At 39.3% G+C, this 72,089-nt stretch overlaps 1 pseudogene; it reads right to left on the bottom strand.

Moving 5' to 3' along the window:
* Positions 1-21,589: 21,589 nt before the first annotated feature.
* Positions 21,590-70,786, bottom strand: LOC149241083 (uncharacterized; annotated as a pseudogene).
* Between the last annotated feature and the right edge of the window lie 1,303 nt (positions 70,787-72,089).

Raw genomic sequence — 72,089 nt, 5'->3', positions numbered from 1 at the left:
CACAAGATATACAACTGTTTTTCCAACTTTCTTGACAAATAAAGTTGCATCATCAAGATCAAAATGTTTGAAATTGAGTTTCAGAAGGTGCTCAGTTAGTTTTTCATACCAGGCTTGCGGTGCTTGTTTGAGGCCATAAAAGGACTTCACAAGTTTGCATACTTTATGTTCATGTCCTTTCACAGCAAATCCTTCAGGCTGGGACATAAAAACATTCTCTTTTAGATCTCCATTCAAGAAAGCAGTTTTTACATCCATTTGATGGACTTTCCAACTGTTCTGAGCTGCTAGTGCAAAGAGTGTCCGGATGGTAGCTCGTTTTGCTATGGGGGCAAAATTCTCCGCATAATCGACCCCTTCCTTCTGTGCAAAACTTTTTTCCACAAGCCTAGCTTTGTGCTTGTCAAGTGAGCCATCAGCTTTATATTTGTTCTTGTAGACCCACTTGCAACCAATTGGTTTGGTTCCTAATGGAGGATCAACTAGCTTCCAAGTGCCGTTCTTTATGAGGGCATCATACTCCTTTTGCATCGCTTCTTTCCATTCATCATGAGAAGTAGCTTCTTTGAAGGAAGTTGGTTCAAAATCTGTAGACAAGTTCAATTCACAATCATAAGAAACATCCATATCAACAGGTGAATTAGAGTCATTTAGATCGCCTCCATTTTGCCGGCTTGAATTTCTGGTTCCTGTCTTTCCAACTTCATCAGGATGAACACTTTCAAGTGTCTTTGTTAGCCAATTTGGGGGACCTTTCTGAGATGGTCCAGGCTGCTCCGTTGATTGAGTTGGGACTGAATCAAGATTGAGTCTCCCAATTCTATCAATTACATCACTTAAAGCATCATCCATTATTGTAGTTTCATGCGGGGAAGAGTGTTCTTCAGAAGAAGATTCCACATGTTGATCTAGTATAGGAATCCCCCCTTCAATATGTGGAATCTGATTATCAAATTCTTGAAATGATTTTTCTTTTGCGAATCTATCCAAGCGATCAAGTTGTCGCTCAACAACATTGTCAGTTTTGGATGATTCAAGAAAAATTACATCTCTAGATACAAAAAACTTCTTATTTACTTCATCATAGAGGCGGTATGCTTTGGAGGTGTTTGAGTACCCCAGGAAGATACACTTACGACTTCTAGCACCAAGTTTGTTTCTATGTACCTTTGGTATCAAGGCATAACAGGTGGAACCAAAGAACCTGAGATGTTTTACCGAAGGAACATGTCCATACCACATTTCATAAGGAGTCTTGTTTCTTATAGCATTAGATGGACATCTATTCTTTATATATGCAACACATAGAACAACATCAGCCCAAACCATTATCTTTACATTTTTGAAGAAAAGCATGGATCATACCATATTTAAGATTGTCCTATTCATTCTTTCAGCTACACCATTCTGTTGAGGATTATAAGGCACAGTTGTTTGATGTTTGATCCCATGTTGGTGAAGATAGTTTTCAAATTCATTTGATGTGTATTCTTTTCCATTATCAGTGCGAATAGACCCAATATGAGATTGTGCATCATTTTCAATCCATTTATGAAAATTCTTGAATGTTTGAAAAGCATCAAATTTGTTCTTAAATAAATAAACCCAACACATTCTGGTGTAGTCATCAATAAATGTCATGATATATTTATTTCCATTTGCAAAAGGAACATGCATTGGACCACATAAATCTGAATGAATGAGTTCAAGTTTCCTATGTGCTCTTGAATGTGAATCATGAAAAGACTGTTTGCTATGCTTTCCTAGAATGCAAGCATCACATTGCTTAAGTTTCCTAGGAATTGTAGGCAAACCAGCAACACCATTTTTCTTCAATAAGCAGAGACTGCCATAGTTCAAATGTCCAAATCTAGCATGCCATAATAAACTTGATGGAAGTGTACCTTCTTCATGATGAGAATTGTATGAGAAATGTTGTGCATGAGCAGATGTTCCTTGCAGTTTGAGAAGCCTTTCTTCTTCTATTCCCCTCATGACAAGTGAGTGGTCAGTTGCTTTTCTTACCTCAAGCTTGCCATCAAACATATGAATGGAGTGACCTTGCTGGCAGATGTGGACCAAGGATAACAAGTTTCTCTTGAGCTGTGGGAGATATAGAACATGATCCAGAAGAAAGTCTGGAAGACCAGGCAGTTTAAGCCTGATTTTGCCAAGCCCTGATGGCTTGATTTTTGATTGATCTGCAAAGTATACTGCTCCATCAACATTGTCAGTGAAATCTTTAAAAAAATCTTCTCTATGAGTCATGTGGCAGGTTGCTCCTGAATCAAGCAACTAATCATTTTTTTAGGAAGCAAGTGAAGCATTAAATAAATCTTCGTTTACTCCAATATTACATTGTGCCACAACATAGTCAGCGGATTCAGGTGCTTTACCTTTGTCTGAATCATCAGTTTTACCTTTCTGTTGGTTTCTTTTCTGCTCAATTTTGTCCCATGGTAGTTTGCATGTAGAGGCATCATGTGATCCATTTCTTTTGCAGCGAATGCAGTGCAAATCTGCCTTTTCTCCTTGAGAATGTCTGCCCCCCCTGCCTCTGAAATATCTTCCTCTTCCTCTTCGTCCACCTCTTCCTCTTGTAGAATCTTGAGCATGATTCTTTTCTTTATGAGCAAGGCACACAGTCTCTTCAGAAGATTTAGAGGCTGTCTTCTTTCCAAAAGCTTTCTCTCTTTCAGCAAATTTTTTCACAAGAGAGTCAAAGGTTATATCTTTGAGATTTCCATTTGCTTGCAATGAATCAAGATAATTTGAGTAAGTAGGATAAAGTGCCTTGAGAAAAGCGATAAGAGGAATATCCAATTCAACCTTAGTGGATTTGATATCATGAATTATAGGTTTTACTTCAGATGCAAGAGCAAGAGGATCATTATTTGCAGTTCAAGAGTGAAGAGTTTAATCATGAGTTGGACAACTTCAAGTGCAGAATGTGAGTCATAGAGTTCTTTCAACTTTTGTAAGGCTTCAAAGGCAGCTGAATATGACGAAATATGGCGACTCACCTCTTCATTTATAGATGCTGTGATTAATGCATAAGCTTTGTTGTTCTTGTTTTCCCAAATGACGAGCTCTTTGTCTGAGGTGGGTTGTACTGGGTCATTGTCTCCTTCTCTGACACACACTCCTTTCCACAACTCATTGAAAATGAGGGTATGTTTTATCATCCGGGACCATTCAGGATAGTTCTCCTTGCCAGTGAGAACTATTCCCACCATGGATATGATTGAATGCATTCTGTAAAAAAATTATTTCTGCTGATAGAAAAATACGCTAGCAAAAAAATCTATGTGCTGTAAAAAAATACTTCTGCTAGCAAAGAGAAAAACTATATTTTATCCATATAGAATATCACCATTTGTATTTTCAACCTTATTTCATACGATATATCAAGCATTCATGCCCTTAACAAAAAGGAATTGCTCACTGCACCATTATCAATATATTGTATTCCTTAAATCCAGAATGAAAAATAAGGAAAACATCTTCACAGTCTCAACATTTAGCACACAAAGATAAACTATTACTCCTTTAACCTTAATGCCTCTGCGTTGATACAATCATAAAAAACTGTGGTGAAAATTACAGAAATATGGCCAAAACAAAGTGCGTGTCCCGTCCATACCCACGCATAGCCATGCTGTCTCCCCACCTGTTTCCAACCAACAAATCATACAACGTATTCCGCAAAATTAATATTATTCAACCAAAAGGGCGCAGAGGATTATTGATAGGCGCAACTCTCAATGTCAGGCTAGGTAGTAACTCCATTAAGCAAAAACTGATTCGTATATTCTATTCCATCAGATAGGTCTATTATATACATGAGGGAGAGAATGTTCAGTTCATCTCTCGATGACTGTTCATATTTCTCATTTATTTATTTACATATATTTACCCAATCACAAGGATTAGGTGTCAACACATTGGCTGGAATTACCACTCCTCAAACCATTAAGATAGAAGGACAAATCAAGAAGAAAAAGGTAATAGTGTTGATTGACTCAGGAAGTACCCACAATTTTATTCATTGTAAGGTAGCAAAAGAATTGAATTGCTTCCTATATCTAGCACTAGAGTGTCAAGTGATGATTGCAAATGGAGGAACAATAAATTGCTCTGGAAAGTGCCATAATATCAAGCTATCCATGGGAGAATATGTATTGACTAGCCCAATTCTTTCCATTCCAATGGGAGGTGCTGATGTTGTACTAGGAGTCCAATGGCTACAATCCTTGGGTACAATAGCTTTTAATTTTCAAGAACTTTTCATGAAATTTTCTGTGGAAGGAAAGGAAGTTGAATTAAGGGGTATTGCAGGGAAACTAAGAAATATAATCAGCTCTAACGGTATGACCAAGCTTCTAAAAAAGGAACAAAGAGGTGTAATTGCACAATTATGTTCGCTAGATGTTTCCACATCGGAATCATCTATTTCTCCATATCTCCAAAAATTCTTGGACAATCATTCCAAGGTATTCGAGACTCCCAAAGGTCTCCCACCTATTCGTGATCATGATCATGCTATTCATCCGATTCTAGGAAGTGTTCCTCCAAACATTAGGCCGTACAGATATCCATATGCCCAAAAGAGTGAAATTGAACATATAGTTGCAGAAATGCTAGAGGCTGGTATAATTCAACCTAGTCAAAGATCTTTCTCTGCCCCAGTAGTATTGGTGCACAAGAAGAATGGATCATGGCGCATGCGTCCGGATTATCGGGAGCTCAACAAGCTCACTATTAAAGATAAGTTTCCCATTCCTGTCATTGATGAATTACTAGATGAATTACATGGATCAATTTACTTCACCAAGTTGGATCTTCATTCAGGATATCATCAAATAGGAATGAAGACTGAAGACATTCCGAAAACAGCATTTAGAACTCATGAGGGTCATTATGAATTTCTGGTCATGCCTTTTGGCCTTACCAATGCACCTTCTATATTTCAAGGTTTGATGAATTCCATTTTCAAACCCTTCCTTAGAAAATTTGTGTTAATATTTTTTGATGATATACTAATCTACATCAAGTCTTGGAAGGATCATGTTGAACATGTTGACAGGGTGCTACAACTATTGGAGGAGAAAAAATTATATGCAAAACATCCAAATGTTTCTTTGGAGTACAAGAGGTGGAATATCTGGATCATATTGTATCTCATGAAGGAGTTAAGGTAGACCCTAGCAAAATTAAAGCCATTAAGGAATGGAAAATCCCCACATCCATAAAGCATCTGCGAGGATTTCTCGGGTTGACAGGGTATTATCGCAAGTTTGTTAAGAATTATGGGAGAATACCAGCACCTATAACAACATTATTGAAGAAAGATGCATTTTCATGGGCTCCAGAAGCAATAAAGGCCTTCAAACATCTTAAAGAGGCAATGTGCCAAGCACCGGTCTTAGCTACACCGGACTTCACAAAAACCTTTATTGTGGAATGTGATGCTTTAGGAAATGGAATTGGCGCTGTTTTAATGCAAGATGAAAGACCCATTGCTTTTGAAAGTCGTCCAATCAAGGGAATTTTTTTACACAAAGCTATTTATGAGAAGGAAATGTTGGCAATACTACATGCACTTAAGAAATGGCGACCCTACCTAATGGGAAGACACTTCAAGGTAAAAGCGGATCATGATAGCCTTAAATACTTTTTAGAACAAAGATTATCCTCTGAAGAGCAACAAAAGTGGGTCACAAAGATGTTGGGTTATGACTTTGAAATCATCTACAAAAAAGGGAAGCAAAATGTGGTGGCAGATGAACTCTCAAGAAAGGATGAGGATGTGGAAGCATTGTTGTGCTTCATTTCTATTATCCAACCAGATTGGATAAACGAAGAAAGGGAGGAATGGAAGAATGATGAAGAAGTGTGGGCACTTATTCGAAAGTTACAACAAAATTCCAGTACATTTGATACATTTAGATGGAAAAATGATTCGTTATGGTACAAAGATCACTTATACCTCTGTAAGAATTCCCAACTCAAATAAAATATTCTTATGGAAGTGCACACTTCTCCCTTAGGAGGGCACTCAAGATTTTTAAAAACTTACCACAGGGTTAAGAAGGAATTTTTTTGGGATGGCCTTAAATCGGATATTCAAAAGTTTGTGGCGGAATGTTTGGTTTGCTAACAAAATAAAGTTGAGACAATTAAGACCCTGGGTCTATTACAACCTTTATCCATTCGAAGCCAACGTTGGGAGGAGGTTTCAATGGATTTTATCACAGGTTTACCCAAGTCTGAGGGAAAGAGTGTCATCATGGTGGTAGTTGACAGACTTACCAAGTATGCACACTTTTGTGCATTATCACATCCATTTAAAGCCAGTACAGTTTCTACTGCATTTATGGAAACAATTCAAAAGCTACATGGAAACCCAAAGATTATTGTAAGTGACAGAGATCCCATTTTCACTAGAAATTTTTGGACAAAATTATTTTCTTGTCTTGGTACTCAGTTAGCTCATCTTATCATCCTCAATCTGATGGGAAAACTGAGATAGTAAACAAATGTTTGGAAGGATATCTTCGTTGCTTTGTATCTCATAAACAGACACAATGGGTCAAATGGTTGCCTCTGGCCGAATGGTGGTATAACACTTCCTTCCATACAACAAAAATGACCCCATTTATGGCACTTTATGGATATCAGCCACCATCCATCGTATCATATTTATGAGAAAATTCTAAGGTTCAAGCAGTGGAACATCACATCGAACATCAACAACAAGTCCTCCAACTCTTAAAGGATAACCTCGTGTTGGCACAGAATAGAATGAAACAACAGGAAGATCAACAACGCAACGAAAGAAGTTTTGATGTAGGTGATTGGGTATTTCTACAACTACAACCATATAAACAAATGTCCCTCAAGCAAGCTAAGAAGGATAATAAATTATCACCAAAGTATTATGGTCAGTACAAGGTGTTACAAAAGATTGGTACTATGGCATACAAATTGGAGCTTCCTGTAGCTTCTCGAGTGCACCTAGTTTTCCATGTTTCATGTTTAAAGAAGGTTATAGGTGACAAGCTCCCAATTCACAATATTGTCAGAACTTGACAAGGAAGGAAAAATTATATTGGAACCGGAAGTAGTCACAGAAACAAGAACTTGACCACTACGAAATCGATCAATTTCGGAGTATCTCATCAAGTGGAAGAACTTATCTGCTGAAGATTCCACATGGGAGGATGATAATTTTATTCAAAAGCATCCAGAACTATTCAAGCATTGAGGACAACATTTTTTTGAAGAAGAGGGGCATGTTAGGTCCCTATAATACTAGTGATTACTCCATTACTATTATAGTTGTATCCCTTATTAATATTGTTGTGCCACTATTTATGCCCATCTTGTTATTACTGTGCCCCATAGAATCCCTTTGTTGTTATTTTTGTGGCTTTATATTATTATTGTTAATTCAGCCGGGTTATATTGTGACTCCTTAGACTCCTATATATAGAAAGGAGGTTTTTTCATTTGAATCATCAAAGAATCATTTATTTGTGTAATGTAAAGGAGGTTGCCCCCTCGAAGAGGCTAAATTCTAAGGCATTGATCTATATTTTTTATCTTTTTGTGAGCTGGTTTCATAATACAATGTTTCATCTTTGACATCTTTGTTTGCATATTAGTTCAATTTTCATCTTGGAGTTCCATACTTTAGGAAATTGTTAGAGTAGTCAATTCTAACAACCATGCACCCACATATTGATTTGATTAGGCTCAATATGTATTTTTTAAAAACTCTAAATAAATTCAAGCACACAATTTACATTACTTCCCAAGGATTCTAACAAATTTTCATTGAAATAGAAATATGCTTTGATCCCTTTCGTAGCCCTCAGCTAATGTTCACATTATCGTATTCAAGCTTTAAATCTTGGATCCATAATTTCTTTGAATTGGGGGATCAACTTCACACCATGCACAATTATGATTCTCTTTGTAGCTTCTCTAGGATTCAACTTTACCAACTCTTTATCACTACCATGTTTTTGTTGTTGTCATCTGTAACCAAACAAATGTGAATTTATCTTCACCGTGATGTTCTAAAACCCGCAAATATATACCTTTCAACCCTTCAATATCATCCTCTAAAGTACCCTTTCGAAGGAAATACACATAATATTTCTCATTTTCTTCATCAATTGGAAGCTCTCCACACACAAGTTTTGTATAAAGTTCTACTTTCTTCTTCAATACTACATAGCTAACTAATCTAGCATTTTCAAATTTTAGTTGAAGTTTATCCCTATGAGATTAATATTCAACGCCAAAGTTCTTTTTGAAGAAGATATTATGTGAGGGGCATTGTTCCTCTACCTTGCACGATGAAAATCAATTTTAGGGGAAACATCCTTTTTGGACTTGGCCTCCTCTTGGGTTCTGTAGGGCTGAGCCCTCTATTCTAACAACAAAGACACACTCACCCCTTATATGGCCTTCTATTTCTTAGGCATCACCCCTGACTTTTTCTACCATCCGAACAACCCAATGTAGCAACCTTGGTAAAAATTCATGGGACACGTATTCCAAGATGAATGTTGGGAGAACATCCTAGTGGGTGTTCATTTCGGTTATTATGGCTAAAGGAAAATGGAAATTTCAAAGGCTTTACAAAGGGAAAATGACATTAATTGGCAATTTAATTATGAAAATAATGGAAATTAGGAGAAAACGAAGGGGAAAGGTCACATGTTTCATGTGAGGAGGAAAATGAAGAAATGGAGGCCTCATTGATAAAAAGGCTTATGAGGATCAATTCATATACTTTTGTTAGTTTAGCTTTGGAGCTTTCTCTCTATTCTCTCTCTTACACACTCTTGGACACTTAGAGTTTTCTTGGAACACATCAACATTGGATCAAGAAAATCAAAGAAGGCAAGAGGAAGTAACGATCAAACAAGGAAGAGCAGGATAAAGCAGCTACAACGTGATTCTTTGCAGGCATTGAGTTGCATGTATAGTTTCCTTGCTAGTTTTGGCATGCATGGTTATGCATGTGTGTATTTGGTTCTCTTGTTGTCATGGGCATGGGTTTTTCTAAGTGATAGTGTTCATAAGCCTTGCCTTGCCATTTATAGATAACCATGGTGTGATGGGGTTCTCATGTTTTGGTTGAGCTGGATTGTCGGATGAATTTGAAGCTGAGTGAGGTAGACCTCTAAATGAAAGAATACATGGCCTAGTGATCCCCAGACTAGACTGTGGATTGCGGTAAAGCCACTGGCCTAGTGACCCCTAAACCAGATTATGGGTTGCGGTAAATCCAGGTATTGTGTGCCTTGGTGGGCATAGGAATCCTCAACCAGTGAATTACAGGATATGAGTTAAAGCCCACAGGTGGTTACCCTTGATCAGGCCCAAGAATCCATGTCGCTGAATGCCGGGATATACGGTAAATGCTGGAGGGTGGTGTCTCAATTATGGCCTAGTGATCCCTGGATCAGATTGTGGATTGCAGTAAAGCCTAGAGACTAGGACATAGAAAAATTCTTCATAGTGTAGGTGGAGAAATTTGGTGGTATCCATGCTTGTTTAGGGCTTAGTGATCTAGTGGGGATTGCGGTAAATCATGGTATTGTATGTTAATTTTTTTGGCGTAGTGATCTAGTGAGGATTGTGGTAAATCCTGGATCTAGTGATGAGGGTGAGGTCGTGTAGCCTCGGGAAACCCTAGTTGAGTTTTGGTTATGAGTTCCACATTCATGCTTAGAATATGTCACAGGGGTGATTGGCTGAAAGAAAATTTGGTTTAGCTAATCTATGGTCGGGTTTTTCGCGGAAGTCCCATACCCGGTTAGCTTGAAAATAAGAGTTCCTTCTCCTTAGTATTTCATGTGTAAATGTACTAGTTCATATGTGGTATTTATGGTTGTTGTATCCTTGCTATTTCTGTTGGTTAGATGCTGGTTATGAGTATGTTTTATGGCAATGATGATGTATGCCTCTCATCATGTTTTTATTTGTAAATGAATGAAAAATGCATATATGACCTAATAGATGATAATGTAGCTAATGTGATAATGCATCAATGCTTCCTTACAAATCTCAAATAAGTATGAGACCCCTATGCTCAGATATGTTGTTATGACCTGTAGATTACATGTGCACAATGTGTTCTACGAAATGTCTGTCATGGTTAGGCTTGGTTAGGTCAAGCCCTTGATCAAGTTTTATGTTAGAGTATTTTTCTTGGTGTCATTTATTGTCTTGGTAAGTATCATGAAGTTCCGGGCAATGGTTTAGAGACTAGCCCTGAAAAAGTGGCTTAAATCTCATAATCTTTGGCACAAAACTGGCTGAAAAATACTGCAGTCTCTCCCTTGGAGGCATTGTGGGAGCGACTAGAGGGTCCCAATCACATGTATGCCCATGTCATGGGAGTGACTGGGGGTTTAATTCATTGAAAGGCTAGGTTAACTAAGGGCTTGGGAAACTAGAGTGGTAGATTGTCAATTTTAGGTATGTTCTATGCTAGAGCAATTTATTTCAATTTCTTTTCCACATTAGCAATCGCATCAGCATAAATTAAACTGCAGATAGAACATAAATATAAATTGCAGAAGACAAGTCAAGACAAGAGGACATAAGATGTGGCGCTAGCCAAGGACAAACCCCAATGTGGGGAAACCCTTGATCAATTCACCCCAATGTGGGGAAACCCTTGATCAATTCTTCTTTTATGTTCTTCAAAGTTCAGCAGAGAAAGTGAGAGAGATAGTACATTTACAATAGAAGTTAATCACTTTGACTTTTGATATCGGCATGAGATCAGTTGAAGACATATTGCTTCAACTGATTCTCTAAGGTGACTCGTTCACCTATCATAGTGTTGCATCTCGTCTATTTGCTGCACATTACCGTGTGACACCTTGCTGTACTATCACATGTGTTGAACCTTGATGAATGAGCTGCTTTCATCTTCATGCTGCATCTTCCACGGTCTTATTCATCATCAACCTGTCCATGCTCATGATCTCATTCATCATTATGCTGCCCATGCTCATATCAGCATGCATCATTATGCTGCCCATGCTCATATCATCATGCTGCTCATTATGCTGCCCATGATCTCATACATCATGTTGCCTTCCTTCGGAGACAGATGCTCCGGTTGTTTTGGCAGTTCCCGATAGTTCCGGCTTTTTCGGCAGTTTCGGTGTTCCCAACAGTTCTGACAGTTCTGGCATTTCCAGCTTTTCTGGCTTTTTCCAGTATTTCTGGCTTTTCCAGCATTTTTGGCTTTTCTGGTAGTTCCGGCTTTTCCAGCGATTCCAGCTTTTCCGACAGTTCCGACTTTTCCAGCTTTTCCAAATTTTCTGGCTTTTCCGGTATTTCCAGTTTTTCTGGCGTTTCCGGCTTTTCCGGCAGTTCCGAATTTTCCGGTAGTTCCGAATTTTCCGGCTATTCCAGCTTTTCCGGCAGTTCCGGCTTTTCTGGTAGTTCCGGATTTTCCAGATTTTCCTTAGGATCTCTCCTCCTACTAAAACCCAAAGACAAGTAGAGAGAGGAAGAGATCCAAGTGTGTGTAGAAATGACTTGGATTCCTCTTCTATTTATACTAAAACGTAGAGGTTGAATAGACATGACTTTTGGGCTTCTGAGCCTACATAAGTTGCTGGCCGACTTAACAATTTGTCCATAACATAAATAAATTCATAACTTCATAAATTCTTACCGGAATCAGACGATCTTTAGAACAATCCTACACCTCTCAATGAGAGGGATCCAATAAAAATATCAGCTGCCATAAATAATATGACCCGCATGGAGTTTGGCCCTAGTTGCCAATTTTAACACTCCCTCTCAACTAGGGAGAACTCCATCTGCTGATCCATATGTCCAACTGTACTATCTCTGATATCAATGCCCTACACTACTCTACTTAGCTCTGCTGGCTCTGCTCTGCTCTGCTCAACTTTGATGGTTGTACTCTACTATGCTCTGCTCAACTTAGCTCTGTTGAACCATGAAGAAGAAGAATTGATCAATAATGTGTCATATCATTCTCCACTGACCTGAAGTCAGTCTCAGAGTGTGTACCACTGGTCCTAGACCAATCCTCAACCGACCTGAAGTCAGTGTCATAGTAGGTACTACTCCTACCACTGGTCCTAGACCAATACTCTACTGACTCGAAGTCAGTCTCAGAGTATGTACCACTGGTCCTAGACCAGTCCTTAACTGACCCGAAGTCAGTGTCATAGTGGGTACAACTCCTACCACTGGTCCCAAACCAGTATCATTAATCCCAGATCAATGAAGGTCATCCTAACATAGGGAGTACGGTAGATGCAACGATGCATCCATCAATACTACTATGGTCCCTATCCTCATTTCCCTGCTCATTGATCAGATGAGAGCTACTTCCCATGAGTCCTAGACTACATGGTAGGATGCCTCGCCAAGAGAACTTAATCAATCCTGTCCTCACAGGAGAACTAATCATCCTGCTACACAATCTCCATGGAGAACACATCATCCAGGCCTCATAGGAGAACTAATCATCCTGCTACACAATCGTCATGGAGAACACATCATCCAGACCTCACAGGAGAACTAATAATCCTGCTACACAATCGTCATGGAGAACACATCATCCAGACCTCACAGGAGAATTAATCATTCTACTACACAAACGTCATGGAGAACACATCATCCAGACCTCACAGGAGAATTAATCATCCTGCTACACAATCGTCATGGAGAACACATCATCCAGACCTCACAGGAGAATTAATCATCCTGCTACACAGGAGAGTGAATCATCCTGTCCCACAAGAGAGTGAATCATCTTGTCCCACAAGAGAGCGAATCATCTTGTTCATAGGAGAGAGAATCATCCTGTCCACAGGAGAGCGAATCATCCTGTCCCACAAGAGATCGAATCATCTTGTCCCTCAAGAGAGCAAATCATCTTGTCCACAGGAGAGCAAATCATCTTGTCCATAGGAGAGCGAATGATCCTGTCCTAGTGTGCACCACCAGGGGAGGGTGAATCACCCTGTGGTCGTATGTTGCTCTAGTAAGAACCACAAGCCCCCAGAGCTCCCAGAGCTCAATGTATACAACATGCAGAACCCTTATACAAGGGTCTCTTGACGACTCCAAGTCATTCGGGAAAATCACAGATTTGATCTTTCCCCCAGGGCTTAGACAAAGTGTAGCGATCTGTACATCATCTCATATCGTTGGAGCTTCCTTGCTCATAGACTTAACATATCCCAGATAAGGTAGTATCTGATGTCTATTTGCTGGAGCAATCGTCGAATACGGGATGCCTCAATAATCAAATCCCACCTCTGGTTGTCACAGAGAATCACAGTGGTACAAATAGCTCACTTGAAGAGCTTCCCCAACCAGGCAGCTTCATACGAGATCATACTCGTAGATATGTATCCGGTCTCGGCAGTGCTTATAACAACCGAATTTTGCTTCCTGCTCATCCATGATATCAAAGCAGAATCCAAAGAGAAACAGCACTAAGAAGTGCTCTAGTGATCCTCCACATTGCCTGCCCAATTAGCATTCGAATAATCATGCAGTTTCATATTTTCGACAATGTATCTCAATCCATCAGAGATTGTGTCCTGAAGACATCTTAGAAGATGTTAGGTTCCCACCCTAACCCCCTTATTTATGTAGTAGGATCGAGTCTTAGTTATAGTTAAGTAAAGAGTCAATATAGCCCATATTAATAATTGTAAGCGGTTAACCCGCACATAATGACGGGACCACAGTTAATTGCAAATGGGCCATGGTATTAGATAGATGGTATTAATAAGAACCATGGTATTGATCCATGGTATTGCATGTATGAGTCATATATAAAGGATAGAGACTCCCTACGAGGAGCATCGTGTCTTATTTTGTAATCGAGATCTGCTCTATTGGAGGTTTCCCCTCGAAGAGGCAAGTGAATATTGCTTTCTGAATAATAAAATACTTGCTGTTGTTTCTCACTATTCTATGTTCTGGGTATATTTCTTCGCATATTCTGTATTATGGTATTGTCTTGCAGGTTAAGAGCATAACAAGTGGTATCAGAGCTCTTTCCAGGGCTGGTGGGATCTCCATTTCTTAGCAATTTGTTTTTTGGCTAGAGACATGTTTCGGCGTCTTTAAACCACGGGATCTGTTGTTGAGCGCATAAACCTGCAGATTTGGGGAGGCATGCACGCAGGAAATACAAGAGGTGGTCACGCTTGTTGGACTCCCTTGTAACCCCTGTGGGTACCCCTTCAAGTAGTAGCGCATTAGACAAAACTACGCATGCACTGTCTTCCAAGTACCCTCTGGGTATATCGGAAGCCCCCTAGCTCCTTTGAAACCTCGCCATAGATAAACCATCGGCCGTCTTACTGCTACAGTACACCGAGAACAGCACTCAGAGAGATTACTTGCCCATACGATAGGGTAGTCGGGTTGTACGACTAAGGGTACAGTTGATCCTCCTTAGTTAGAGCCCTGAAACATTGGGCTGAGTACTACTATTAGACCCTTATGTATATTGCGATCTGTAGCACCTGACACTCCTCGAGACCATAGTTCCCTTTTCTATCTCGGGATCACGCATAATCTCTGCTAGATCAGATCTCGCAAGTGGGGTTGCAGCAGTAGCAGACATCAGTCCCGCAGTTCCGAGTTAATAGAACAAGCATTTCGATTTATTAGATCCATCAGATCCGCAACATCAATCTGTTTTGTCGCTTAGAGCTATCCAATCAGCCATTCAGATCTCCCAGATCCAACAGATCTGAGTAGTTGTGTGGGGTTCCTATACCGGGGCGTGATTTTCGCAGGACTTTTGGCAGCATTGACATTTTGGGGATTCAGCTACTGCAGTATTCCTAAGCAAGGAATAAAAATCCGTTAGGAAAAAAAAAAGTCTGAGACCCCCCGGGGAACTTATTGGTGATCTAGCCCATAAGAATCAGGACGACAAGCTGAGCAAGGTGGTACCATTCAATTGTTAGTGAAAAAAAATCGGGCGGTCCCATATTTCAAGTACATCGGATCGGTGCATGGTAGAAACTAGAGCTCAAGCTATGGCCAATGAGAAGATCGACAAACTGGAACAATCCTTGAAAGACATCCAAGATCAGCTCGACAAACTAACTAATGCACTCTCTAAGGGCAAGGCAGAAGCCCGCGAGGAGGCGTATATTGGCAATGAACACAGTGAGGGTGAGTCTAGCCACTCTCTTCACCTCTGGAGCACCCACCAACAATCCTGTTCGTGACCTCCCAAGCTGGATATGCATAAATTTGATGGTTCTCACCCGACAGCATGGGTAGCACAAATGGAGCAGTATTTCAATCTGAATTACATCTTAGATAATGAGACTCAGCTTATGGTGTGGAGCATGTACTTGAACAATGAAAGATGGCAATGGCATCAACGTTGCAATGGCATTTTTTTGACTTGGGACGCCTTCAAAAAATCTCTTACAGAGCGCTTTGACCATGACTCTGCTTTCTTGGGTTGTCTCACTAAGCTCCGACAGACTGGCACAGTGGATGAATATGTTGCAGCCTTTGAAGCCTTAGCTTTCCGCACTAGGGGTCTCCCAGATGCGTTCTACACGGAATGTTTTATCAGTGGTCTTAAAGAGGCCATACAAGCCCACGTCTGACTACACCACCCTCCCACATGGTCAGAGGCTTGCAAGGTAGCTCGTAATGTGGAACGTGCGTTAGCGGCCCAGTCCATTCGCCCAAATTTCACCGCCAAGGGTCGTCCCCCACAGTCTCACAGCACGACTCAAACACTTAAGGTTCAAAAGGTGTCACCTGTGGAAATGGCCAAAAGAAGAAAGCAGGGATTATGTTACTACTGTGATGAAAAATACTCCCTAGGTCATAAATGCAAGGAACCCAAATTCTTTCAAATTGATGCCACTGATTATAGCTCATCGGAGGAAGCCCCACCACTTGAGGAACCTGAGGAGGTAGAAGAGGACAACCAAAAGGACAATGTCCCGGACGAACCAGTTATTTCGCTGCATGCTTTGGCAGGGATTTCTTCACCTCAAACTCTCAAAATCAGAGGTTTTATTAAGCATCACCCAGTAGTAGTTTTGATTGATAGTGGAAGTACACATAATTTCATCCATCAAAGAGTCACAGAAGCAGTGCATTGTTTTGTACGAGCAGTTTCTAACTTCCAAGTCCAAATTGCGGATGGGGGAACAATGAAATGTGAAGGCCACTGTGAAAATGTCAAACTTCAAATGGGGGATTATCTGTTGAAGACCCACATGTTTGACATACACATGGGATGGTGTGACATTATCCTCAGTTCTGAATGGCTTCACACTCTTGGGCCAATCACAATGGATTTCCAAGAGTTATATATGAGCTTTAAGCAGAACAACTCCACACATACCCTCCGCAGACTCCAAGCGGGAGATCCCTCTATCATTAGCTCACATAGGATGGAAAAATTGTTAAAAAAGGGCCATCGTGGAGTTATAACTCAATTTAATGCCATCCAGGCCGTCGAACCCAATTCTCTGCCGATTCATCCTGAGATGCAACAGATTTTAAATAACCATCTGCCAATCTTTGACAAGCCTCATGAGCTTCCACCCTCGAGAGGGGAACATGATCATAGCATCACCTTGGTTCCAGGGGCCCAACCACCCAATGTGTGCCCATACAGATATCCGTTCACCCAAAAGAATGAAATAGAAAAAATAATCAAGGAACTTTTGGAAGCAGGCGTCATTCGTCCCAACATTAGTCCTTATTCATCACCGGTGGTCATGGTGCTCAAGAAAGATGGGGAGTGGCGTATGTGTCCAGACTTCAGGGCCCTCAATAAGTTGACAATCAAAGATAAATTTCCTATCCCAGTTGTTGATGATTTGCTGGATGAACTTAATGGGGCTCAATTCTTCAGTAAGCTGGATTTTCGCTCAGGCTACCACCAAATTCGCATGAAGGAAGTTGACATTCCAAAGACTGCTTTCAGAACTCATGAAGGCCATTATGAGTTCTTGGTCATGCCATTCGGTCTTTGTAATGCCCCATCTACTTTTCAGAGCCTTATGAACCACCTTCTCAAACCATATCTCAGGAAATTTGTCCTTGTTTTCTTCGATGACATCCTCATCTACAGTTGCACTTGGGCTACACATCTTCAGCATGTAGATCTGCTCTTGCAACTGCTTCGCAAGCATAAATGATTTGTTAAGATGTCCAAGTGTTCTTTTGGCATGGAAGAAGTTGAGTATCTGGGCCACATGTGTGGCGTGAAGGTGTCAAGGTGGACCCCAAAAAGATCCGGGCCATGCAGGATTGGCCTCAACCTAAGACCTTGAAGAGCATGAGAGGATTTTTGGGTCTCACAGGCTACTATCGCAAATTTGTTGGCAATTATGATCGCATTGCGCAGCCCCTCACTCAAATCCTCAAGAAAAATTCATTCTTCTGGAATGAGGAAGCACAACAGGAATTTACATCTCTGAAAAATGCCATGTGTTCCACTCCAATCTTAGCACTACCTGACTTCACCAAATCTTTTGTCAGTGAATGTGATGCTTCGGGTACAGGTATTGGGGCGGTCTTAATGTAGGAAGGTCAACCCTTGGCCTTCACAAGCCAACAACTAAGTGGGAAGAATCTGGGCCAAACTACCTATGAGAAGGAAATGATGGCCATCTTACATGCCGTAGATACCTGGCGACCTTACTTATTGGGGCGATGTTTCCAAATCTGCACAGACCATCATAGTCTTAAATATTTTTTGGAACAATGCCTATCCTCCCCACAACAAAATAAATGGCTCACCAAAATGCTGGGATATGATTATGAGATCATTTACAACAAAGGGCGCGAAAATATTGTAGCAGATGCATTATCTCACCAATTTGAGGAGGAAAGTACCCTGCTCGCAATTTCCCTTCCCATTCTAGAATGGATTGAAGAGGCTCGCAGGGAATGGTTTTCACATCCCTGGCTCTCCCAACTCATTACTCAATTGCAGGCGGATCCAAATTCCACCAAGGGCTACTCATGGCAGGATGAGATTCTTTGCTACAAGGACAGAGTCATAATATCACCAACATCCACCCTTAAAAGTCGCAATTTGGCGGAATTGCACTCATCCCCCACTGCAGGACATTCATGCTTTCAGAAGACATATGCTCACACTAGAAGATCATTTTTTTGGATAGGCGTGAAAAAGGACATCCTTACTTTTGTAGTAGAATGCGATATCTGTCAGCACCACAAAGGGGAGACAGTCAAAGCACCAGGCACATTACAACCATTGCCCATCCCGGCATTAATATGGACGAAGGTTTCTATGGATTTCATTACACGTCTTCCAAAGTTAGGAAACAAGTCAATCATCATGGTGGTTGTGGACCGACTTTCTAAGTATTCTCATTTTTGCACCCTACCCCACCCTTTTACACTGAATTTGGTCGCTCAATCTTTCATGGATCAGATCTTCAAATTGCATGGCATGCTCACTTCTATTGTGTCTGATCGTGACCCGATCTTCACCAGTAATTTTTGGCAGGAACTCTTCAGTCTACAAGGCACCCAACTAAAACTCAGTACTTCCTATCATCCACAAAAGGATGGTCAAACTGAAGCTGTCAACAAATGTCTGGAAACCTACCTTAGGTGTTTCACTTCAGAAAAGCAACATCTTTGGGTACAGTGGTTACCTCTAGCTGAATGGTGGTATAACACCAAATATCATGCCACCACCAAAGTGACTCCTTATGAAGCAGTTTATGGTCAACTCCTTCCTTCCCCTATGTCTTATATCAAGGGATGCTTAAAGGTACAAGCAGTGGATCAACTCCTACAAAACTGCACAACCATGCTCGCCCATCTTAGAGAGAATCTTCATCAAGCTCAAAACTGCATGAAGCAACAGGTAGATCAGCATCGCTCAGAGCGCCAATTTCAAGAAGGGGATCAGGTGTTTTTGAGGCTGGAACCATATAAGCAAACATCACTCAAAGACAAGGGTTGTCAGAAACTATCTCCAAAATTCTATGGACCATATCAAGTACTTCAGCGCATTGGAGAAGTGGCCTACAAGCTAGCTTTTCCACCCACTGCAAAAATCCATCTAGTTTTCCATGTCTCATGCCTCAAGAAAGTGATTGGGAACAATTGCAGAATTCAAACTAGTCTACCTGAATTGGATGAAGAAGGGTCAATCTGGCTCCAGCCTGAACAGGTCCTAGACATACACGAACAACACCTGCGTGGCCGCATGATCAAGGAAGTACTCGTCAAGTGGAAAGACACCTCTCCGGAAGATGAAACCTGGGAACGAGCCACTATTCTTTAGCAGTTTCTGCAACTTCAGCCTTGAGGACAAGGCTATTCTTAAGGGGGAGGGCATGTTAGGGTCCCACCCTAACCCCCTTATTTATGTAGTAGGATCGAGTCTTAGTTATAGTTGAGTAAAGAGTCAATAAAGCCCATATTAATAATTGTAAGCGGTTAACCCACACTTAATGACGGGACCACAATTAATTGCAAATGGGCCATGGTATTAGATAGATGGTATTAATAAGAACCATGGTATTGATCCATGGTATTGCATGTATGAGTCATATATAAAGGATAGAGACTCCCTACGAGGAGCATCGTGTCTTATTTTGTAATCGAGCTTTGCTCTATTGGAGGTTGCCCCCTCAAAGAGGCAAGTGAACATTGCTTTCTGAATAATAAAATACTTGCTGTTGTTTCTCACTATTCTATGTTCTGGGTATATTTCTTCGCATATTCTATATTCTGGTATCGTCTTGCAGGTTAAGAGAATAACAAAAGATTCTTCGCACCAATCCAGTGAGGTTCAACCAAATATGAGCTCACCATGCTAACTGCAAAACATATGTCCGGAAGGAAGTTCACCTAGAACATCAACGCGAATGAGTTTATGAGATTCAGAGGCATTTCCCAAATCTGGTCCGACATCACTACCATATAACTTCTGAAAGTTAAGATCCTCAAGGTAGTCACAAGCTTGCAGTTCACCATTCCACATCTAGAATCCAACTCCCTCTTACTTCTGCAAATGAGAGGGTCTGTACCTGTTAGAAGTAGGTTGTCATCATAAGGTGCTGGTATGAGAGGTCTATCATCCACAACCTTCGGCTCCTAGTGAATCTCAACTTTATCAGACAGCTATCAATCCTCTCATACTACGCCCGAGGTGTTTTACTTCAAGCCGTAGAGGGATTTCTTCCACTTGCATATGTGCGATTCCTGATTGTCAATCTCAGACCCCTTGGGTTGTTCTAGACTCGTGGACCTACTACATGAGGGGAATGGTCCCCTTGTAAGATTTCCCTTCGGTACATCTCATACATGTACTTTCATGCTCCTTTTGAATTCAGGCATCCCTGTCACCATCTGACTCACAGACCTTTGGTGCTACGTGACAATGGACATGGTCCCCAATGGACTTCCTGCAATTTGATACAACCCTAAACTCAAAAAAATCTTTGAAAATTCTATTTCCAAACACGTACCTTTCCATCGATGAGTGCCACCCTGAAACCTTTGACTTCCATTTCCGAGATGGACACCAGGTTCTTCTTGCGATCAGGTACATAAAAGTGATTTGGGGTTTCTTGCTTTCTTTGAAGAGGCGACCATTTCCTTGATGACTTGCATTACCTTCGAACACTCCTTCGCATAATGGCCGAACTTATTGCAACCAAGGCATCTGCCTTTCCTTCCACCCTTAGATCCGAACTTCCCAATGAAGTGATCTTTAGATGGGCCATCAGAAACTTTCGCTACGCCATTCTGATAATATGTTCTGCTTCGATTTCACCTTTTGTGAACTTAGAAGAGAGATGTGGAATCCATTGATCCTTTTGTCTTGTCCCTATTGTCTTTGGTGATTGCTCTTTCACTCTTGCTTGGGCATTGTCTTCACCTCAGCTCTGATTCCATGTTAATTTTAGGTATGTTCTATGCTAGACCAATTTATTTCAATTTATTTTCCACATTAGCAATCACATCAGCATAAAGTAAACTGCAGATAGAACATAAATATAAATCGCAGAAGACAAGCCAAGACAAGAGGAAACAAGATGTGGCGCTAGCCAAGGACAAACCCCAATGTCATGAAACCCTTGATCAATTCTTCTTTTATGTTCTTCAAAGTTTAGCAGAGAAAGTGAAAGATATAGTACATTTACAATAGAAGTCAAGCACTTTGACTTTTGATATCGGCATGAGATCAACTGAAGACATATTTCTTCAACTGATTCTCTAAGGTGACTCATTCACCTATCATAGTGTTGCATCTTGTCTATTTGCTGCACATTACCATGTGACACCTTGTTGTACTGTCACATGTGTTGAACCTTGATGACTAAGCTGCTCTCATCTTCATGCTGCATCTTCCATGGTCTTATTCATCATCAAGCTGCCCATGCTCATGATCTCATTCATCATTATGCTGCCCATGCTCATATCATCATGCATCATTAGACTGCTCATGCTCATATCATCATGCTGCTTATTATGCTGCCCATGATCTCATACATCATGTTTCCTTCCTTCAGAGATAGATGCTCCAGCTGTTTCGGCAGTTCCTGGTAGTTCCAACTTTTCCAGTTGTTTTGGCTTTTCCGACAGTCCCAACAGTTTTGGAATTTCCGGCTTTTTCGGCTTTTCCAGCTTTTCTAGCTTTTCCGTTATTTCCAGCTTTTCTGGCGTTTTTGAATTTTTCGGGAGTTCCAGCTTTTTTAGCAGTTCCGGCTTTTCTGCCAGTTCCGGCTTTTCCGGCAATTCCGATAGTTCCGAATTTTCCGGCTTTTCTGGCTTTTCCAGTATTTCCGGCTTTTTCAGTGTTTCCGGCTTTTCCGGCTTTTCTAGCTTTTCCTTAGGATCTCTCCTCCTACTAAAACCCAAAGACAAGTAGAGAGAGGAAGAGATCCAAGTGTGTGTATAAATGACTTGAAGTCCTCTTCTATTTATACTAAAACATAGAGGTTGAATAGACATGACTGTTGGGCTTCTGAGCCTACATAAGTTGCTGGCCGACTTAACAATTTTTCCATAACATAAATAAATTCATAACTTCATAAATACTTATCGGAATCGGATGATCTTTAGATCAATCCTACACCTCTCAATGAGAGAGATCCAATAAAAATATCAGCTGCCATAAATAATATGACCCACATGGAGTTTGGCCCTAACTTCCAATTTTAACATAGATTAACTCCTGGGGTTCTTGTAGCACCTGAGGGAGGTCTGTAAGGTGTTGGTTCCTCAGTTCCACTTCCTTAACTACATTTAGGGAGTTGAATCATGTCATAGTAACTCTTCGTCACATGTTTGCCCTGGTGGAATGGTTAGCTTGGGTAAATGTGGGAGGAGAGTGTTACACCCAATTATTTTATTGGGGATGCTATTGCATTTATGCTAATTCTTCAAAGCCTTTAGCACCCTTTATGTCAACCTATGTGTTGTGTCTCCAATTATCACAATCCGTTCTTCATACATTCTTGCTGTAATTTCTCTTGATCCTTTTTAACTTGAATTTATTGTTGTTTCTTTAAACCATAGACATTTTTCATAGCTATAATGGTATCTTAGTTTACTTGTCTTAATAGTCTCTTATGCCCACTTCCATCTCAGAAGAAATCTAGTCTAATCGATGCCCACATGTTTTTTATTTCAATATGTAAAGACATATCACCATCTATTTTACTTCATTGTCTAAGATTCTAGTTTTATTATTCCCTTCCAACCTCGAGCGTGGCTACAAGTTTCTGGCCCTTAAAATCTTATTCATGATGATTAAATCCCATTTGGGCTTCTCTCTGTCAACTTTTATCTCGAAATTTAACTCGGACTTCTTGGAGTAGTTGATTTGTTATGCAAACTTGAAGGTGATGGAAAAATTGCAAGTAAAATTTTATGTATTTTGGGTAATGGATCACTTTACAAAACACATAAAATAATGATTTTTAAACTTAGTTAACAACAATAACAAAGACAATATACCATATTAGAAACACATAAGAACAAAACTGATAAAGGAGTTCATCCCTCTCCTGGGTTACATCTCTTACACAACTTCCAATGCTGGGCCTCTTTCATTAAGTGCTCAAATTTATGTTTACATGGATTTATACTGTTCAAAATGTAAATATTATTTCTCCAATGGCTTTAGAATAGTAATGAATCCCTAGCTGGGCTTTTGTTGGGCTCAATTAGGCCAAAAACTGAAGAAGTTATGCTCTCTCAAAGTTTTCTATGCTAATTGATCTTCAAACAACACTACTTTGTTATCCATCCTACAAATCCACCTTTTTTGGGCCCGTAGAGTGACAATTTCGCTCGGTGTCGGCGAGATTCACGCCGGATTGGGTGCAAAATATCACCTACTTTAATTGCCCTGCAAGGCCTATAGGTGGAAAACTAGGGTCACATGGGGCCATGCGCCCGAGGCTTGGGGCTAACCACCCGTGCCCGTCGGCATAGCCCCCTTCATCTTTTACATTTGGTTTCGTGGGGCCCTTGAAAATGAGGTTGTTGCCTACGTTTTAGTGCTTGAAATCCGAGCCCTCTGCGGTGATCCGCCGTGGTTCCATGCTCCGTGGCGATCGTGGGCTGGTCTCAAAACTCCACCCCTAACTATTATGTTCCATTTAACTTTGGCGTGTGGGAATATAGTAGGCCATGGGTCCTCGACATGGTGCCTTGTCCCAAGCCCCCCAACTATTAGCTCCCAAATCCCAGATTGTGGTTACATGTGCTCCATGTGATCCGGGGCTAGTCCCCAAAGTTTCGCCCCCTCACCACCGTTGGTGCTTCCGTCTGTTGGCGTTGGTCCGATGGTTTATTATCGCAAGTGCCATAACCTTGGGTTGGGGCTAAGCTCGAGCCCGCGACTCCCCTGCCTATAGTCTCATGGGCATAGGGTGACCGGGGACCAGGACTTAGCCCCGACCCCGTCCCCCAACATCAAACGACATAAACTTTAAATTACCAATTCAGAATTATGGTAGTTAAGAACCACCATGCACACTAGCAGTAAGGCATTGCAATGCTGCTCCATAGCTCATGCGTTTGACTCACCCAGAGGCCTATTCAGCCATAACATAGTTTTAGTGAACCCTGGGGTGCCACATGACAACCCATTACTTGGCCACATGACATCCCACCATTGGTCCAACTCATAGCCTCATTCAACCAATCAAATGCGTAGTAAATTTGACCCAATATAGATAGGCCAAGTGGAAGCCTTCCATTGACCCAAATTTTACAATGAGCCTGTCGAGTCAGCGTACAAACTGCCTAGTCAACAGTTCTGCATCCAACCTACAAATCTTTTACCTGTTTGGGAAAACAATCAAAATGCGATATCGGTAGCATACGATATCGATTTTGAGCAATTCAAGTTGTGTTGGATTTGGGTCATCGATATCTACGTTCTGGTACAAGTTTCAAGTACTTTTGAACAATTTGAATTTTGAGTACTTGACTGATACCCTGGATCGCTTTCCCAACTAGAAGCTTTTGGATCTCCAAAAGAATATTTTTCAGTCAAAAAATAGATGAGGGTATAGTTCCCTCACCCTTCCCTTTTCAATACATTTGGCTTTGCCTTATTTTGTACCTTTGAGCCCTTCGTGAAGGTGGCTCACGTTCCTTCTTCTTGAAGTTCTTGTTTCTCTGACAAGGATAAGATCTTTTTGCAATTATTCAAGATTTTTAGGAGAGAAAAATTCTCTTGAAAGAATCTGAACATTCTCTCTTGTTTCTTCAATCAAAGGAGGCTTACCTAATTTCATTTTATTTTACCTTGAAGCTTTTCTTTGCTGATGCAAAGCCTTACTTCATATCCAACTTGAAAACTATGGTCAACATGATGCTTATCATGTTTAGGCTCATACTTGGCTTGACTCTTCACCAAATGTGATCGTCATCGCCATGCACCATTCTTCCTCAAAGCCAAAACACTACGAAAACCACAAAAAGATGTATTAGAACTAATGTTACCTTTGTCAAGTAGCTCTTATATCTGATTCCTTATTATTGCATTCTCTAACACTGACATCTTGTTCAAACCAATGTTCAAAAGTGATGCATCCTGCTGCAAATGAACTTCATGTTGTTTTCCTCTTTTGGGAGGCAACACATTATATTCTTGAAACATCTTATCACATGTGTTAACCACTTCAAATAAATCAGATTTTAATGTTGCATCACATTCTTGGAAGGCTTCACATTCATCAACATGTTTATGTTTAATCATGATTCAACAATGCAGAATTCTGACTAGCATTTACAAACCACTTCATTTGTCCAACATTCACAAGTGATGAATTCAACTTCTTGCTATGTGATTTAACAATATAATAAATCCCATTTTTAAACAAATGATACTTGTTCTCATGGCGATGAAAGATGGCTTTCCTGTCATATAAGTATGGGCTTCCCAAAAAAATCCCACAAATGTCAAGTGGTACTGCATCAAGTTCTACCTCATCAATAAAATTTGCAGTGATGGCAAATCTAAGTATGAATTTTCTTGTAACTTTCAATTTGGCATTGTCATAGACCAAACCCAAAGGATAAGGTTTAGGATGAGAAATGGTTTCCAAATTTAGTTTCTTGATAATGCCTTTTGAAATGAGGTTTGCTTGTGATCCACTATCAAACAAAGTATCTACTTTGTTATGTTTTGTGATGACTCTAATATAGAAAATCTCTATTATTTCTCTTTCATTTTGATTTTTAATGGGTTTTATAGAAGAACTAGTACTTGCAATTGAATCCTCATCTTTCAATCCCATGGCTATGATTAAATCTTATTGTGTAGTTTCAACAATCTTTTCTTTATCCTTGTTATTAAACTTTCTGGGTCTCATTTCAGGATGAAGTTTCCAATCGTGGTCTTCTTTTGAATAGTGCATAAATGTGAGTTTTTCTCCCTCCTTCTTGAATAAAGCATTATTTTTATCCTTGCCTTTGAACTTACCTTTTCCTTTTTCTCCAGACTTAAATGACTTCTCACTAATTTCTTCAGAAACAGTCTTCCCTCTTGCTTCTAAATGAGTTGATTGTACGCAAATTTCATCTAGTTTTGTAGCGTTAAACATGAGAATAATGTGTCTTAAATAACCATGCAATACTCCAATGTAGTTCAATAGAGTATCTTGGGAGGACAAATCTATACCCAAAATAAAAGATCTTTTTTTAAATTCTTGAGTATAGCTTTGCATATTTTGACCCTTAGCTTGTCTAAAGTTTTTCCAATTAGATTTTTGCATGTATGTTAATGGATAAAATTGCCTTCTTATTACAACAACAAAATCATTCCAAGAGGATAAAACCTTACCATGTTTCTTCATGTCCTCTTGAGTTTTGGCCTCCCACCAAATAAGTGTTGCACTTTCCAACCTAAGAGAAGCAAGCTAAATTTTGGTCTCATCATCCTTGATTCTTTGTATTCTGCAATACGCTTCAATATGATGAATCCAATTTTCTAATTTCTTAACATTTACCTCTCCATCATACATAGGTAGTTCAATCTTTATGTCAAACTTTAATAAAGGGTTTTTACCACATCCTTTTGGAGAATTTGGAGGTGTTTGTGAAAGGGTAGAAGAAGTAGAAGATGATGAGGATGAAGATGAGGATGAGGATGGAGGTGAAGGTGGTGGCTTGTCACCATTTCCTCCATTCCCTTTTGGAGGTTTGTCTCCTTTTCCTCCATCTCCTTTTGGAGAATTTGAGTTCTCCCCTTGCAACCTTGAGTTCCTCTCTTCATAAAGAACTTTTACCATTTCAGACATTTCAAAGAAAGCTTTTCTAAAAGTTATTTCATCCTCAGACATCCCTTTAGGACCTTCTTCATGTGCCATGACTAGTGAAGCTTGAGGTATGAGTGTTCTCCTTGAAATAATTTGAGATCTTGGCTCCAAAATTTCTCCTTATCCTCTTTTAAGCTTCAACCTTGTTAGCATCAAAAGACACTTGCAAACAAAATCAAACCTTCAAAATAACCTCGAGCTCTGATACCAAACTGATCTGTTATGAAAACTTGAAGGTGATGGAAAATTTGCAAGTAAATTTTTATGTATTTTGGGTAATGGACCACTTTACAAAACACATAAAGTAATGATTTTGAAACTTATTTAACAACAATAACATAGACAATATACCATATCATAAACACATAAAAATTATAAAGGAGTTCACCCCTCCTGGGCTACATCTCTTAGTATAGCTTACAATGTTGGGCTTGTTTCATTAAGTGCTCAAATTCGTGTTTACATGGATTTATAGTGCTAATAATGTAAATATTATGTCTCCAATGGCTTCAGAGCAGTCAAAAACCCCTTGCTAGGCTTTTGTTGGGCTCAATTTAGCAAAAAACTATAAAAATTAGGCTCTCTTAAAATCTTCTCTGCTAACTGATCTACAAATTGCACTACTTTATTATCCATCCTACGAATCCCATTTTCCATTAACCCGTTACTCTAAAATATAACAATAAACTTTTCAAATTTTATTTTAATTTTATAAATAATAAAAAAAAAATTGTTATATGTGGATAAGATGACATTTAGTCAACTTATCTACACATTTAAGATAAGCTCCGATAGGTGGATAATATTAGGCTTAATCAACTTATCTAGACATTTAAGGATAAGCTCAAAGTTGTTGGATGGTCGTGAAAGATATTCAACATCTTGAATTTGTTATTTGTGGATAAGATGAAGCTTAGTAAACTTATGTAGACATTTAAGGATAAATTCAAAGTTGGTAGAGGGTCATGAAATATGTTCATCATGTTTTTGAAGATACTAAAGGTGGTATAAAGTGAAGATTTTACATATAAAGAGATAAATTAATTACAATTTTGTTTTAGATAATTGGATATGAGAGAATGGTCATATATTGAAAGTTTTATTTAAAATTATGAAAAGTAATGAATGAGGTGGGTTTGCACTAATATTATTGAAATGCTCTTATCAAATGACATATTTTATATATAGGTTATTTGTGTTAGAGTTTTAACTTTTCATTTCCTTATGAGCTAATTATAGTTAGTTGTACATTTACATAGAAATCATGAGGAGGCAACACTAGACTAGCATTTGAAGAGCCATAGCCTTGAGGCTATACAAATAACATTGAGGTTTCCATGAAGAAAACCAAACCCTCTCTGGAGTGGAGAACCATGGTGAGCGCAAAATTTGAAAAAACCAAAATTGACTAAGAGTAGAAGTTGAATTCATGACTAAAAGTTATAACTAGAGTGGAACAAGATCCACATTCAACGATGACTTTTGAAATATCACTAAGGTTGTCACAAGAGTTGCGAAAGCATTTGAAAGGATAATGCCCCCATGCAAGAGCTGAGAATAACTTGGAGGTGGCTCTACTTTTCTAAATTGTCAAGTGCTACCAAAGCTTATTGTCGTCCTGCTCTTGATTTAGAATAGCATTGGCCACAAAATATTTGACATGCCGTAGTGTGATAAAACTTAGTAGTTGTGGTACAACTAAAGCTAAGGCATGGCACAAAGTCATCGATAATTGAATTCACTACCTCATTGTTCTAGGAGACTTGTTGTTTAATTGAGTTCTCAATCAAATACAACCTTTCTTGACTATCAATCAAGATAGAGCAATGGAAATCATCGATTATAGGAGCATCATCATATTTAGTTCTAGTACACCTTAAAGAGGCCTTACCATGAGAATTGGAATGAAGCAACATAGTACACATAATTACCAATAGAAAGACAAAAACAAACATAGTTGAACTAACTATACTTTATAATAACTACAATTTACATGTACACTAGGGAAAAGGGGTGGTAAGATCCATCTTAAAACGTTGGAGCTAAAGACCAAATATAGGTTTAACACCCTTTTGAATTAAAGGATCTATTACCTTTATGATAACCGTTAACATAGTTAAACTAACTATACTTTATAATAACCACAACTTACATGTACACTAAGGCAAAGGGGTGTTAAGATCCATCTTAAAGCATTGGAGCTAAAGACCAAAGACAAGTTTAACACCCTTCTTCATTAAAGCATCTATTACCTTTATGATAATCGTTGTGTCCTAGAAAAAAAAACTCCATGACAAATACTTTATTCCATTATCCCTACTTATAAAAAAAAAGTTCAAATGTTAATTGTCTAGATGTGAGAAATTGTTCATCATTTGGACATATGTGTGTTGTACGTCCTCTCACGCCTTCAATCACCCTGTACTAGGAATATTGAAATATTATTATTACCATGGTCTTTGTCATATGGAGGGCGAGGGCCGTTGGGTGCTTTCAAGCACATTGGGCTACTAAATAGCTTTAGTATGAAGAGTTCATCCATAAGTAGTGCAACATAAATATTTGGCTAACTCTAGCTCAATTTATGAACATACAACAATTGGTTCAGTGTTTAAATAAATATATATTGTTAATTATGATTTGAATATAAGTAATAAGATACAACTTTCGATAACCACTTAGACTACACAAATTGACAATTACAACATGTTATATTAAAGGCAAGACATGCAATAAAAATATAGAGAGTATAGATTGTAACAACTAAGTGCATAGAGGCAGGGGTGTATTAGACAGGGCTTACTGGTAAGGGAGGCTTGCACTAAACTTGCCTGAGATAAAGTAATGTTTAGGAGGTTGACCATGAATTTGAGGTTTAAGGGTAGGGGGTTGAGACATACTGCCTATTTGTTGCAGAGTCACAAATTCATGGGTGGGGATGGCTTCCTTTTGCATCTGTTGAATGACATTACAACACATAAGAATCATGAGTGACTAGTGCCAACAGAGACTTCATAGGAGCACACACTTAGGGTCTTCACTAGCAATATAACCAGTCAAAGCATGGGCACTGGGATAATTGAAAGTTGGTGAAAACAACACATTCATAATCATTGTTATCATTATAATGATCTACAGATGGCTTTGAGCACTGGTATCATTGAAAGTCGGTGAAAACAACACGTTCATCATCATTGTTATTGTTATAATGATAGAAAGATGACTTTGAGCACTGGGATCATTGAAAGTCGGGGAAAAAACACATTCATCATCATTGTTATTGTTATAATGATCTATGGATGCAAAGGGAATTGGAGTGACATGTTAGGGTTCCCTTGCATTTGTAAATATATATCAATTATCATTTAGTTAACATATATGTATTGTTTGAGTATTTTAAAGATAGGTTTTGGAATATTTTGAAAATCTAATATATAACTTGGTTTAGCTTTATTCATATTTATCAAAATTTCAAAATATTTAAAATATACTAAGATTGTAATGAATATAGAGCCATTGAAAATCTAGTATATAACTTAACTTTAACTTTATTCATATTTATCAAAATTTCAAAATATTCCAAAATCTTCAAAATATATTGAGATTGCAATGAATATAGAGCCACTAATAAACTCCACCCAATTGAAGGGCAGGGAGAGACTAGGCACCTTTATTAGGAATGTAGGAAAAGGATTACCTTAAGTCATTGCAAATGATCTTATTTGCAATGATATGATTTACATCCCATGATTGATGTAGATGCTCAAATTTTGAAGGAAACGAGTATTATCGCCAAGGATGATGAATACTTTGCAACAAAGGTCATTTTAATCTTGCTACGCTAGCTCGCCATCTTTGTTGTCGCTTGGTTAGTATAACAGAATTTGAAGGCTCACAAGGTACAATCAGATGATATTAATGACGATAGATTTTATGATTCGCTCCCTTCCTTTTGTACTAATTAATTTTTTTTTATTATGGGTTGTTGAAGAGTGTAAAAAAAAATGGATCGTGGTGCTGAAACCCATATCACTTTTATGAAATCCTCATCTCTACAATGTTTTGGTCTTCTACATCCATAACTTGGATACAGATTTGAACCAAGAACTCTTAACTTGCTGCCAAAGTCTAGTGTGGCTACAACGTTCTCATCTCTGCAATGTTCCGAGCTTCTATGTCTGTATCTTGCCTATAGATTCTAACCTAGATCCCTCATCAGAGTAGCTGATGGTTTAAGTTAACATTCACGTCTAGCACTAGGATCAACGATTGCGTTGGGGACAATTCAAGGCCCGACATTTCTAGGTTGCATACACTACGCCCTGTATTGATTTTAGAGATGAAATGTATGATATGACATGATTCCATGGTTTAATAAAAGAGACAATTGGAATGCATTCTCTAGTTGCTTCACTTCCACCATAAACATGTCTATTAGCGTAGTCACTATATCCTAGTTCCATATGGCTTCCTACGACATGAACAATTATCCAACATAGGGTATACACGTCGAGGAGTAAATTAAACACCTGAGAGAGTCGCGTGAAGTGTGGTGAAAGTTGATCCGATCACCAGTATGGAGTTCTAATGATTTCTACGCATTACTTTGATTCATTTGATGTCTTTAACCTCTTTATGTAAGGTAGATGTAGTGACATAACTTTGAAATCGGTTTAAGGCCAGACTTCTTTTATGGGAGGATTTAGATAATTATGGTTGTAATTTTTTTTTTTTTTAAGTGGATTAATTTAAAAAAATAGATTAACTTACCAAAAATCAGAATGTATGTAAAAATTGTTCTTATAATATGAATTTTTAACATATGTTATCATTATAATTATAATGAAATACATTTTATGATATGAATTTTTGGAGAAATTATTTTTTTAATCTAAATTTTTCAAGAGAAATTATTTTTTATCTAAATTACAAATTTAGATGATTAAAATCATTACTTTTAATTGAAAAATTGATTTAGATCCTTAAAATACCACAATTTCATCTTTATTTTATAATATTATGTAATTTTGTTAATTCAAAATGGTTCTTATCAAGTTTTGGTTAAAAATGTGAGTTTTTTTTTCATTATTTTAAATGATTGAAAAAAAACAATATAATTTAGACGATGACATAATGAAATATTCATCATTATTTTATTTTTGCTCTATTTTGATTTTATGAGAGTTGCTTAATATTGTAACAAAATTTTATCAAGTGGCATAGGATATGAAAATCAAAATTTTCATACATCTCTACTCTAATTGGATTTCTGAAGATTTGGGTGGTTTCAAATGCAGCAAATTTCTTAAAGTATTTTTCCACTATGTATAGATGTGTAACATTCCCCGTGAAAAGTTAATGTTAGTAAATAGTAAAAGTAATTATGAACAAAGACTTTATTTGAAAAGTATATATAACTCTGTTATTAATTTTATGTTAATAAAAAACAATTGTGTTAGTACTATTTGAACTGAGCTTATGATTAATCATGGTTAGTAACTGTGGAATCAGTTACAATGGAACCCTAACTACCTTCAGGAGGTAGTTGAGACCCCAGAGGAAAAAGGGGGAATTGCCAAGTCTGGTTGGGATCAGATGGCAGAGAAGAAAGAAAATGTTCATGCTATGTCTGGTTAGGATCAGATGGCATTAAGGAAAGGAATTTTCTTGTGTACGCTATGTCTGGTTAGGATCAGATAGCGTTTACTGGCGAGACCAGTGTAATTGCAGTCGAGAGGACCTGCAAGTGCTTGGGGGTGGAAGATTAAAGAGGAACTCTTCCTACGGACGGGTGGATTGACAAGCATTACAAATAGGTTTGGCAGATAAGCAGGTATGGCTTACTACTTATACATCTGTTAAAATGTTTCCTGTACTGTACTGTACTGAGAAAAGTGAAATAAGTTGACAGTTATCTGCCTATTCTCCTTAAACAGTATTATGAAAACAATTATTGCATTCTGTGTAAATTATAGAAACAGAATCGAGTGTAGAATCAGAACTGAATATACAATCTGAAGGAAGAATACTAAAGTCTGTATGAAAGACAACGACAGAACCTAAGTTTGCATGGTTCCTTAAAGAAATAATAGAAAACACGATAAAGGGTTTATAATAACCTCGGTAGCAGTATAAATGGCCTATCAAGAAATGGTATAGCAAGAACCCTCATTTATATGTAAAAGCAAGAAAATATACAGGCATTTAGAAAAGCAAGAAATGTACAGGCGCTCTCTGCTGTAATGAATGGTAGTAAAACCCTGATACTCTATATATATATTCATGAGTGAATCTAGAGAGCCTCGCGGCCCAGCAAAAGTAAAAGAACAAACTATGCATTACGCTTAATCCACAAGGGAATATCAACAGAGAACAAATACGATATGATTTCCATACCAATGAAACTGAGCAAGTAAACTACGACCTCGTACAAGTATGGAAAAGGGGAAAAACCTTAACCTCGGCCGGCGAAAACATGAAACAAAACCGGAGACCGTTAATAAAGACTGGTTAAACACTTCGGCATGCTGTTACAGTCGCACAGTGGTGTCGCATGGCACAAAAATACAAACATGTATATATCTAAGGTAAACCCATAAAAGTACAACACATTCTAATACCCTGAAAAGAACCAACGACTGCATTATATAAGTATAAGCACATAGTCGAGTTAGCCCGCAACTCTGTTTAGGAACAGTTGCCTTGTCCGCCTTAAACCGGACGCAAAACCAAAAGAAAACCATTGAAATCGAAACTTAAGAGCACATATGACCTCGACATTTGAAGAGATGGTCATGCAATCAAATTTAATTAGAAAGGAACATTATAAATCCTGAAACATTAAGTCTGTATATATATATAGCCGTGGCCAAGGAGACGAATAAACCAAAGAAAACATTGTACATAGAGCTGAAACTTATTGAATCTCTCATGCCTTTACTCTCTAAAACATTTTAATGAAATAACCAGGGAGTCAACCCTCATGTTCAGTATTAAAGCTTAAACATTATACCGTCTGAGTACAAACCAGAACAGGCTTCAGAAATGAACAGTTATACATATAAAGGGGTTACGGCTATGCATGCAATGCTTAGCCTGTATCATCTCCTAACCAAAGATTATCATCTAAAACAAGGGTAGAAACCCGAATTGGTAAAGGGACCCCAGGCCGCGGTGGTGCTACCCGGCATTCCTGTCAAGTAAAATAAACGTTCAGCTGTTACCCTGAACAGATTCAACAAATGAAGTTAGGTGGCAATCGAGTCTACCTGTTATCAGGATAGCAGATAGAGCGAAGAGTTCTCTATCCTCGATGATGAATGACAACCGGCCACCTGCGCACCTGAGTCAAACCAGAAAACCGAGAACTCGGATTTAACGATGATATACAATAACAAAATAAGGAACTGGTACAGACGATAGCAAGACAAGGTAGCGACATCATATACCTGTTTATTCCAGTGTGAAAGTGGAACAGAACTGAAGTTTGAAGCTGAACGAAGCTGCATGAGTATTGGAGCAGGCGAATCGCCATAGCTCTGCGACACACCATCGCAACGAAATGAGAAACAAAATGAGTTGAACAAAAGCACACAAAAACTATATGTTATACCATGCTTACCGACTGGTGGCAAGATCTCAACCCTCGATCTGCAGAGAGGTTCGTCCACCGTTCGATGGCCGGATAGGGTCGATGGGATCCGAGCGCGAAATTGGTATGCCCGAGGTGACAGGCCCGTAGGTGCTTGGAGCACCGGGCGCACATGGCCTCACACCATCTAGCCCTTGATCTTTCCAAATGGACGATGCTGCCTCGTCACCGAAGTCAAGGCCGGACACAACGTAAAACTTACAGATGTCTCGGGATTTAAACCAGTACACGATAGCAGCTGCCATAAATTTGCTTCTAAGGACTGACAGTCCCATTGGAATGTGCACATAAACCCGTTACATACTTTGAAACATTATATATGCTTTGAAATATATTGATTGTGATTTTCCACGATGAACCTTAGGATTATGATGTATAAAAGGAATATATATATATCAACTGAATGAAAAACATATGTATAGATATTCGAACAGTCATGACTATTACATTTGTTATGAGACTGTATTCATAAGGTTAATAAAGTAGAATGCATGTATGTGTAATATATGGGGTTAATCGCCATAAAAAAAAAAATTTTGCTCCATATGTGTGCGTGACAATTTGGTATCAGAGCCAAAGGTTTACAACTCTGTGACCTTTGGTAAAATTTCAAAATTACAGTAACATGATATAAACAGTATCATGATGAAAGTTTAGATTACGCTAAAAGTAAATTATATCTATTTAATGAGTGATTCTTAAGCAGGTAGTAGCAGGATGAGGAGAGCAATTAGCGCCCCTCATGGAAATTTGGATCAACCCGAAAATGTGGGACAACCTCAGGGACATCCTCAGTTTTGGGTGCAACTAGGAGCAGAAGGCCGCAATACTGATTCGACGCTAATGAGGACAATTCAGGAACTGAAAGATGAAATGGCCCGGTTGCGTGCAGATAACGCAAGATTAAATGTGGAACACGAGAGGATCCTGAAAAGTTTATCCGATAAGCAACATCAACAGCAGTCACATCCGAGGCCTGAACAGCCACAAGTATCAGATGAACACAGTTTTCACACTGAGCCAGAGGACGCGGAAGACAGAGTAGAGACGCGGGGAGAGAAGTCTGTCAATGCTTCTGATTACCAGACTCCAAAAAGACCACGGATGGAACTGCAAGGGGAGTTTCGGAAAATTAAACCACCTCATTTCGATGGGGAATCAGAAGAAGCTGCAGAGGCGTGGTTAATTAATATGAATAAGTATTTTCAAGTGTATGAATATGATCATCATCTTAAGGCAAGGCTGGCTATATTCTAGCTGCAGGCCAAAGCCACGCTATGGTGGGAGGAGGTCAAGATGGTGCGGGGAGTGAGTGAACAAGATGTGACATGGGAAATGTTTCAGAGATATTTCAAGGAGAAGTATCTGACAGAACGCTTTTATGATGAAAAAGCGCGAGAATTTCATGATCTGCGGCTTGGACAGCAGACCATTGACGAGTTCGTAACTAAATTCACATCCCTGCTTCGTTACGTGCCCTATATTCGTGAGGAGAAGGCTAAGGTACAAATATTTGTTAGTAGCTTACCTCTGACAATGCGAGAAAGGATAGAGTTCGATAATCCGAGGACGATGGATGAAGCAATTCGGAAGGAAAGACTGTGTTATCAGCAAAACAAATCAAAAGGAGAAAATTCTGGGAAGCGTTGGACAGATAAGCGGGGCAGTAAAATGCCTACGGGAAGTAAGGGAGCACGCAGTAGTTTTCAAAAAGGATTCTCGAAAGGATCCAATACTAAAAATCCAACTAAAAATCAGAACAGATTCAAGCCTCCTGCAGAACCCAAGTATAGTGAACAGCAAGTTAGATTGGACAATGAAGGCTCAGCTCGGCCACCTGTTCAGTGTTGGGGTTGTGGCGGACCCCATTATATTAGAAATTGCCCTCATCGGAAGGACAGCAATCAGTTGTCCCAGATCTATGAAGCTTCGACAGTAGGAGATGTGGCTCGATCCATACCCAGAATCAATGCAGCATTGGAAGATCGACAAGGTGATTACCAGCCAACAATGATAGAGTTTGAAGGTAAGATCTTTGATCGACCTGTTTCTATTTTAGTAGATCCCGGAGCTACTTTAAGCTATATAAGTCCCAAAGTTGTGGAAAGTTGTGGTTTGCAAACTACCAAATTTAAAAGTCCTTGGCTAGTACAGCTGGCCACTGGAGCCAAAAGACGAGTACTAACTAAAGTCAGCAACTGTCCATTAAGGTTAGCTGGTCAAACAATAACAACTGAATTAAACGTACTCCCTCTTGGTTCCTATGATGTGCTAATAGGAATGGATTGGTTGGAACGGCGATGGTCTGTAATTAATTGTAAAACGAAAACAGTTTCTTACCGAGATGAAATGGGTGTGGGAAAAGAGATTCAAGGCATCCAGAAACCAGTACAGATTCGGCCGATCACGGCCTCACAACTGGTCAAATGCATCCGAAAGAAATGCCAGATTTATGCAGTACAAGTGGGGTATGCAGATTCTGTGGATAAGGCTGCAACTGTTGAAAATATACCGGTAGTGCAAGATTTTGCAGATGTATTTCCTAAAGAAATTCCGGGGCTGCCACCTAAAAGGGATTTAGACTTCACCATTGAGCTGGTACCCGGAGCAGCCCCAGTGTCCCGGGCACCCTATCGGATGAGTGTGCCAGAGTTAACTGAGTTAAAAATGCAACTGCAAGAGCTGTAGGATAAGAAGTATATCCGTCCTAGTGTATCTCCTTGGGGAGCACCTGTGTTATTTGTAAGGAAAAAGGATGGAACTCTGCGTATGTGTATAGATTATAGACAGCTGAACAAGCTGACTGTGAAAAACAAATACCCCTTACCCCACATTGATGAGCTGTTTGATCAGGTGAAGGGAGCGACAATCTTCTCCAAGATTGATTTAAGGTCTGGTTACCATCAAATCAGAATCAAAGATGGGGACATAGCCAAGACAGCTTTTCGTACTCGTTACGAACACTACGAGTTTGTGGTACTGCCTTTTGGATTAACTAATGCACCTGCAACATTCATGTGTTTGATGAATAGTGTATTTCATCAATACCTAGACAAATTTGTATTGATCTTCATTGATGATATACTTATATACTCCTGGAATATCAAGGAGCATGAGGAACATTTGAGGATAGTGTTACAGACATTACGGGAGCATCAGTTATATGGAAAATTCAGCAAATGTGATTTTTATAAAGAACAGATCCAGTATTTGGGCCACATTATTACGAAGGAAGGTATAGCTGTGGACCCTGAAAAGATTAAAACTATAATGGAATGGCCTACACCCAAGGATGTAGCAGATATTCGATCTTTCATGGGGCTGGCTGGATATTACTGGCGGTTTGTAGAAGGTTTTTCTAGAGTTGCCTACCCTATTACCTCCTTGCAAAGGAAGGGAAAAGTGTTTAAATGGACAGAAGACTGTCAGCGGAGTTTCGAACAGCTTAAACATTTACTTACCACAGCACCTGTGTTGTGTGTGGCAGATCCCGAAAAGGAGTATGTAGTTTGTACAGATGCCAGTAAGGAGGGCGTGGGTGGAGTGCTAATGCAGGAACGTAAAGTGATTGCCTATGAATCCAGAAAGTTAAAAGAACATGAGCAGAAGTATTCTGCCTATGATCTGGAATTAACCGTTGTGATCCATGCTTTGAAGATGTGGTGCCATTATTTAGTAGGAAGGAAATTTTTGTTAATGACGGATCACCACAGCTTGACTAGTTACTTTAGTCAACCCACTTTAAACGCAAGACAAGCAAGATGGGTGGACTTTTTGGGAAATTTCGATTTTGAAATTAAACACTTAAAGGGAAAGGAGAACAGAGTAGCTGATGCACTGAGTCGAAAAGTGCATTGCATTTATGAGATTGGTATTAGTCAAGGGTGGTCCACTCTTGACAAAGAGATTGAGGAGGCTGCAGCGCAAGATCAGATTTATTTGCAAAAGAAGCATTTGGTGCAGAATTCAGACACCCGTTCAATACAACAAGGTTACACCTTGAATGCAGCCGGAATTTTGTGCTACCAAAAGAAGATTTATATACCCAATCAGGGTGGTATTAAAGAAAAGATTCTGGATGAAACTCATAGAAGTCCTTATGCAGGACATCCTGGTTACCAGAAATTAATCACCTCGCTAAGGAAGGAGTATTACTGGCCAGGCATGAAGAAGGATGTATTAGAATACCTGGCGCGCTGTTTGGAGTGTCAACAGGTGAAGGCTGAACATCAGCACCCTGCAGGATTACTACAGCCAATACCCATACCAGAATGGAAATGGGAGACCATAACCATGGACTTTATCACCGGTTTGCCGAAATCCAAAAAGAACAATGATTCTATAATGGTGGTAGTGGATAAACTCAGCAAGTCAGCTCACTTTATACCGGTTCAATCCACTTATCGTGCAGCTCAAATCGCAAACATTTTTATGCAAAACATATTTAAACTTCATGGGCTGCCGAAAGTAATAATATCTGATCGTGATGTTAAGTTTACCTCAGCTTTTTGGAGGACCTTATTTGAAGGTCTAGGAACTCAATTGAGCTTCAACACCGCATATCATCCACAAACTGACAGACAGACTGAGCGAGTGAATCAAGTAGTGGAGGACATGTTGAGGTCTTATGTGATGCAGCAACCTACGCGATGGGAGGAGTATTTACACCTAGTGGAATTCGCCTATAACAATGGCTATCACTCATCCTTGAAGATGAGCCCATTCGAAGTACTTTACGGCCGGAAATGCCGCACACCCTCCAGTTGGGGTGGACCGGAGGACAAATTCTTGCTGGGTCCTGAGATGTTGGAAGAAATGGAAGTTATGGTGAAAAAAGTTAGAGCTAATCTAAAGATGGCACAGGACAGGCAGAAGAATTTTGCAGATCAGAAGAGAACATTTAGAGAATACCAAGTGGGTGAACATGTGTACATCAGAATTCGAGCTAGGAAAAGTACCCTCCAATGGAATGCTTGTGCCAAATTGGCACCGCGTTTTTGTGGACCATTCCAAATTCTGGCACGGGTAGGGCTGGTAGCTTATCAGCTTTCCCTACCCAGCCATATTCGGGTTCATAATGTCTTCCATGTATCAGTTTTAAAGAAATATGTGTATGACCCCAGGCATATAATAAGTTGGCAGGACATTCAGGTAAGGGAAGACTGTTATATAATGTAAACCTAAAATAGAATACTAGTAAGCAGCTGACTTGATTGTCATGTGTTTCAGGTGGAACCGGAAGGAGAGTTCCTGGTCGAACCAGTGAACATATTAGATCAGAGAAGAGTCGAGCTGCGGAAAAGGGTCATCAACCAGGTTAAAGTGCAGTGGCAGCACTTTGGGCCTGAAGAGGCCACCTGGGAGGATGAACAAATGATAAGGGATACTTATCGCAGTCTGTTTTTGGATGAACAACAACATCGGGACGATGTAGACTTTCAGGAGGGGGAGATGTAACATTCCTCGTGAAAAGTTAATGTTAGTAAATAGTAAAAGTAATTATGAACAAAGACTTTATTTGAAAAGTATATATAACTCTGTTATTAATTTTATGTTAATAAAAAACAATTGTGTTAGTACTATTTGAACTGAGCTTATGATTAATCATGGTTAGTAACTGTGGAATCAGTTACAATGGAACCCTAACTACCTTCAGGAGGTAGTTGAGACCCCAGAGGAAAAAGGGGGAATTGCCAAGTCTGGTTGGGATCAGATGGCAGAGAAGAAAGAAAATGTTCATGCTATGTCTGGTTAGGATCAGATGGCATTAAGGAAAGGAATTTTCCTGTGTACGCTATGTCTGGTTAGGATCAGATAGCGTTTACTGGCGAGACCAGTGTAATTGCAGTCGAGAGGACCTGCAAGTGCTTGGGGGTGGAAGATTAAAGAGGAACTCTTCCTACGGACGGGTGGATTGACAAGCATTACAAATAGGTTTGGCAGATAAGCAGGTATGGCTTACTACTTATACATCTGTTAAAATGTTTCCTGTACTGTACTGTACTGAGAAAAGTGAAATAAGCTGACAGTTATCTTCCTATTCTTCTTAAACAGTATTATGAAAACAATTATTGCATGCTGTGTGAATTATAGAAAACATATTCGAGTGTAGAACCGGAACTGAATATACAATCTGAAGGAAGAACACTAATGTCTGTATGAAAGACAACAACAGAACCTAAGTTTGCATGGTTCTTAAAGAAATAACAGAAAAACACGATAAAGGGTTTATAATAACCTCGGTAGCAGCATAAATGACCTATCAAGAAATGGTATAGTAAGAACCCTCATTCATATGTAAAAGCAAGAAAATATACAGATATTTAGAAAAGCAAGAAATGTACAGGCGCTCTCTGCTGTAATGAATGGTAGTAAAACCCTGATACACTATGTATATATTCATGAGTGAATCTAGAGAGCCTCGCGGCCCAGCAAAAGTAAAAGAACAAACTGTGCATTACGCTTAATCCACAAGGGAATATCAACAGAGAACAAATATAGCATGATTTCCATAGTAAGGAATTTGAGCAAGTAAGCTACGATCTCGTACAAGTATGGTAAAAGGGAAAACCTTAACCCTCGGCCGACGGAACCATGAAACGAAACCGGAGACTGATACTAAAGACTTGTTAAACGCCTCGGCATTCTGTTACAGTCGCACAGTAGTGTCGCATGGCACAAAAAATACAAACATGTATATATCTAAGGTAAACCAATAAATGTACAACGCATTATAATACCCTGAAAAGAACCAACGACTGTATTATGTATATATAAGCACATAGTCAAGTTTAACCAGCAACTCTGTTTTGGAACAGTTGCCTTGTCCGCATTAAATCGGACGCAAAACCAGAAGAAAACCATTGAAATCGAAACTTAAGAGCACATATGACCTCGGCATTTGAAGAGATGGTCATGCAATCAAATTTAATTAGAAAGAAACATTAAAAATCCTGAAACATTAAGTCTGTATATATATAGTCGTGGCCAAGAAGGCGAATAAACAAAAGAAGAACATTGTATATATAGCTGAAATCTATTGAATCTCTCGTGCTCTTCCTCTCTAAGGCATTTTAATGAAATAACCAGGGAATCAACCCTCATGTTCAATATTAAAGCTTAAACATCATACTGTCTGAGTACAAACCAGAATAGGCTTCAGAAATAAACAACTATACATATCAGAGGGTTACGACCATGCATGAAATGCTTAGCCTGTATCTTTCCCTAACCAAAGACTATCATCTAAAAAAAGGATAGAAGCCCCGAATTGATAAAGGGACCCCAGGCCGCGGTGGTGCTACCCGACATTCCTGTCAAAGTAATATAAACGCTCAGCTGTTACCCTGAACAGATGCAACAAATGAAGTTAAGTTAGGTGGCATTCGAGCCTACCTGTGATCCGGACAGCAGATAGAGCGAAGGGTTCCCTATCCTCGATAAGGAATAATCACCGGTTACCTGCACACCTGAGTCAAGCCAGGAAAACGAGAGCTCAGGTTAAATGATGAAATACCATAACAAAATAAGGACTGATACAGACGGTAGCAAGACAAGGGAACGACCTCATACCTGTTTATTCCAGTGCAAAAGAGGAATAGAACTGAAGTTTAGAGTTGAACGAAGTTGCATAAGCATTGGACAGGCGAATCGCCATAGCTCTGCGACACACCGTCGCAACGAAATGAGAAACAAAATGAGTTGAACAGAAGCACACAAAAACTATATGTTATACCATGCTTACCGACTGGTGGCAAGATCTCAACCCTCGATCTGCAGAGAGGTTCGTCCACCGTTCGATGGCCGAATAGGGTCGATGGGATCCGGGTGCGAAATTGGTATGCCCGAGGTGACAGGCCCGTAGGTGCTTGGAGCACTGGGCGCACATGGCCTCACACCATCTAGCCCTTAATCTTTCCAAATGGACGATGCTGCCTCGTCACCGAAGTCAAGGCTGGACACAACGTAAAACTTACAGATTTCTCGGGATTTAAACCAGTACACGATAGCAGTTGCCATAAATTCGCTTCTAAGGACTGACAGTCCCATTGGAATGTGCACATAAACCCGTTACATACTTTGAAACATTATATATGCTTTGAAATATATTGATTGTGATTTTCCATAATGAACCTTAGGATTATGATGTATAAAAGGATATATATATATATATCAACTGAATGAAAAACATATGTATAGATATTCGAACAGTCATGACTATTACATTTGTTATGAGACTGTATTCATAAGGTTAATAAAGTAGAATGCATGTATGAGTTAATATATGGGGTTAATCGCCATAAAAAAAAAAAAATTACTCCATATGTGTGCGTGACAATTTGGTATCAGAGCCAAAGGTTTACAACTCTGTGACCTTTGGGAAAATTTCAAAATTACAGTAACATAAATATAAACAGTATCATGATGAAAGTTCAGAATACGCTAAAAGTAAATTATATTTGTTTAATGAGTGATTCTTAAGCAGGTAGTAGCAGGATGAGGAGAGCAATTAGCGCCCCTCATGGAAATTTGGATCAACCCGAAAATGTGGGACAACCTCAGGGACATCCTGAGTTTTGGGTGCAACTGGGAGCAGAAGGCCACAATACTGATTCGACGCTAATGAGGACAATTCAGGAACTGAAAGATTAAATGGCCCGGTTGCGTGCAGATAACGCAAGATTAAATGTGGAACAGGAGAGGATCCTGAAAAGTTTATCCGATAAGCAACATCAACAGCAGTCACATCCGAGGCCTGAACAGCCACGAGTATCAGATGAACATAGTTTTCACACTGAGCCAGAGGACGCGGAAGACAGAGTAGAGACGCGGGGAGAGAAGTCTGTCAATGCTTCTGATTACCAGACTCCAAAAAGACCACGGATGGAACTGCAAGGGGAGTTTCGGAAAATTAAACCACCTCATTTCGATGGGGAATCAAAAGAAGCTGCAGAGGCGTGGTTAATTAATATGAATAAGTATTTTCAAGTGTATGAATATGATCATCATCTTAAGGCAAGGCTGGCTATATTCCAGCTGCAGGCCAAAGCCACGCTATGGTGGGAGGAGGTCAAGATGGTGCGGGGAGTGAGTGAACAAGATGTGACATGGGAAATGTTTCAGAGATATTTCAAGGAGAAGTATCTGACAGAACGCTTTTATGATGAAAAAGCGCGAGAATTTCATGATCTGCGGCTTGGACAGCAGACCATTGACGAGTTCGTAACTAAATTCACATCCCTGCTTCGTTACGTGCCCTATATTCGTGAGGAGAAGGCTAAGGTACAAATATTTGTTAGTAGCTTACCTCTGACAATGCGAGAAAGGATAGAGTTCGATAATCCGAGGACGATGGATGAAGCAATTCGGAAGGCAAGACTGTGTTATCAGCAAAACAAATCAAAAGGAGAAAATTCTGGGAAGCGTTGGACAGATAAGCGGGGCAGTAAAATGCCTATGGGAAGTAAGGGAGCACGCAACAGTTTTCAAAAAGGATTCTCGAAAGGAGCCAATACTAAAAATCCAACTAAAAATCAGAACAGATTCAAGCCTCCTGCAGAACCCAAGTATAGTGAACAACAAGTTAGATTGGACAATGAAGGCTCAGCTCGGCCACCTGTTCAGTGTTGGGGTTGTGGCGGACCCCATTATATTAGAAATTGCCCTCATCGGAAGGACAACGATCAGTTGTCCCAGATCTATGAAGCTTCGACAGTAGGAGATGTGGCTCGATCCATACCCAGAATCAATGCAGCATTGGAGGATCGACAAGCTGATTACCAGCCAACAATGATAGAGTTTGAAGGTAAGATCTTTGATCGACCTGTTTCTATTTTAGTAGATCGCGGAGCTACTTTAAGCTATATAAGTCCCAAAGTTGTGGAAAGCTGTGGTTTGCAAACTACCAAATTTAAACGTACTCAATAACAACTGAATTAAACGTACTCCCTCTTGGTTCCTATGATGTGCTGATAGGAATGGATTGGTTGGAACGGCGATGGTCTGTAATTAATTGTAAAATGAAAACAGTTTCTTACCGAGATGAACTGGGTGTGGGAAAAGAGATTCAAGGCATCCAGAAACCAGTACAGATTCGGCCGATCACGGCCTCACAGCTGGTCAAATGCATCCGAAAGAAATGCCAGATTTATGCAGTACAAGTGGGGTATGCAGATTCTGTGGATAAGGCTGCAACTGTTGAAAATATACTGGTAGTGCAAGATTTTGCAGATGTATTTCCTGAAGAAATTCCGGGGCTGCCGCCTAAAAGGGATTTAGACTTCACCATTGAGCTGGTACCCGGAGCAGCCCCAGTGTCCCGGGCACCCTATCGGATGAGTGTGCCAGAGTTAACTGAGTTAAAAATGCAACTGCAAGAGCTGTTGGATAAGAAGTATATCCGTCCTAGTGTATCTCCTTGGGGAGCACCTGTGTTATTTGTAAGGAAAAAGGATGGAACTCTGCGTATGTGTATAGATTATAGACAGCTGAACAAGCTGACTGTGAAAAACAAATACCCCTTACCCCGCATTGATGAGCTGTTTGATCAGGTGAAGGGAGCGACAATCTTCTCCAAGATTGATTTAAGGTCTGGTTACCATCAAATCAGAATCAAAGATGAGGACATAGCCAAGACAGCTTTTCGTACTCGTTACGGACACTACGAGTTTGTGGTACTGCCTTTTGGATTAACTAATGCACCTGCAACATTCATGTGTTTGATGAATAGTGTATTTCATCAATACCTAGACAAATTTGTATTGATCTTCATTGATGATATACTTATATACTCCCGGAATATCAAGGAGCATGAGGAACATTTGAGGATAGTGTTACAGACATTACGGGAGCATCAGTTATATGGAAAATTCAGCAAATGTGATTTTTATAAAGAACAGATCCAGTATTTGGGCCACATTATTACGAAGGAAGGTATAGTTGTGGACCCTGAAAAGATTAAAACTATAATGGAATGGCCTACACCCAAGGATGTAGCAGATATTCGATCTTTCATGGGGCTGGCTGGATATTACTGGCGGTTTGTAGAAGGTTTTTCTAGAGTTGCCTACCCTATTACCTCCTTGCAAAGGAAGGGAAAAGTGTTTAAATGGACAGCAGACTGTCAGCGGAGTTTCGAACAACTTAAACATTTACTTACCACAGCACCTGTGTTGTGTGTGGCAGATCCCGAAAAGGAGTATGTAGTTTGTACAGATGCCAGTAAGGAGGGCGTGGGTGGAGTGCTAATGCAGGAAGGTAAAGTGATTGCCTATGAATCCAGAAAGTTAAAAGAACATGAGCAGAAGTATTCTGCCTATGATCTGGAATTAACCGCTGTGATCCATGCTTTGAAGATGTGGTGCCATTATTTAGTAGGAAGGAAATTTTTGTTAATGACGGATCACCACAGCTTGACTAGTTACTTTAGTCAACCCACTTTAAACGCAAGACAAGCAAGATGGGTGGACTTTTTGGGAAATTTCGATTTCGAAATTAAACACTTAAAGGGAAAGGAGAACAGAGTAGCTGATGCACTGAGTCGAAAAGTGCATTGCATTTATGAGATTGGTATTAGTCAAGGGTGGTCCACTCTTGACAAAGAGATTGAGGAGGCTGCAGCGCAAGATCAGATTTATTTGCAAAAGAAGCATTTGGTGCAGAATTCAGACACCCGTTCAATACAACAAGGTTACACCTTGAATGCAGCGGAATTTTGTGCTACCAAAAGAAGATTTATATACCCAATCAGGGTGGTATTAAAGAAAAGATTCTGGATGAAACTCATAGAAGTCCTTATGCAGGACATCCTGGTTACCAGAAATTAATCACCTCGCTAAGGAAGGAGTATTACTGGCCAGGCATGAAGAAGGATGTATTAGAATACCTGGCGCGCTGTTTGGAGTGTCAACAGGTGAAGGCTGAACATCAGCACCCTGCAGGATTACTACAGCCAATACCCATACCAGAATGGAAATGGGAGACCATAACCATGGACTTTATTACCGGTTTGCCGAAATCCAAAAAGAACAATGATTCTATAATGGTGGTAGTGGATAAACTCAGCAAGTCAGCTCACTTTATACCGGTTCAATCCACTTATCGTGCAGCTCAAATCGCAAACATTTTTATGCAAAACATATTTAAACTTCATGGGCTGCCGAAAGTAATAATATCTGATCGTGATGTTAAGTTTACCTCAGCTTTTTGGAGGACCTTATTTGAAGGTCTAGGAACTCAATTGAGCTTCAGCACCGCATATCATCCGCAAACTGACGGACAGACTGAGCGAGTGAATCAAGTAGTGGAGGACATGCTGAGGTCTTATGTGATGCAGCAACCTACGCGATGGGAGGAGTATTTACACCTAGTGGAATTCGCCTATAACAATGGCTATCACTCATCCTTGAAGATGAGCCCATTCGAAGTACTTTACGGCCGGAAATGCCGCACACCCTCCAGTTGGGGTGGACCGGAGGACAAATTCTTGCTGGGTCCTGAGATGTTGGAAGAAATGGAAGTTATGGTGAAAAAAGTTAGAGCTAATCTAAAGATGGCACAAGACAGGCAGAAGAATTTTGCAGATCGGAAGAGAACATTTAGAGAATACCAAGTGGGTGAACATGTGTACATCAGAATTCGAGCTAGGAATAGTACCCACCAATGGAATGCTTGTGCCAAATTGGCACCGCGTTTTTGTGGACCATTCCAAATTCTGGCACGGGTAGGGCTGGTAGCTTATCATCTCGCCCTACCCAACCATATTCGGGTTCATAATGTCTTCCATGTATCAGTTTTAAAGAAATATGTGTATGACCCTAGGCATATAATAAGTTGGCAGGACATTCAGGTAAGGGAAGACTGTTATATAATGTAAACCTAAAATAGAATACTAGTAAGCAGCTGACTTGATTGTCATGTGTTTCAGGTGGAACCAAAAGGAGAGTTCCTGGTCGAACCAGTGAACATATTAGATCGGAGAAGAGTCGAGCTGCGGAAAAAGGTCATCAACCAGGTTAAAGTGCAGTGGCAGCACTTTGGGCCTGAAGAGGCCACCTGGGAGGATGAACAAATGATGAGGGATACTTATCCCAGACTGTTTTTGGATGAACAGCAACATCGGGACGATGTAGACTTTCAGGAGGGGGAGATGTAACATCCCTCGTGAAAAGTTAATGTTAGTAAATAGTAAAAGTAATTATGAACAAAGACTTTATTTGAAAAAGTATATATAACTCTGTTATTAATTTTATGTTAATAAAAAACAATTGTGTTAGTACTATTTGAACTGAGCTTATGATTAATCATGGTTAGTAACTGTGGAATCAGTTACAATGGAACCCTAACTACCTTCAGGAGGTAGTTGAGACCCCAGAGGAAAAAGGGGGAATTGCCAAGTCTGGTTGGGATCAGATGGCAGAGAAGAAAGAAAATGTTCATGCTATGTCTGGTTAGGATCAGATGGCATTAAGGAAAGGAATTTTCCTGTGTACGCTATGTCTGGTTAGGATCAGATAGCGTTTACTGGCGAGACCAGTGTAATTGCAGTCGAGAGGACCTGCAAGTGCTTGGGGTGGAAGATTAAAGAGGAACTCTTCCTACGGACGGGTGGATTGACAAGCATTACAAATAGGTTTGGCAGATAAGCAGGTATGGCTTACTACTTATACATCTGTTAAAATGTTTCCTGTACTGTACTGTACTGAGAAAAGTGAAATAAGCTGACAGTTATCTGCCTATTCTTCTTAAACAGTATTATGAAAACAATTATTGCATGCTGTGTGAATTATAGAAAACATATTCGAGTGTAGAACCGGAACTGAATATACAATCTGAAGGAAGAACACTAATGTCTGTATGAAAGACAACAACAGAACCTAAGTTTGCATGGTTCTTAAAGAAATAACAGAAAAACACGATAAAGGGTTTATAATAACCTCGGTAGCAGCATAAATGACCTATCAAGAAATGGTATAGTAAGAACCCTCATTCATATGTAAAAGCAAGAAAATATACAGACATTTAGAAAAGCAAGAAATGTACAGGCGCTCTCTGCTGTAATGAATGGTAGTAAAACCCTGATACACTATGTATATATTCATGAGTGAATCTAGAGAGCCTCGCGGCCCAGCAAAAGTAAAAGAACAAACTGTGCATTACGCTTAATCCACAAGGGAATATCAACAGAGAACAAATACGATATGATTTCCATACCAATGAAACTGAGCAAGTAAACTACGACCTCGTACAAGTATGGAAAAGGGGAAAAACCTTAACCTCGGCCGGCGAAAACATGAAACGAAACCGGAGACCGTTAATAAAGACTGGTTAAACACTTCGGCATGCTGTTACAGTCGCACAGTGGTGTCGCATGGCACAAAAATACAAACATGTATATATCTAAGGTAAACCCATAAAAGTACAACGCATTCTAATACCCTGAAAAGAACCAACAACTGCATTATATAAGTATAAGCACATAGTCGAGTTAGCCCGCAACTCTGTTTAGGAACAGTTGCCTTGTCCGCCTTAAACCGGACGCAAAACCAAAAGAAAACCTTTGAAATCTAAACTTAAAAGCGTATATGACCTCGACATTTGAAGAGATGGTCATGCAGTCAATTTAATTAGAAAGAAACATTAAAAATCCTGAACATTAAGTCTGTATATATATAGCCGTGGCCAAGAAGGCGAATAAACAAAAGAAGAACATTGTATATATAGCTGAAATCTATTGAATCTCTCGTGCTCTTCCTCTCTAAGGCATTTTAATGAAATAACCAGGGAATCAACCCTCATGTTCAGTATTAAAGCTTAAACATCATACTGTCTGAGTACAAACCAGAATAGGCTTCAGAAATAAACAACTATACATATCAGAGGGTTACGGCCATGCATGAAATGCTTAGCCTGTATCTTTCCCTAACCAAAGACTATCATCTAAAACAAGGATAGAAGCCCCGAATTGATAAAGGGACCCCAGGCCGCGGTGGTGCTACCCGGCATTCCTGTCAAAGTAATATAAACGCTCAGCTGTTACCCTGAACAGATGCAACAAATGAAGTTAAGTTAGGTGGCATTCGAGCCTACCTGTGATCCGGACAGCAGATAGAGCGAAGGGTTCCCTATCCTCGATAAGGAATAATCACCGGTTACCTGCACACCTGAGTCAAGCCAGGAAATCGAGAGCTCAGGTTAAATGATGAAATACCATAACAAAATAAGGACTGATACAGACGGTAGCAAGACAAGGGAACGACCTCATACCTGTTTATTCCAGTGCGAAAGAGGAACAGAACTGAAGTTTAGAGCTGAACGAAGTTGCATAAGCATTGGACAGGCGAATCGCCATAGCTCTGCGACACACCGTCGCAACGAAATGAGAAACAAAATGAGTTGAACAGAAGCACACAAAAACTATATGTTATACCATGCTTACCGACTGGTGGCAAGATCTCAACCCTCGATCTGCAGAGAGGTTCGTCCACCGTTCGATGGCCGGTTAGGGTCGATGGGATCCGGGCGCGAAATTGGTATGCCCGAGGTGACAGGCCCGTAGGTGCTTGGAGCACCGGGCGCACATGGCCTCACACCATCTAGCCCTTGATCTTTCCAAATGGACGATGCTGCCTCGTCACCGAAGTCAAGGCCGGACACAACGTAAAACTTACAGATGTCTCGGGATTTAAACCAGTACACGATAGCAGCTGCCATAAATTCGCTTCTAAGGACTGACAGTCCCATTGGAATGTGCACATAAACCCGTTACATACTTTGAAACATTATATATGCTTTGAAATATATTGATTGTGATTTTCCACGATGAACCTTAGGATTATGATGTATAAAAGGAATATATATCAACTGAATGAAAAACATATGTATAGATATTCGAACAGTCATGACTACTACATTTGTTATGAGACTGTATTCATAAGGTTAATAAAGTAGAATGCATGTATGTGTTAATATATGGGGTTAATCGCCATAAAAAAAAATTTTGCTCCATATGTGTGCGTGACAATTTGGTATCAGAGCCAAAGGTTTACAACTCTGTGACCTTTGGGAAAATTTCAAAATTACAGTAACATAATATAAACAGTATCATGATGAAAGTTCAGATTACGCTAAAAGTAAATTATATCTGTTTAATGAGTGATTCTTAAGCAGGTAGTAGCAGGATGAGGAGAGCAATTAGCGCCCCTCATGGAAATTTGGATCAACCCGAAAATGTGGGACAACCTCAGGGACATCCTGAGTTTTGGGTGCAACTGGGAGCAGAAGGCCGCAATACTGATTCGACGCTAATGAGGACAGTTCAGGAACTGAAAGATGAAATGGCCCGGTTGCGTGCAGATAACGCAAGATTAAATGTGGAACAGGAGAGGATCCTGAAAAGTTTATCCGATAAGCAACATCAACAGCAGTCACATCCGAGGCCTGAACAGCCACGAGTATCAGATGAACACAGTTTTCACACTGAACCAGAGGAAGCGGAAGACAGAGTAGAGACGCGGGGAGAGAAGTCTGTCAATGCTTCTGATTACCAGACTCCAAAAAGACCACGGATGGAACTGCAAGGGGAATTTCGGAAAATTAAACCACCTCATTTCGATGGGGAATCAGAAGAAGCTGCAGAGGCGTGGTTAATTAATATGAATAAGTATTTTCAAGTGTATGAATATGATCATCATCTTAAGGCAAGGCTGGCTATATTCCAGCTGCAGGCCAAAGCCACGCTATGGTGGGAGGAGGTCAAGATGGTGCGGGGAGTGAGTGAACAAGATGTGACATGGGAAATGTTTCAAAGATATTTCAAGGAGAAGTATCTGACAGAACGCTTTTATGATGAAAAAGCGCGAGAATTTCATGATCTGCGGCTTGGACAGCAGACCATTGACGAGTTCGTAACTAAATTCACATCCCTGCTTCGTTACGTGCCCTATATTCGTGAGGAGAAGGCTAAGGTACAAAGATTTGTTAGTAGCTTACCTCTGACAATGCGAGAAAGGATAGAGTTCGATAATCCGAGGACGATGGATGAAGCAATTCGGAAGGCAAGACTGTGTTATCAGCAAAACAAATCAAAAGGAGAAAATTCTGGGAAGCGTTGGACAGATAAGCGGGGCAGTAAAATGCCTATGGGAAGTAAGGGAGCACGCAGCAGTTTTCAAAAAGGATTCTCGAAAGGAGCCAATACTAAAAATCCAACTAAAAATCAGAACAGATTCAAGCCTCCTGCAGAATCCAAGTATAGTGAACAGCAAGTTAGATTGGACAATGAAGGCTCAGCTCGGCCACCTGTTCAGTGTTGGGGTTGTGGCGGACCCCATTATATTAGAAATTGCCCTCATCGGAAGGACAGCGATCAGTTGTCCCAGATCTATGAAGCTTCGACAGTAGGAGATGTGGCTCGATCCATACCCAGAATCAATGCAGCATTGGAGGATCGACAAGCTGATTACCAGCCAACAATGATAGAGTTTGAAGGTAAGATCTTTGATCGACCTGTTTCTATTTTAGTAGATCCCGGAGCTACTTTAAGCTATATAAGTCCCAAAGTTGTGGAAAGCTGTGGTTTGCAAACTACCAAATTTAAAAGTCCTTGGCTAGTACAGCTGGCCACTGGAGCCAAAAGACGAGTACTAACTAAAGTCAGCAACTGTCCATTAAGGTTAGCTGGTCAAACAATAACAACTGAATTAAACGTACTCCCTCTTGGTTCCTATGATGTGCTGATAGGAATGGATTGGTTGGAACGGCGATGGTCTGTAATTAATTGTAAAACGAAAACAGTTTCTTACCGAGATGAACTGGGTGTGGGAAAAGAGATTCAAGGCATCCAGAAACCAGTACAGATTCGGCCGATCACGGCCTCACAGCTGGTTAAGTGCATCCGAAAGAAATGCCAGATTTATGCAGTACAAGTGGGGTATGCAGATTCTGTGGATAAGGCTGCAACTGTTGAAAATATACCGGTAGTGCAAGATTTTGCAGATGTATTTCCTGAAGAAATTCCGGGGCTGCCGCCTAAAAGGGATTTAGACTTCACCATTGAGCTGGTACCCGGAGCAGCCCCAGTGTCCCGGGCACCCTATCGGATGAGTGTGCCAGAGTTAACTGAGTTAAAAATGCAACTGCAAGAGCTGTTGGATAAGAAGTATATCCGTCCTAGTGTATCTCCTTGGGGAGCACCTGTGTTATTTGTAAGGAAAAAGGATGGAACTCTGCGTATGTGTATAGATTATAGACAGCTGAACAAGCTGACTGTGAAAAACAAATACCCCTTACCCCGCATTGATGAGCTGTTTGATCAGGTGAAGGGAGCGACAATCTTCTCTAAGATTGATTTAAGGTCTGGTTACCATCAAATCAGAATCAAAGATGAGGACATAGCCAAGACAGCTTTTCGTACTCGTTACGGACACTACGAGTTTGTGGTACTGCCTTTTGGATTAACTAATGCACCTGCAACATTCATGTGTTTGATGAATAGTGTATTTCATCAATACCTAGACAAATTTGTATTGATCTTCATTGATGATATACTTATATACTCCCGGAATATCAAGGAGCATGAGGAACATTTGAGGATAGTGTTACAGACATTACGGGAGCATCAGTTATATGGAAAATTCAGCAAATGTGATTTTTATAAAGAACAGATCCAGTATTTGGGCCACATTATTACGAAGGAAGGTATAGTTGTGGACCCTGAAAAGATTAAAACTATAATGGAATGGCCTACACCCAAGGATGTAGCAGATATTCGATCTTTCATGGGGCTGGCTGGATATTACCGGCGGTTTGTAGAAGGTTTTTCTAGAGTTGCCTACCCTATTACCTCCTTGCAAAAGAAGGGAAAAGTGTTTAAATGGACAGCAGACTGTCAGCGGAGTTTCGAACAGCTTAAACATTTACTTACCACAGCACCTGTGTTGTGTGTGGCAGATCCCGAAAAGGAGTATGTAGTTTGTACAGATGCCAGTAAGGAGGGCGTGGGTGGAGTGCTAATGCAGGAAGGTAAAGTGATTGCCTATGAATCCAGAAAGTTAAAAGAACATGAGCAGAAGTATTCTGCCTATGATCTGGAATTAACCGCTGTGATCCATGCTTTGAAGATGTGGCGCCATTATTTAGTAGGAAGGAAATTTTTGTTAATGACGGATCACCACAGCTTGACTAGTTACTTTAGTCAACCCACTTTAAACGCAAGACAAGCAAGATGGGTGGACTTTTTGGGAAATTTCGATTTCGAAATTAAACACTTAAAGGGAAAGGAGAACAGAGTAGCTGATGCACTGAGTCGAAAAGTGCATTGCATTTATGAGATTGGTATTAGTCAAGGGTGGTCCACTCTTGACAAAGAGATTGAGGAGGCTGCAGCGCAAGATCAGATTTATTTGCAAAAGAAGCATTTGGTGCAGAATTCAGACACCCGTTCAATACAACAAGGTTACACCTTGAATGCAGCCGGAATTTTGTGCTACCAAAAGAAGATTTATATACCCAATCAGGGTGGTATTAAAGAAAAGATTCTGGATGAAACTCATAGAAGTCCTTATGCAGGACATCCTGGTTACCAGAAATTAATCACCTCGCTAAGGAAGGAGTATTACTGGCCAGGCATGAAGAAGGATGTATTAGAATACCTGGCGCGCTGTTTGGAGTGTCAACAGGTGAAGGCTGAACATCAGCACCCTGCAGGATTACTACAGCCAATACCCATACCAGAATGGAAATGGGAGACCATAACCATGGACTTTATTACCGGTTTGCCGAAATCCAAAAAGAACAATGATTCTATAATGGTGGTAGTGGATAAACTCAGCAAGTCAGCTCACTTTATACCGGTTCAATCCACTTATCGTGCAGCTCAAATCGCAAACATTTTTATGCAAAACATATTTAAACTTCATGGGCTGCCGAAAGTAATAATATCTGATCGTGATGTTAAGTTTACCTCAGCTTTTTGGAGGACCTTATTTGAAGGTCTAGGAACTCAATTGAGCTTCAGCACCGCATATCATCCGCAAACTGACGGACAGACTGAGCGAGTGAATCAAGTAGTGGAGGACATGCTGAGGTCTTATGTGATGCAGCAACCTACGCGATGGGAGGAGTATTTACACCTAGTGGAATTCGCCTATAACAATGGCTATCACTCATCCTTGAAGATGAGCCCATTCGAAGTACTTTACGGCCGGAAATGCCGCACACCCTCCAGTTGGGGTGGACCGGAGGACAAATTCTTGCTGGGTCCTGAGATGTTGGAAGAAATGGAAGTTATGGTGAAAAAAGTTAGAGCTAATCTAAAGATGGCACAGGACAGGCAGAAGAATTTTGCAGATCGGAAGAGAACATTTAAAGAGTACCAAGTGGGTGAACATGTGTACATCAGAATTCGAGCTAGGAAAAGTACCCTCCAATGGAATGCTTGTGCCAAATTGGCACCGCGTTTTTGTGGACCATTCCAAATTCTGGCACGAGTAGGGCCGGTAGCTTATCAGCTCGCCCTACCCAGCCATATTCGGGTTCATAATGTCTTCCATGTATCAGTTTTAAAGAGATATGTGTATGACCCTAGGCATATAATAAGTTGGCAGGACATTCAGGTAAGGGAAGACTGTTATATAATGTAAACCTAAAATAGAATACTAGTAAGCAGCTGACTTGATTGTCATGTGTTTCAGGTGGAACCGGAAGGAGAGTTCCTGGTCGAACCAGTGAACATATTAGATCGGAGAAGAGTCGAGCTGCGGAAAAGGGTCATCAGCCAGGTTAAAGTGCAGTGGCAGCACTTTGGGCCTGAAGAGGCCACCTGGGAGGATGAACAAATGATAAGGGATACTTATCCCAGTCTGTTTTTGGATGAACAGCAACATCGGGACGATGTAGACTTTCAGGAGGGGGAGATGTAACATTCCCCGTGAAAAGTTAATGTTAGTAAATAGTAAAAGTAATTATGAACAAAGACTTTATTTGAAAAGTATATATAACTCTGTTATTAATTTTATGTTAATCAAAAACAATTGTGTTAGTACTATTTGAACTGAGCTTATGATTAATCATGGTTAGTAACTGTGGAATCAGTTACAATGGAACCCTAACTACCTTCAGGAGGTAGTTGAGACCCCAGAGGAAAAAGGGGGAATTGCCAAGTCTGGTTGGGATCAGATGGCAGAGAAGAAAGAAAATGTTCATGCTATGTCTGGTTAGGATCAGATGGCATTAAGGAAAGGAATTTTCCTGTGTACGCTATGTCTGGTTAGGATCAGATGGCATTAAGGAAAGGAATTTTCCTGTGTACGCTATGTCTGGTTAGGATCAGATAGCGTTTACTGGTGAGACCAGTGTAATTGCAGTCGAGAGGACCTGCAAGTGCTTGGGGGTGGAAGATTAAAGAGGAACTCTTCCTACGGACGGGTGGATTGACAAGCATTACAAATAGGTTTGGCAGATAAGCAGGTATGGCTTACTACTTATACATCTGTTAAAATGTTTCCTGTACTGTACTGTACTGAGAAAAGTGAAATAAGCTGACAGTTATCTGCCTATTCTTCTTAAACAGTATTATGAAAACAATTATTGCATGCTGTGTGAATTATAGAAAACATATTCGAGTGTAGAACCGGAACTGAATATACAATCTGAAGGAAGAACACTAATGTCTGTATGAAAGACAACAACAGAACCTAAGTTTGCATGGTTCTTAAAGAAATAACAGAAAAACACGATAAAGGGTTTATAATAACCTCGGTAGCAGCATAAATGACCTATCAAGAAATGGTATAGTAAGAACCCTCATTCATATGTAAAAGCAAGGAAATATACAGACATTTAGAAAAGCAAGAAATGTACAGGCGCTCTCTGCTGTAATGAATGGTAGTAAAAACCTGATACACTATGTATATATTCATGAGTGAATCTAGAGAGCCTCGCAGCCCAGCAAAAGTAAAAGAAAAAACTGTGCATTACGCTTAATCCACAAGGGAATAACAACAGAGAACAAATACGATATGATTTCCATACCAATGAAACTGAGCAAGTAAACTACGACCTCGTACAAGTATGGAAAAGGGGAAAAACCTTAACCTCGGCCGGCGAAAACATGAAACGAAACCGGAGACCATTAATAAAGACTGGTTAAACACTTCGGCATGCTGTTACAGTCACACAGTGGTGTCGCATGGCACAAAAATACAAACATGTATATATCTAAGGTAAACCCATAAAAGTACAACACATTCTAATACCCTGAAAAGAACCAACGACTGCATTATATAAGTATAAGCACATAGTCGAGTTAGCCCGCAACTCTGTTTAGGAACAGTTGCCTTGTCCGCCTTAAACCGGACGCAAAACCAAAAGAAAACCTTTGAAATCTAAACTTAAAAGCGTATATGACCTCGACATTTGAAGAGATGGTCATACAGTCAATTTAATTAGAAAGAAACATTAAAAATCCTGAACATTAAGTCTGTATATATATAGCCGTGGCCAAGAAGGCGAATAAACAAAAGAAAAACATTGTATATATAGCTGAAATCTATTGAATCTCTCGTGCTCTTCCTCTCTAAGGCATTTTAATGAAATAACCAGGGAATCAACCCTCATGTTCAGTATTAAAGCTTAAACATCATACTGTCTGAGTACAAACCAGAATAGGCTTCAGAAATAAACAACTATACATATCAGAGGGTTACGGCCATGCATGAAATGCTTAGCCTGTATCTTTCCCTAACCAAAGACTATCATCTAAAACAAGGATAGAAGCCCCGAATTGATAAAGGGACCCCAGGTCGCGGTGGTGCTACCCGGCATTCTTGTCAAAGTAATATAAACGCTCAATTGTTACCCTGAACAGATGCAACAAATGAAGTTAAGTTAGGTGGCATTCAAGCCTACCTGTGATCCGGACAGCAGATAGAGCGAAGGGTTCCCTATCCTCGATAAGGAATAATCACCGGTTACCTGCACACCTGAGTCAAGCCAGGAAAACGAGAGCTCAGGTTAAATGATGAAATACCATAACAAAATAAGGACTGATACAGACGGTATCAAGACAAGGGAATGACCTCATACCTGTTTATTCCAGTGCGAAAGAGGAACAGAACTGAAGTTTAGAGTTGAACGAAGTTGCATAAGCATTGGACAGGCGAATCGCCATAGCTTTGCGACACATCGTCGCAATGAAATGAGAAACAAAATGAGTTGAATAGAAGCACACAAAAACTATATGTTATACCATGCTTACCGGCTGGTGGCAAGATCTCAACCCTCGATCTGCAGAGAGGTTCGTCCACCGTTCGATGGCCGGATAGGGTCGATGGGATCCGGGCGCGAAATTGGTATGCCCGAGGTGACAGGCTCGTAGGTGCTTGGAGCACTGGGCGCACATGGCCTCACACCATCTAGCCCTTGATCTTTCCAAATGGACGATGCTGCCTCGTCACCGAAGTCAAGGCCGGATACAACGTAAAACTTACAGATGTCTCGGGATTTAAACCAGTACACGATAGCAGCTGCCATAAATTCGCTTCTAAGGACTGACAGTCCCATTGGAATGTGCACATAAACCCGTTACATACTTTGAAACATTATATATGCTTTGAAATATATTGATTGTGATTTTGCACGATGAACCTTAGGATTATGATGTATAAAAGGAATATATATATATCAACTGAATGAAAAATATATGTATAGATATTCGAACAGTCATGACTATTACATTTGTTATGAGACTGTATTCATAAGGTTAATAAAGTAGAATGCATGTATGTGTAATATATGGGGTTAATCGCCATAATTTTTTTTTTTTTGCTCCATATGTGTGCGTGACAATTTGGTATCAGAGCCAAAGGTTTACAACTCTGTGACCTTTGGGAAAATTTCAAAATTACAGTAACATAAATATAAACAGTATCATGATGAAAGTTCAGATTACGCTAAAAGTAAATTATATCTGTTTAATGAGTGATTCTTAAGCAGGTAGTAGCAGGATGAGGAGAGCAATTAGCGCCCCTCATGGAAATTTGGATCAACCCGAAAATGTGGGACAACCTCAGGGACATCCTGAGTTTTGGGTGCAACTGGGAGCAGAAGGCCGCAATACTAATTTGACGCTAATGAGGACAATTCAGGAACTGAAAGATGAAATGGCCCGGTTGCGTGCAGATAACGCAAGATTAAATGTGGAACAGGAGAGGATCCTGAAAAGTTTATCCGATAAGCAACATCAACAGCAGTCACATCCGAGGCCTGAACAGCCACGAGTATCAGATGAACACAGTTTTCACACTGAGCCAGAGGACGCGGAAGACAGAGTAGAGACGCGGGGAGAGAAGTCTGTCGATGCTTCTGATTACCAGACTCCAAAAAGACCACGGATGGAACTGCAAGGGGAGTTTCGGAAAATTAAACCACCTCATTTCGATGGGGAATCAGAAGAAGCTGCAGAGGCGTGGTTAATTAATATGAATAAGTATTTTCAAGTGTATGAATATGATCATCATCTTAAGGCAAGGCTGGCTATATTCCAGCTGCAGGCCAAAGCCACGCTATGGTGGGAGGAGGTCAAGATGGTGCGGGGAGTGAGTGAACAAGATGTGACATGGGAAATGTTTCAGAGATATTTCAAGGAGAAGTATCTGACAGAACGCTTTTATGATGAAAAAGCACGAGAATTTCATTATCTGCGGCTTGGACAGCAGACCATTGACGAGTTCGTAACTAAATTCACATCCCTGCTTCGTTACGTGCCCTATATTCGTGAGGAGAAGGCTAAGGTACAAATATTTGTTAGTAGCTTACCTCTGACAATGCGAGAAAGGATAGAGTTCGATAATCCGAGGACGATGGATGAAGCAATTCGGAAGGAAAGACTGTGTTATCAGCAAAACAAATCAAAAGGAGAAAATTCTGGGAAGCGTTGGACAGATAAGCGGGGCAGTAAAATGCCTATGGGAAGTAAGGGAGTACGCAATAGTTTTCAAAAAGGTTTCTCGAAAGGAGCCAATACTAAAAATCCAACTAAAAATCAGAACAGATTCAAGCCTCCTGCAGAACCCAAGTATAGTGAACAGCAAGTTAGATTGGACAATGAAGGCTCAGCTCGGCCACCTGTTCAGTGTTGGGGTTGTGGCGGACCCCATTATATTAGAAATTTCCCTCATCGGAAGGACAGCGATCAGTTGTCCCAGATCTATGAAGCTTCGACAGTAGGAGATGTTGCTCGATCCATACCCAGAATCAATGCAGCATTGGAGGATCGACAAGCTGATTACCAGCCAACAATGATAGAGTTTGAAGGTAAGATCTTTGATCGACCTGTTTCTATTTTAGTAGATCCCGGAGCTACTTTAAGCTATATAAGTCCCAAAGTTGTGGAAAGCTGTGGTTTGCAAACTACCAAATTTAAAAGTCCTTGGCTAGTACAGCTGGCCACTGGAGCCAAAAGACGAGTACTAACTAAAGTCAGCAACTGTCCATTAAGGTTAGCTGGTCAAACAATAACAACTGAATTAAACGTACTCCCTCTTGGTTCCTATGATGTGCTGATAGGAATGGATTGGTTGGAACGACGATGGTCTGTAATTAATTGTAAAACGAAAACAGTTTCTTACCGAGATGAACTGGGTGTGGGAAAAGAGATTCAAGGCATCCAGAAACCAGTACAGATTCGGCCGATCACGGCCTCACAGCTGGTCAAATGCATCCGAAAGAAATGCCAGATTTATGCAGTACAAGTGGGGTATGCAGATTCTGTGGATAAGACTGCAACTGTTGAAAATATACCGGTAGTGCAAGATTTTGCAAATGTATTTCCTGAAGAAATTCCGGGGCTGCCGCCTAAAAGGGATTTAGACTTCACCATTGAGCTGGTACCCGGAGCAGCCCCAGTGTCCTGGGCACCCTATCGGATGAGTGTGCCAGAGTTAACTGAGTTAAAAATGCAACTGCAAGAGCTGTTGGATAAGAAGTATATCCATCCTAGTGTATCTCCTTGGGGAGCACCTGTGTTATTTGTAAGGAAAAAGGATGGAACTCTGCGTATGTGTATAGATTATAGACAGCTGAACAAGCTGACTGTGAAAAACAAATACCCCTTACCCCGCATTGATGAGCTGTTTGATCAGGTGAAGGGAGCGACAATCTTCTCCAAGATTGATTTAAGGTCTGGTTACCATCTAATCAGAATCAAAGATGAGGACATAGCCAAGACAACTTTTCGTACTCATTACGGACACTACGAGTTTGTGGTACTGCCTTTTGGATTAACTAATGCACCTGCAACATTCATGTGTTTGATGAATAGTGTATTTCATCAATACCTAGACAAATTTGTATTGATCTTCATTGATGATATACTTATATACTCCCGGAATATCAAGGAGCATGAGGAACATTTGAGGATAGTGTTACAGACATTACGGGAGCATCAGTTATATGGAAAATTCAGCAAATGTGATTTTTATAAAGAACAGATCCAGTATTTGGGCCACATTATTACGAAGGAAGGTATAGCTGTGGACCCTGAAAAGATTAAAACTATAATGGAATGGCCTACACCCAAGGATGTAGCAGATATTCGATCTTTCATGGGGCTGGCTGGATATTACCGGCGGTTTGTAGAAGGTTTTTCTAGAGTTGCCTACCCTATTACCTCCTTGCAAAAGAAGGGAAAAGTGTTTAAATGGACAGCAGACTGTCAGCGGAGTTTCGAACAGCTTTAACATTTACTTACCACAGCACCTGTGTTGTGTGTGGCAGATCCCGAAAAGGAGTATGTAGTTTGTACAGATGCCAGTAAGGAGGGCGTGGGTGGAGTGCTAATGCAGGAAGGTAAAGTGATTGCATATGAATCCAGAAAGTTAAAAGAACATGAGCAGAAGTATTCTGCCTAAGATTTGGAATTAACCGCTGTGATCCATGCTTTGAAGATGTGGCGCCATTATTTAGTAGGAAGGAAATTTTTGTTAATGACGGATCACCACAGCTTGACTAGTTACTTTAGTCAACCCACTTTAAACGCAAGACAAGCAAGATGGGTGGACTTTTTGGGAAATTTCGATTTCGAAATTAAACACTTAAAGGGAAAGGAGAACAGAGTAGCTGATGCACTGAGTCGAAAAGTGCATTGCATTTATGAGATTGGTATTAGTCAAGGGTGGTCCACTCTTGACAAAGAGATTGAGGAGGCTGCAGCGCAAGATCAGATTTATTTGCAAAAGAAGCATTTGGTGCAGAATTCAGACACCCGTTCAATACAACAAGGTTACACCTTGAATGCAGCCGGAATTTTGTGCTACCAAAAGAAGATTTATATACCCAATCAGGGTGGTATTAAAGAAAAGATTCTGGATGAAACTCATAGAAGTCCTTATGCAGGACATCCTGGTTACCAGAAATTAATCACCTCGCTAAGGAAGGAGTATTACTGGCCAGGCATGAAGAAGGATGTATTAGAATACCTGGCGCGCTGTTTGGAGTGTCAACAGGTGAAGGCTGAACATCAGCACCCTGCAGGATTACTACAGCCAATATCCATACCAGAATGGAAATGGGAGACCATAACCATGGACTTTATCACCGGTTTGCCGAAATCCAAAAAGAACAATGATTCTATAATGGTGGTAGTGGATAAACTCAGCAAGTCAGCTCACTTTATATCGGTTCAATCCATTTATCGTGCAGCTCAAATCTCAAACATTTTTATGCAAAACATATTTAAACTTCATGGGCTGCCGAAAGTAATAATATCTGATCGTGATGTTAAGTTTACCTCAGCTTTTTGGAGGACCTTATTTGAAGGTCTAGGAACTCAATTGAGCTTTAGCACCGCATATCTTCCGCAAACTGACGGACAGACTGAGCGAGTGAATCAAGTAGTGGAGGACATGCTGAGGTCTTATGTGATGTAGCAACCTACGCGATGGGAGGAGTATTTACACCTAGTGGAATTCGCCTATAACGATGGCTATCACTCATCCTTGAAGATGAGCCCATTCGAAGTACTTTACGGCCGGAAATGCCGCACACCCTCCAGTTGGGGTGGACTGGAGGACAAATTCTTGCTGGGTCCTGAGATGTTGGAAGAAATGGAAGTTATGGTGAAAAAAGTTAGAGCTAATCTAAAGATGGCACAGGACAGGCAGAAGAATTTTGCAGATCGGAAGAGAACATTTAGAGAATACCAAGTGGGTGAACATGTGTACATCAGAATTCGAGCTAGGAAAAGTACCCTCCAATGGAATGCTTGTGCCAAATTGGCACCGCGTTTTTGTGGACCATTCCAAATTCTGGCACGGGTAGGGCCGGTAGCTTATCAGCTCGCCCTACCCAGCCATATTCGGGTTCATAATGTCTTCCATGTATCAGTTTTAAAGAAATATGTGTATGACCCTAGGCATATAATAAGTTGGCAGGACATTCAGGTAAGGGAAGACTGTTATATAATGTAAACCTAAAATAGAATACTAGTAAGCAGCTGACTTGATTGTCATGTGTTTCAGGTGGAACCGGAAGGAGAGTTCCTGGTCGAACCAGTGAACATATTAGATCGGAGAAGAGTCGAGCTGCGGAAAAGGGTCATCAGCCAGGTTAAAGTGCAGTGGCAGCACTTTGGGCCTGAAGAGGCCACCTGGGAGGATGAGCAAATGATAAGGGATACTTATCCCAGTCTGTTTTTGGATGAACAGCAACATCGGGATGATGTAGACTTTCAGGAGGGGGAGATGTAACATTCCCCGTGAAAAGTTAATGTTAGTAAATAGTAAAAGTAATTATGAACAAAGACTTTATTTGAAAAGTATATATAACTCTGTTATTAATTTTATGTTAATCAAAAACAATTGTGTTAGTACTATTTGAACTGAGCTTATGATTAATCATGGTTAGTAACTGTGGAATCAGTTACAATGGAACGCTAACTACCTTCAGGAGGTAGTTGAGACCCCAGAGGAAAAAGGGGGAATTGCCAAGTCTGGTTGGGATCAGATGGCAGAGAAGAAAGAAAATGTTCATGCTATGTCTGGTTAGGATCAGATGGCATTAAGGAAAGGAATTTTCCTGTGTACGCTATGTCTGGTTAGGATCAGATAGCGTTTACTGGCGAGACCAGTGTAATTGCAGTCGAGAGGACCTGCAAGTGCTTGGGGGTGGAAGATTAAAGAGGAACTCTTCCTACGGACGGGTGGATTGACAAGCATTACAAATAGGTTTGGTAGATAAGCAGGTATGGCTTACTACTTATACATCTGTTAAAATGTTTCCTGTACTGTACTGTACTGAGAAAAGTGAAATAAGCTGACAATTATCTGCCTATTCTTCTTAAACAGTATTATGAAAACAATTATTTCATGCTGTGTGAATTATAGAAAACATATTTGAGTGTAGAACCGGAACTGAATATACAATCTGAAGGAAGAACACTAATGTCTGTATGAAAGACAACAACAGAACCTAAGTTTGCATGGTTCTTAAAGAAATAACAGAAAAACACGATAAAGGGTTTATAATAACCTCGGTAGCAGCATAAATGACCTATCAAGAAATGGTATAGTAAGAACCCTCATTCATATGTAAAAGCAAGAAAATATACAGATATTTAGAAAAGCAAGAAATGTACAGGCGCTCTCTGCTGTAATGAATGGTAGTAAAACCCTGATACACTATGTATATATTCATGAGTGAATCTAGAGAGCCTCGCGGCCCAGCAAAAGTAAAAGAACAAACTGTGCATTACACTTAATCCACAAGGGAATATCAACAGAGAACAAATACGATATGATTTCCATACCAATGAAACTGAGCAAGTAAACTACGACCTCGTACAAGTATGGAAAAGGGGAAAAACCTTAACCTCGGCCGGCGAAAACATGAAACAAAACCGGAGACCATTAATAAAGACTGGTTAAACACTTCGGCATGCTGTTACAGTCGCACAGTGGTGTCACATGGCACAAAAAATACAAACATGTATATATCTAAGGTAAACCCATAAAAGTACAACACATTCTAATACCCTGAAAAGAACCAACGACTGCATTATATAAGTATAAGCACATAGTCGAGTTAGCCCGCAACTCTGTTTAGGAACAGTTGCCTTGTCCGCCTTAAACCGGACGCAAAACCAAAAGAAAACCTTTGAAATCTAAACTTAAAAGCATATATGACCTCGACATTTGAAGAGATGGTCATACAGTCAATTTAATTAGAAAGAAACATTAAAAATCCTGGACATTAAGTCTGTATATATATAGCCGTGGCCAAGAAGGCGAATAAACAAAAGAAGAACATTGTATATATAGCTGAAATCTATTGAATATCTCGTGCTCTTCCTCTCTAAGGCATTTTAATGAAATAACCAGGGAATCAACCCTCATGTTCAGTATTAAAGCTTAAACATCATACTGTCTGAGTACAAACCAGAATAGGCTTCAGAAATAAACAACTATACATATCAGAGGGTTACGGCCATGCATGAAATGCTTAGCCTGTATCTTTCCCTAACCAAAGACTATCATTTAAAACAAGGATAGAAGCCCCGAATTGATAAAGGGACCCCAGGCCGCGGTGGTGCTACCCGACATTCCTGTCAAAGTAATATAAACGCTCAGCTGTTACCCTGAACAGATGCAACAAATGAAGTTAAGTTAGGTGGCATTCGAGCCTACCTGTGATCCGGACAACAGATAGAGCGAAGGGTTCCCTATCCTCGATAAGGAATAATCACCGGTTACCTGCACACCTGAGTCAAGCCAGGAAAACGAGAGCTCAGGTTAAATGATGAAATACCATAACAAAATAAGGAACTGATACAGACGGTAGCAAGACAAGGGAACGACCTCATACCTGTTTATTCCAGTGCGAAAGAGGAACAGAACTGAAGTTTGGAGCTGAACGAAGTTGCATAAGCATTGGACAGGCGAATCGCCATAGCTCTGCGACACACCGTCGCACCGAAATGAGAAACAAAATGAGTTGAATAGAAGCACACATAAACTATATACTATACCTTGCTTACCGACTCGTGGCAAGGTCTCAACCCTCGATCTGCAGAGAGTCTCTTCCACCGTTCGATGGCCGGTTAGGGTCGATGGGATCCGGGCGCGAAATTGGTATGCCCGAGGTGACAGGCCCGTGGGTGCTTGGAGCACCGGGCGCACATGGCCTCACGCCATCTAGCCCTTGATCTTTCCAAATGGATGATGCTGCCTCGTCACCGAAGTCAAGGCCGGACACAACGTAAAACTTACAGATGTCTCGGGATTTAAACCAGTACACGATAGCAGCTGCCATAAATTCGCTTCTAAGGACTGACAGTCCCATTGGAATGTGCACATAAACCCGTTACATACTTTGAAACATTATATATGCTTTGAAATATATTGATTGTGATTTTCCACGATGAACCTTAGGATTATGATGTATAAAAGGAATATATATATATCAACTGAATGAAAAACATATGTATAGATATTCGAACAGTCATGACTATTACATTTGTTATGAGACTGTATTCATAAGGTTAATAAAGTAGAATGCATGTATGTGTAATATATGGGGTTAATCGCCATAAAAAAAAAAAAAAAATTGCTCCATATGTGTGCGTGACAAGATGTTTGTGTTTGAAACTTTTGTCTAATTATTATCTTATTTGCAATTTAAAAAAAATATATTTTTATTTTTAAATGGAATAATAATTTTTGGAAAATATTTAACTTTAAAGATCCGCTACCACTATTACACTAGATACAACTGTTTCATAAATACCACCACAAATGAGCCAATTACAACATGTTTTTTAAAACTTGAATAAGTAAAATGAATTGTTCACATAAAAAAGTTAAAAAATTAAACTAATTAATTTTTTTAATAAAAGATGAAATTCCATTTTTCTATATTCATTTTGTCTATTATTATTATTATAATAAAATAGCTATATATATATATAATAATAATAATAATAATAATATATATATATTTATATATATATATATATAAAAGTTATTTAATATAATTTAATATAAATAAAAATATGTTTTTTTTGGTCGAAATGAACGCCAAAAAATACTTCGAATGGGTTAGGAAGTTTCTGCAATAGATTTTTCCACCCTCAACTTGCTAACGACACACGTTTCATTTCGTCGAGTATCAATATCGTTTATGTAGTTTACAATTTGTTTATGAAAGTAGAATATTTGATTGGATTATAGGCGATGACGTATGATTTCAAACGAAACAGATATATTTACTCTGTCAACTCAAAGATTCAACGAATATTATTTTAATAGTTAAATATAGCGTAAATGAAGTTTTAAGTTATTATAGTTTTGGTAAGAGAATAAGTTATGTTTCCAGAAAATAAGAGAATAAATTATGTTATAACCCGGAATAAAGTTATATTTTACAATGAATAAATATATGGAGTGATGGTTTTAATTTATTATTTTTCATTTAAAATATATTTTTTGGGCGAATTTATTATAAAATAATTATTGTTTTAAAACATATTTTTGGGCGAGTTTATTGTAAAATAATTATTGTTTAGTGAGATCAAATTAACATAACCTAATCTTTGGTAGAGTGAACTTTATAACTTGGTCTATTTCTAAGTATTTTTGACAATTATCATTTTATTGTAAAATGCCAACAAAATTTCCTTTGTATATGCTATGTAAATCAAAATATTTTTGATAACTATCATTTTTTTTACTGAAGCTTCTGATATTCATAATGAATTAAACAAAGTCTTTCGGTAGAAATCACATGAGAGAATTTTTTGGCGGACGCGTTTCGAACCAACAAGTGTGGTTCATCATCAGGCCAGATGAAGAGGCAGACCATGGCAAAGGCTTAAATAGAGAGCAATGTATTTGAACAATAATGTTTAAATTATAATATTAATATATTAATATATCAAAAACAAATATTATTAAGTAACGGCTATATTAAATGTCTAGTTTTTTGAAAAAAAATATTTAAATAATAATATTATTTCATTAACTTATTAAAATTATTATTATTATTTAACTATCATTTTATTGTAAAAATTTATTTTAAATTTAGCAAAATTCTTTGTATATACCATGTAAATGAAAATAATAAGTACAATATTAAAATTTTAATATTTTAAAAAATATTAAAAAAATAATTATAATTGTGTAAAATCATATTTTATATTACTAATTATAGAGAATTGTTAAAAACAAATATGTTTCATTTTCCTTTTTTGGGTTATACTATAAGTTTTAGAAATTTCTTATTTCTATTTTTTTTTTCAACTACCAATTTAATATAATATTTATTAGATTTATGAAAAGATTATCTCTCAAAATATTATTTTTTAAAATTATTTTTATAATTAAATATCCCCATGTGTGTTTTTTTTCAACTACTAATTTAATATAATATTTATTAGAATTATGAAAAAATTACTTCTCTCAAAATAAATAAATATATATATATATATATATATATATATATATATATATATATTATAGTTATTTTTATAATTAAATATGGTAGATATATAAATAATAAAATTATTATGATTTTTTAAGAAATTAAGTTATAACATTACATAATTGATAATGGTTAATGATCATTAAGACTAAATTTGGTTTATTCAATTCACATGATATCTACTTAGTGATAAAATATTTCTTTAAGTTTGGTGATATATGATTAATATCTCTTAATTTTTTTTAAATCTTTCCCAATACATTTTTCCAACTATTTTAGCCAACTAGTTTAAACAATATCTTAACAACACATTAATTTAGGAATTATCTTATTGGAGGGAATCTCTCACATCCAACTATTTACAACCACTTCCTAAAAACTAGGAATAAACTCCTCATGTAGACTAACTATACCTAATAATGACCAATAAGCTCAACAATTAGATATGATCTTACACATATGACACGTAGGAGTTACATACTTCAATATTCTCCCTTCACAACTACCAGAGTCTTAATCTTCATCATCTCAAGTCTTCAATATCTTATCCTCTGTAGCAAATGCTTCACTATGACTTGAAGAACCTCCTCAATCGAAAAATCTACCTATAGTCCAATCTGGCACTTTCACTTTATACCTCGATCATGTACACATCACCAAACTATCAATGTTCCTATAAATAAATAACCATCCACTAGAATGCATGGTTACATAATCATTATAAGTGTTCTTATAGTATGATATCCCTTCATGGACATGGTTCATTCAACTTCTTGATGAACTCCCCTTGAATGTAAAACTTCACCTCCTAGAGTCTAAAACCAACAATATGGCCCACCATATCATATCTAGCCACACATGGCCCACTCCTCAAAGTGTTAAAGAACTCCCTAATAGAGGTCATTGAACTAAACTATAGAAGCAATTAGGTCATTAGGGAACACACAATAAAGGGTATGCATGCCTCTCTAGGTCTTATAACGACATGCCATTTTCATGTTAAATAGATATGGGTACAAAACACTCCATCTAATGGATATATTAGGTACACAATTTTCAAGGACCACTAAATCAAATCAAAACAATGTATGTAGACTTGCTACAACTATGATGTGTAGATCACAGTACAATATGTTCATGTGTGTTATTATTCAACTCACACAATTTTACCTTATTTGCCCGTCATTATCTAGTCTCTATTGATGCCACAACTAATATCCTTTGCTGCCATGATGCTTCCATAAACACTATCACCTACTTTTCTTGGACCAAGCTTCAAAGATCTCTGTGTTGTATCAAGAACCTCTTTGTCCTCCTTGTTGCAAACTCATCATTCACTCCAGAAAAAAAACTTGCAATCAATACTTTCTTTTCTTAGGAAAGAACAATGCAACTCACTTCCACCTCAAAAAGTGTCCATGCTCCTTGAACCTTCACCTAAAGAATTGTCATCATGTACTAGCTAGAAATCATTCATAACATTAATACCTTAGATTGAATTGGAACTTATTGTACTTTAGGGCCTAAAATCAACTGACCATAAAGATTGAGTAATTGGCCATCCCATGGACCTACTTCCATCTATGAAGATACATGGGTGCCATCCACTGTACTCCCTAATTATTTAGGAAAGTAGTCTAGATATGGGATTTATCTAACTCAATCTTGCATTTTCTGCACCTTCCATTTTGGACTTATAGTGCAACATTCAACTATCAGTTTAAGGAGTAAAACACATAGGTAGAACTCCCTTCTGGCTATGCCACTTCTTCACTATCCAGATTCATGAATGATTACAATGCTACAAATTATCAGAAAGAGATAAAATACATAGTGATAAGATTACCATTTTTTTCTACAATCATTCACACACTAGGAATCTCAATGTTTCATCTTTGGCATCTTTGTTTGCATATTGGTTCAATCTTCATCTTGTAGTTTCATACTTTAGGAAATTGTTAGAGTAGTCAATTCTAACAACCATGCACCCACATATTATTTTGATTAGGCTCAATATGTATTTTTTACGAACTCTAAATAAATTCAAGCACACAATTTACTTTACTTCCCAAGGATTCTAAGAAATTTTCATTGAAATAGAAATATGCTCTGATCGCTTTCGTAGCCCTTAGCTAAATGTTCATATTATTGTATTCAATATTTAAATATTGGATCCATATTTTCTTTGAGTTGGGGGATCAACTTCAAACCATGCACAATTATGATTCTCTTTGTAGCTTCTCTAGGATTCAACTTTAGTAACTCTCTATCATTGCCATGTTTTTGTCATTGTCATCTGCAACCAACCAAATGTAAATTTATATTCATCCCGAGGTTCTAAAACCCTCAAATATATACCTTTCAACCCTTCAATATCATCCTCTAAAGTATCCTTCTGAAGGAAATACACACAATATTTCTCATTTTCTTCATCAATTGGAAGCTCTCCACACACAAATTTTGAATAAAGTTCTACTTTCTTCTTCAATGCTACATAGCTAACTAATCCATCATTTTCAAATTTTAGTTGAATTTTATCCCTATGAGATTGATATTCAATGCCAGAGTTCTTTTTGAAGAAGATATTATGAAGGGTATTGTTCCTTTTCCTTGCATGATGCAAATCAATTTTAGGGGCAACATCCTTGTTCCACTTGGCCTCCTCTTGGGTTCTATAGAGTCGAGCCCTCTATTCTAACAAAAAAGACACACTCACCCCTTATATGGCCTTCTATTTCTTAGGCATATCCCCTGACTTTGTCTACCATCCCAAAAACCCAATGTAACGACCCTGGTAAAAATTCATGTAAAAAAATATATATGACCAAGGTCATGGGACACGTATTCCAAGCTGAATGTTGGGAAAACATCCTAGTCGGTGTTCATTTCGGTTATTATGGCTAAAGGAAAATGGAAAAGGAAATGTCAAAGGCTTTGGAAAAGGAAAATGACTTTAATTAGCATTTTGTTTATGAAAATAATGGAAATTAGGAGAAAAGGAAGGTGAAAGGTCACAAGTTGCATCTGAGGAGGAAAATTAAGGAAAATAATGGAAAATGAAGAAAATAGAGGTCTCATTGATAAAAAGGCTTTTGAGGATCAATTCATATACTTTTGTTAGTTTAGTTTTGGAGCGCTCTCTCTATTCTCTCTCTTACACACTCTTGGATACTTAGAATTTTCATGGAACACTTCAACATTGGCTCAAGAAAAGCAAAGAAGGCAAGATGAAGTAACGATCAAGCAAGGAAGAGCAGGATCAAGCAGCTACAACGAGATTCTTTGCAGGAATTGAGTTGCATGTATGGTTTCCTTGCTAGTTTTGGCATGCATGGTTATGCATGTGTGTAATTGGTTCTCTTGTTGTCACGAGCATGGGTTTTTCCAAGTGTGACAGTGTTCTTATGCCTTGCCTTGCCATTTCCAGATAGTGATGGTGTGATGGGGTTTTCATGTTTTGGTTGAGCTGGATTTTCGGATGAATTGGAAGCTGAATGAGGTAGATCTCTAAATGAAAGAATACATGGCCTAGTGATCCCCGAACTAGACTGTGGATTGCGGTAAAGCCACTAGCATAGTGACCCCTAAACTAGATTAATAGTTGCGATAAATCTAGGTATTGTGTGCCTCGGTGGGCCTAGGAATCCTCAACCGGTGAATGGCGGGATATGCGGTAAAGCCTAGAGCTGTTTACCCTTGATCATGCCTAGGAATCTGTGTGGTGAATGACGGGATATACAACAAATCCTAGAGGGTGGTGTCTCGATTATGGCATAGTGATCCTCGGATCAGACCGTCAATTCCTCATGGTGTAGGTGGAGAAATTTGGTGGAATCCATGCTTGTGTTAGGGCCTAGTGATTTGGTGGGGATTGTGGTAAATCCTGGTATTGTATGTTTATTGTTTTGGCCTAGTGATCTAGTGAGGATTGCAGTAAATCGTGGATCTATCGATGAGGGTGAGGTGGTGTAGCCTCGGGAAGCCCTGGTTGAGTTTTGGTTATGAGTCCCACATTCATGCTTGGAATATGGCACATACATGATTGGTTGAAAGAAAAATTTAGTTCAACTAATCTATGGTTGGGTGGTTCGCCGAAGTCCCATACTCAG

Source organism: Pinus tabuliformis, chromosome 8 (assembly GCF_031772625.1).
Source record: "Pinus tabuliformis cultivar Carrire ecotype Pingquan chromosome 8, CPIR1, whole genome shotgun sequence".
NCBI classification, from domain to species: domain Eukaryota; kingdom Viridiplantae; phylum Streptophyta; class Pinopsida; order Pinales; family Pinaceae; genus Pinus; species Pinus tabuliformis.
Note: the sequence above shows the minus strand (reverse complement) of the source record. Positions and strands in the feature narration are given on the sequence as shown.